Raw genomic sequence first — 71,643 nt, 5'->3', positions numbered from 1 at the left:
TTTTTCCTGTTGAAGGGAATTTGGACCTAAGATTCCTTTTGACTGAGTGGTTCGGGAAATATATACCCCTTTTTTCTGGGGTCCTGAAAATTTTGGCAACAATTGAGTAAAATGGCGCTGAAGGCTGAAAGGAAATAAGTTTGTTTTGACTGGAAAGTTGTTGTTCAACCTTGAGCATGGCAAAGCGAAAATGGTCACCAGAGTTTCAAAGAAACAACAACTTTGGAACTTATGCAGCAGCTAATTGAAGGAGTGCAGCGCTGGGGTCAGACTGTTGGAGAAGCGACTTCACTAAATAAAGAATCTGAGACTGATGACAGTCTGGAGGATTTAACGCCAATACAAAAGGAAGAAGGAAAAATCAATGAAGAGACAACAAAGGAATTTTCTGGGCAAAAGGAAATGGACAATATTGAAATCGCTATCCAGGAGGAAGAGGATTTAATGCAATTATCCAGTGCTACGCAATGCTATTGGGAGAGTGTGGCGAGGCTGCAAGACGATGGTCAGGAACAAGAACCAGAAATTTTTGACTTGTGGGTTGGGTCTTTTGAAAGGGTTGGAGTAGGTTAAAAAGACTGGACTTATTATATAGTATTTTAGTTATAAATGGTTTTGACAAATGGATATGGACACTGGACAAGTAATAAAAATCAGCCAAATTTTTGAGGCCGAAAGGAGGGAAGGGGATAAAATTTGGTTAAGGAATTAGGAAGGTGCAGAAGTACAATGAAGCGGAGGAAGAAAAGAAAATGTTAGTAATTAAGTACGGAATATTAATGTTTATAAAGGTGTTAAGGAGGAAAGAAATGCGGTTTAAATTAGGTCTGGAAGATGTGTGGAAAACTGGAAATTATATATTATTTTGAAGTCAACAGGGGGGAGATTTAGGGAAGTCAGTATAAAAGATGATTTTGTTGAATGTATGAATACCTGGCCCAGGAAAGGGGTTGGGCTTAAGCAATGATTTTAGTACAATATGAGGTTAAATGTGGAATAAGGTTATGTGCTCCTGTGAGAGAGGGGTTTGAATATTTTGCTCCCCTTGGTGGGAGAGGGGGGAGTATGGAAAGTTTAACCATGTAATGATTTGTGCTTATAATTGGAAAATCTTATAAATTTTTAATTAAAAAAAAACAAAAACAAAAACACAAATCCAATTAACAATTATATAGTTAAAACAATAGGCATCTATAATGAAATACTATGCTCTCTCTCTCTCTCTCTCTCTCTCTCTCTCTCTCTCCACACACATACCCCCATTGCAGGAGGCTGGACTAGATGACCCTCAGGATTCCTCCCAACTCTACCATTCTATGATATGATGAAATAATATACTACATATGTGTGTTTGTGTGTACACCACTTGATTGTAAAAAACAACAACACAAAATGGTGTCCAAAAGACAAGCCAGTGAAAGCAAGAAAAAATTACAACCCTACTTTTAAACATACAAAAGTAATAATACTAAAACTGATTAAAATTACCTCAACTTTCTAAGCATCTGGGTAGGTTTGTCTAAATAAGAATGTTTTTAAACAGGGGCAGAAAGGAGAACTGTGAATATGTTTGTGTGCATATACAGATGTGTGCCTTTCTCAAACTTGAATCCACAGATGTTGCTGCACTACAACTCCCATCGTCCCAACTACCAGGACCAGTGGTCAGGGATGATGGGAGTTGTAGCTCAAGAACACCTGAAGGCTGACGTGTGGGGCTGGTATATACCAGGTTTCCCTGCCCCTTTGAGCCACTGGGAGCCAGCTAGGAGTGCCCACCTCTCTCTCTCTCTCTCTCTCATTCTCCAGTGGCTCACAGGGACAGGGGGAAAGTCCTTCTGTCAAGTCACGAATGCTGCAAGAGTCAGGGGGCGGAGCCTCAAGGGGAGGAAGGAGCAAGCGATCAGGCGCCTGGGACTGCACACATTTCCGGTGCCCAGGGGCAGGGCCAGCTGGGGCAGAAAGCTCTGTAGGGCCTCCAGGGCGCCTTGTGAGTAGTGCGCACTGGGCGGGCCTGTCTCAACGGCCCTATACCGAATGGTGTGCAGGGGGCAGAGCCAGTTGGCCGCCTCAGCACCTGTGCCTCGCTCACTCCCAAACTAAATAAGCAGAGAGCTGTTGGGCTCTTGGCTCTTCCCCGGAGTCCCGGGCAACTCCAACTCAGCCCCAGACTCCCAACCAGGCGCCCTCAGGAGCTTGGTGCCCTGGCGCAACGAACCACTTGCGCCACCTGGTAAAGACAGTCCTGCAGATAATAGCTCTTTAAGAGCAGGGGGTAGACCTGGCAAAAGGGTTCCTGAAGTGGGGGCAGCCATTTTCACTGATGTTTGGATGCCTTTTCATTTCTACAAATTCCCAGGCTGTGCTGGGCATACCCTGATACTAAGTTAGACACTGTGGGTCCACTTGCATTCTGCTTGTGCCTTGGGTTGCCAGCTTCCAAATCAGCCCCTGCACCTGTGCATTAAGCTGTGCTTCTCTGTGCAACACGTAGCAGCATGTTGATCTCTTTGCTGTTACTAAAGGCACAATAACAAAACAAAAAAGAGTTATGATGAATTGACAACTGCACAGGTGGCCTGTTCACACATAGCAGTAGTATGTCCTTGGCATTGTTGGAACTCCATCTCCCATCAGCCCCAGCAAGCATGGCCATTGGTCAGGGATGATAGGAGTTGTCCATTGGCATCTGGAAGGTCCCACATTCTGTGCCACTGAAATATGCGTAAGGGGTACAAGACTCTTTTGGCGATGTAAATGATGATGACTCATCCCTTGTAGGAAATTATTGCTCATCCAAGCCTTTGGGGGGATTGATGACTTCAGCTAGACATATTTTGTACATTTAGTTTATTGCCCTTTCCCTCCTTAAACTGTATTATAAAGTGTTTATTTTTAAATGACTGAGCAGTTAAGCTTTGAATGGCAGCTGCATTCCCCCCCCCCCCCCGTTAGTGTCATCATAACATCATTATGTTGTTGCTGGAAACTCTTTTTTCCCTTTAATCTCCCTCTCACCAAAATATGCATGCAAATAAACACAGATTCATTTATAGAGCAACATCAAATTAAACAGCTTGTATAATGACTTAACACTGATTATCACCGCCCCTGAATAATATCCACTTAGACACACCACTTTGGAATCAAAGGCGCAACGCCTGTTGTAACATTCTTGTTTCTTTAACATTAGAGAATCCCTTTAGAAACTGGGATGGGTGTATATTTATAAATCTCTCTCTCTCCCCTGCCTCCCCATTTGCCCATATAATTATTCCTCTGCTTTAGGAGAGGGAAACTAATTTTCACATGAGAGGTTGAATCCCAAAATGGCCAATCTTCAGTGGGACACATTGGTAGGTGGACAGAGTCACCCACCAATCAATCTCCTGGCATCCCAAGCAGGAAAAGACAAAGCATATGCCTACAAAGGAATCAGGAGTGTGCCAAAGAGACAGGACATGCTTGGAAATGACCAGGAGCTCAGATCCCTTCCCAAAGCTGTGCAACGGGGCAATGGGCCAGATTCCAATTGCACCAAAGGGAAAGCCATGGCTGCAAAAGGATGCCCCTATTTACACCCATGGATTGGGTGGTGCGCTCAGTTGCAGCTATACTTGTCCTGCGCTTAATGTCATGTGATGTCAGGTGATGGACAAGCAGGAGAGACCTGGTGGGCCTAACTAGGTTCCAGAAACAGTGGTTCTTCATCACCACTGCTCTATTTTCAGGCATCCATGCCATACAAATCACTACAAAAACATTCTTCTTCTCATCCTCCTACTGCTTCTTAGTTTGAACACTGCTCCTGAAGATGGTTAGATATAGCCGCAATGTCTGTTTGGCGAAACAAATGAGACCCACAACAATATGTTGCTGTGCATCCTATTTCACCACCTAGCAGGATCACTCCTGTTTAGGTTTCCAGCCATTATTATTATTATTATTATTATTATTATTATTATTATTATTATTATTATGCCCTTCACCAAAAGATCTCAGGGTGGTTCACAAGATAAAAACACAAGATAAAAGCACAAATAACACCAAGGTTGCAGGTTCGATCTCCGTAAGGGACAGCTGAATATTCCTGCATTACAAGGGGTTGAACTGGACAATCCTCAGTGTCCCTTCCAACTCTATGGTTACATTGGGGTGAAAGACCACTATGTGCATGAGGTCGTAAAAAATGGACTTGTTGATTTGGCATATTGTCAAACCAAAGAAATGACAGCCAATATTCTGACCAAGCCACTACCAAGAGACAGTTTTAAGAATCTTTGAGTCAAGATGGGACTCTGGGTGGTTCATTACTTGTGCATGCAATTGTTATATTTTCCAGAGAAGGGGTTTATGCAATAACCAGCTTCATACAACCAACATCCTTAAGTCTATTAATGCATGAAGGGGTTAATAACATAGGGTAAGCTGCCCTGCCAGGCTTAGTGAGGTCACTTTCCCTTAACTTAAGAGGAAATGGCTAAAGCCTGTTGTTCAACCTTCAGTCTACCAGAACAGCTCAATGCTATTTAGTTCCTATACAAATGATTTAAGAAATTTCACCAGTGCAACTAAGCCAAGTTTTACTGCCTGTGCAACTTTTCCTGAATGATGTATGGAAAAGCGCATGAATCTGACCTTTAGAGAGGTCAAAAGTAAACTATTTTTAACTTGCCAAATGTGTTGTCTTTTTCTACCCTTTTTATCTCTGTTTTTCACTTGAACCAACATGAGTCACATCTATTGCTCCACCTCCTATTGCATGTAGCCCCACCCACCACTTGTAAGTGGACCCTGGAAGGTTATGTAAGAGGGGAGGGGAGCCTTTGAGTTAAACAAGTTTTCCTGCCTCAAGCTTACACAGTAATTGATCCAGGCACCCCATTTAAATTGTTCAAACAAGATCCCTCTGTTCCATTTCTTGTATATAAATAACATTTTATTCATACAGAAATGAATTTTATTAACTATTTTGATTGTGGGTTGGGTTGAGGATATAACAGTTTGGCAAAGGCCAGCCTTCCTCAATGGTTTAGATTTCCAGCTTCCACCAGCCCCAGCCATTGTGTCCAGCACTGCAATCCAGCAGCCTCTGGATGGCACCAGGTTCAGTAAGGATGGTGTAGACAGGTGGTGGTTGTCCTCCTCTAATCAGAAATGCTCAGCTGAGTCCAGACGTTCTCCACTGTCCAACTCAGGTCTGAAAGATAGAAGTATTTTAAATGGTCACAGTCTATGGGCAGAATTAAGTACTGAAGTCTTGAGATTGGTTGCCCTCTGGATTCATTAGGCTCTCTACAGTTACAATAAAAAGGAAATGATTGTTTTCCTATCAGGTACGGTATATAGAGTCTTAGAGGAGCATCGGCTTGATGGTGCTCTCTGTATGCACCACTGGTCGTCATTTGGGATTATCCCTTTCATGGTTGCTCAGATTTTCCAGCCATTGCTTCCTTTTCCACCTGTCCTTCTGCTCTCCACTTAGCTTTCTTCTCTGCGTTCATCTTCAGCAGTGTGTCTTCTCTTTTGACAGCCTTCAAAAAAAAGAACATCTGGTTGGTAACATTCCCTACAACAGAGAACCAGGGTAAAGATCACAAGGGCCCCACAAAGCTGACTGTTTCTTGAGCAGCCCCCAAGTGCAGGCATCACCTGTCAGTGTTTGATAAAGGAAAGGTTCCGACCTCCTTTGACTCCTTCACCTGGTCCTTGGACCCTAGTTGGCACAAAAGAGTCCTTGAGAAAGAGTATCTTTGCAGAGTATTACTGCTTTTATTCTTAAAACAATCTTCTTCAACCACAACCGACAGCTTTATACATAAACCAAACTCAGCCAACTTTCTACCATCTAACCAACCCACACTCACACAATCAATGACCACTCTATATATACAGGCATATGTAGGTGAAAGGTTGCATGAGTCATGCAGGCTTTGCCAATTCATTGTAGGCCGACTCATGCTAACTCAGTTCCTTTTGTATTAAAGAAACAGCGGCTGATTTTTAGCTGTGACATCACCTATGACACCAGCAGCAGTTCCACACCCCCGGTATGCTGGCTGCTTGCCATAACAATAAACATTGACATTGAGCCCCCAAGTGCCAGCTGATCAGAAAAAAATAATGGTCTGACTAGGTTTACTTTTGCTGGTGAATTTTCTTGAGGACTTTGGGAGAAATATAGAGAACTCAATTTCAAATTAGAAACATGAGAAACTTGGGCAGATCCACACCATATATTAAAAACATGTCCAACGCTTGTTGAAAGCCTATTACTTCTTTCCAAGAATCCTGGGAACTGTAGTTTAGCCTTCACAGAGCTACAATTCACAAGAGTCTTAACAAACTGCTGTTCCCATGAATCTTTGTGGTAAATCATGTGCCGTACTTTAAATGTACATTAAATGTGCTTTGAATGTTAGGCGTGGCTCTACTCCAAGAGAAATCAGAATGGACAGATCTGTTCATCTCTGGCAGTAGCCCTATACATGTGTGATCCCTTGCAGGGAACCTCCTCTCAAGTAGACACAAACAGCAAGGCATGTAGAAGCACTGACGGAGGAAGAGAGGGGATGGGTGGAGCGCACCACCCCTGGCAGCACAATCCCGGTGGGGTATCATCGCGGTTGCTCCCCCGCCTGTGCTGAGGGCCATGCCCCCACAACACACGCCAGCCATGCTCCCACCTGCTCTCTGCCCCCCCCCCCCCGGTGCCAGAGCATGAAGCTCCACCACTGTGTAGAAGCTAGAACCCATATGTGAACCCGTCTCTCTGTGTATGTGTGTGTGTGTTTAAAGCACATTGTGTTTTTTGGTCTGAGAAACAAATGAAGTCAATTCCGTTACCATTTTACCAGAGATGATCATTGCCATGCATCCTAGCAGAGTCAATCCAATCATGATGTAGCAGATTCGGATCCTCAGCTGGCTCTGAGCAGCCTTGAGGACTTCAACTCTGGAAAACCAGAAAACAATGGTGTTGTAGTGTCATTGACTGCTGTAGGCTCCAGGTGTAACCTCCTGGTTGTTTCTGGACTCCAACCAACATGGCCAACGCTCAGGGATGGTAGGACCTCGAGCTCATCATGTATGGTGAAGCTGGAGAGCCACCTGTGATCTAAAGTATATCCTCTCTTCAATTAGCACAACACAATGCCACCAAGTACAAAGTATCACTTGTTGTCACGTATCAACTTTCAGGCAACAAGTTTTGAAATCAGGCCTCCAAAACTGCACTCCCCTCCCCCTCCCATCTTCTGACACAGCTGCAGGTATATATGATTCTATGATATTGGAGCTACCACAATAGTTAATTGATCTCTGGTTTTATTTTTTCTGTACTTTTTAGAATATGATCTTATGTTTTCTTGGTGTAAAGCACTGTTTTGTATGAATAGCAATATATATGTATATTTATTTATTTATTACTATAAATAAATATATGAATATTTTTTTTGGAAGGAGGCAACTGCAAATTTATTTTGGCTTTCCCGCACTCTCCAACATCTGTGTGTTGCTATCAAGCACCATGACATAACAAATGAACCATGATAAAAATGCTGCAGAGATCCTCTGTGTACCTTGTCATGGAAGCAGCTGAGTGCTACAGTAATTTGCTTTGCAAAATTTCTCTCACAAGCAAGTGGAAGTGGTTATGGATAAACAAATGCTTCCAACTTGGTTTGGTTTATTTTTGGACGGAGGCAATGATCAACACCCACACACTGAACTTCCTGTATCACACACAGCCCCGGTGAAGCTGTTCCAGAGAAAGCACACACTTGCTATTAAATGTATTTTGGGTGACATAGGAAATAATGGCTGTGCAGGCGTTATTATGAAGAGCAAGCAAGTGAGAGAGGAGTCGGGATTTAGTTCTCTCTGCTTGGAGACAGGAAGTTGCTTCTGAGACAGCAGATGGGTGGAATGATACAACAAAATGTGCCAGGGGTCTTAACTCTCACTTTGCTGGTCTTGCTACCACCCCTTGTTTCACAAATCTGGCAGGATGCCTCTGAATCCCAGTTGCTGGGAATCCCAAGTGGGGAGAGTGCTGCAGTTGCCCTGAGGTCTTGCCTGCAGGCTTCTCAGTGGGGCACCTGAGAAAATGGTGTGCAGTGTCCTTTTACTTTTGAATGAGCACTTTTAGTTAATGATGTTTCTTTTTTAAGAAAAATTCTGATGCATTCTAAATTTGACATGGTATGTTTTTTTTTTGGGGGGGGAGCCAGCAGCTTAATAATCATGCTAGGCAGGGTGATATAGAGAAGCCCTGAAGGCTGCACTTGACCCCTGGGCCCTTTCCTTTTAATGATATTGTAATAAATAACTAGCGAACCCCTGTGGCTACTTACGACAAGAGGTATGGGATGTCTTCTTCTTTTTTAAACCGTCCCAACCACAGCAGGACCTTTTTGTCAAACTTGGTTGGTTGTCTTTCATTTCTGAATGCTCTGTGACCTTAAAAATATGAGCCAAAGTTCATCCGTTGTTGGTTCCAACTGCATCCTGAATAGGATCCTTGATCCCCCCCCCACTACTGAATCAATGGATAGGATTGACCCCTCTAAATAATTGCCATATAGGATGGGATTCGTGGAGCACCCCTTTCCAGCAGGCAGGTGGTGGAAAAGCCACAGGTACCTTTCAAGGTGAGATGACGTTTTCTTCCCATAAACTTTGGTTAAAGGGCAAAAGGGTGGTGGGAGGTTCACCCCTCCTTCCCCGCCACCCAATTTTCTTTAAGAAAAACACAGCCCAGATGGAAATGGCAAATGTTTCGTCTCCCTTTAGTACTGTAATTTCCTTCACTGAAATCAATAAAGCACACAGCTCCCAGAACAAGCTATGCAATGAAAAGAGTCTCTAAATGATTTATAGTTTGTGGGAAGAAAGTACCCAGAATAAATTGCTAAGCCAGGAAGTTATAACAATGCTGCTGCAGCTTCACTGTGTACACACTTCAAGAAATAGATTATTTAAAAGAAGATTTTAAATTTCATTTAAAATCACCTTTCTTCATTTCTACCGAAGCCTACCTTCTGCAAGGAAATAGAAAGACTTTTGCAAGAGAAAGAGAAAAATCATATGCATGCCTCTCAAGTCTTCCATTATTCAGAGGTGAGCTGTAGGTTTTTTTGCTTTGATTTTCTAATAACTAGAACCTGTATTAAAACAGGGAGGACCGAGCTGGGTGACAGATCAGGTAGTAGAATTTGATGCAGTTCAAGTCCCTGCTTCAACTCTGAAGATTGTTTGGTGACCTTGGACCAACCACCATCTTATTTATTCCTTCCATTTATTAGGCACCCAGTAACAGCAGATTTTGGAAAGAAAAAAAAAGGTTGCGCTTGAGGGAATCTGGCCCTTAGGTGAAAAAGCTTCCGTACCTCCAGCTTACTGTTTTCCTGATATTTTATTTATTTGAATTATTATTTGAACTATTTCTATATCACTTAACTCCAGTAGTCCAGACCCCCACAAGTGTCCCTGTTTTCCAGGGACATCCTTGATTTAGAGAAGCCGTCCCAGTTTTTGATTAGGTCCCAGAATGTCCCACTTTTCCTTAAGATAAATATTGGAGGCTACAGAGTTATCTGACCCCTGAGCCATCTGGAGACAATCCTTTATAGGGAATGTTTTTAAATGTTGTATTACGTTTTTATTTATGTTGGAAGCTGTCCAGAGTGGCTTGGGCAACCCAGTCAGATGTGTGGGGTATAAATAGTAAAATTATCATTATGGAATGGGGTGTCCCTATTTTCTTCAGAGAAATATCAGAGGGTATGATAGTCCCCAAGTGGTTTGGAAAGGTACAATACAATCAATCAATCAATCAATCAATCAATGCCTCAGTTAAACAAATGCTAGCTGGAATGACAAAAAAAGTCTTTAGTAGATGCTGGTTGTTCAACATGTAGAGAGCCTGCCTGGACTTAACTGGGAGGGACTTGTACTAATTTGGGCACGTAATACTGAACACAGGGCTTCTGATTGATAGAAGCTGTGCATCTGAGCCATGGGGGACCATTCACAGTGACTCCCCCAAGGATCCCAGTGACTGGGCAGGGATAGACAGGCTTAGGTGGTCCCTGAAGTGCCTTGGAACCAAGTTGCTATGGGCCTGATAAAGTAATACAAGGAGCCTGAACCTGGCCTGGAAGTGTGGGAACAGTCAGCACAAGCATTTGAGCACTGGAATTGTGTGATCTTGATTGTCTGTCCCCATCAACGGCTTAGCTGCAGCATATTGTACCAGCTGGAGTTTCTGCACCAGGGAAGGATGGTTGGTGCACGCACACACACACACACACACACACACACACACACACACATTGCAGTAATTGAGACTTGAGGTTAACATTGCGTGGCTCATGGTGGGCAGATTATCCCTTTCCAAGAATGGTTGTCTGCCATTGCCTCCCCCATGTATATTCCACTTGTTCCATTACTTTTCACACACACAAAAATTCTAAAGAGCTTTAGAACTGCTCTTACCCACCTGAAAAAGTTCTAGGAGATGCCAGCCTGCTCTTCACTGAGCCCTCCGTTTGGGGCAAAGGGGTTGTCCTCGCCAGTGTCATTCTGGTGCCATGGCTCCTACGGAAAGCACCTGTTTTCCACAGTGTGGCTAGAGGCCTGTGTCCAAACAACCTTGCAAACATGCTGGCAGCCTCAGTGCTGCCTTTGGAGTTCTGGCTAGGTAGGCAACACAGGAGTAATTGAGTCTGTTGACTGAAGCAAGGCAGTATGGAAGAGGCCGCTCCCTCCTGAGGTGACTCAGAGGCAAGTTCAGCCTTGGAGGTTTTCTTTCTGGGTTAAAGCTGATGGTCATTATATTATCATGAACCTTCTCCCAGTTAGATCTCCAGAGTAACAGTGACAACATCAATAAAATCTGCTTCCTTTGGCCGTATACACACCATATATTTAAAGCAACCCCCACCTCCCAAAAAAGAACCCAGGGAACTATAATTAACCCCTCATAGCACTGGATTTAGGGTGGTGCAGGCAGCTCCGCCATGCAGGACACTGAAACAAGAGGGTGCAAAATTGAAAACATCCATTTAGGGGTGCTAAATTTTGATCTCACACAGAGTGCCATACTACAAAAGATTACCAAAGTCCATACCTACCCTCACAGATATACAATTCCTAGCACCCTTAACAAATTACAGGATTCTTGGTGAGTGTGCTTTTAGAAGTACTGTAAATGTATGGTGTGCGTTCAACCTCTTCCTTTTGCCACAAGCCATGTACCCCAAAGGAGTCTGGCAAGGGAACAGCTTGGGAAGCAACCTTCCTTCTACAGGGCAGAAATGCCATAAACATCCTGTTATGTACTGAGTTGAATAGGATGCAAAATGCAGCAGTCTGATTGGTCCTAGAACAATAGGATCCAGAATGCAGCAGTCTAATTGGTCCTAGAACAATAGGATCCAGAATGCAGCAGTCTGATTGGTCCGCAGGAGCCACCCAATCCAGCTCCAGGTGGAAGTGAATCCGCAACCCGATTGGCATACAGGAATTAGCCAATCACGTGGGGCCCATTGGGTAAATAGTGTATATAAAGCAGACGTTTTGGGGAAACTGCATTCCTCGCTACAATGAGCTGAATAAAGAGCATGAAATCCACACTTGACTCCGAGTATATTTCACATCCAAATGTAATAGTGCCACAAAACTTAGCTGTGTGTGGTGATGGTTGGCCAGCACATGTGAAGCTATCAGGACACTTCTCCCTTCAATCCCTGGAGAAAGTTCTGCAACTTTTTTTTAGAAAGTGGTTTTGGTGTTGGGGAATAAGAGGAAGGATGAGATATACATAGAATTGCAGAGTTGGAAGGGACCATGAGGGTCATTTAGCCCAATCCTCTGCAATGCAGAAATCTTTTTTGCCCAACATGGGACTTGAACCCATGAGATTGAGAATCATATGCTCTGCCAACTGAGCTAGCTCAGCAAAATTGCGTTTCTAGAAGGCAGAGGGTTCGTATGAAGTAGGGTGGGTTCTCCCACACTGCAGGTCTGTAAGCAGACAGCCATTTCTTGAAGGTGCACTTGTTCAGGATTCCCTGCACCAAGGGCCCTTCAAGTCTGACTCTATAGTCCTGTGTTGGAGTGGGCTAACCCAGCGTGTGACTTTATATTACTCCATACAAGGGTGGGGAGTCTGGCACACTAGGAACAGAGGAGCTTGGCTTATACTGAGTCAGGCTAGCTCAGTATTGCAGTGGCCGGCAGTGGCTTTCCAAGGGTTGAGAAGGAGTCATTGCCAGCACTATGTGGAGATGCTAGAGATTGACCTTGGGACTTTGTTCATGCATATAACATACTCTCCAGCATCTGGGTGATCCAAATGTGATGCTCGTATTTTTGGTCTGGCGCTCTGGTCCAAGCTGGTTGACTCATGTCAGAGCGCCAGACCAAATAATGGGATATTCTGGGATCCAAGCAGAAGCCAGGCATGGCTTCCATAATTCCAGGATGTCTTGCTTAAATCAGGATGGTCCAGCAGTATCACATGGAGGGGACCACACCCTGTGACTTCTCGTTAAATATTGATGCCTGCTCTTCCTACCCTGACTGCCTCAGTTCCTGCTTCATTCTTAGAAGAGGTCTACTCATCACCCACACAAGTCAGGAATGCCCCCAGTGACTCCCATTTCTCGTTGCTACACATTTCACTAGAAAAGCGAACAGGTGGCATTCAGTAAAAACAAAATAAAGAATAAATAAATTCCTTCCAGTAGCACCTTAGAGACCAACTAAGTTTGTTCTTGGTATGAGCTTTTGTGTGCATGCACACTTCTTCAGATAACAGTGGCATTCAGTGTTAGCCATACTCAGAGCAGACTCATTGAAAAGAACGGTGATGACTTACTTAGGTCTGCTCTCATTTCAGTTGGTCCATTCTGAGTGTGCATTAGTTGGCTCCTGACCTACAATCTTCCACTTACATATTTAATGTCACCCCTGGCAATGAAAAGGGATGGTATTGGTGATGGATTTGTCACAGAAGGCTCTTAGCCCAGTGAACCTTGGGTGAATATGAGTGTGACTCACCTTTGTGGCTATAAAAAAGAAACAGCAATGTTTCCAATTTTTAGAGAGGGGGGGACATTTGCAGGAAGCCAGATGATCCCCAAGGAAGTTAAGCAGGAACAAAGGCCCCCCCAGCCTTTAGTGAAGAGCCCAAGGTCTGCTTACCCCTTCCCTGACCAGATCTGCTTAGCCCATCTCTGACCACTGGTCCTGTTAGCTAGGGATGATGGGAGTTGTAGTCCAAAAACAGCTGGAGGGCCAAGTTTGGCCATGCCTGTTTTTTAAAAAACTTTTCTTTGTGACTTTGCTTATCAGGCAACTGGGCACAGTGTTTGAGAAACAACAGGTGCCCTCACGTTTCTTCTGTGTCTCTCTTTTACTGGATTATAAAACGTAGCAGAGTTTCTTCTTGCACAACAATCATTAAACACAGCGTTTTAGCAGCTTCTCTGTGTGGAAATTTCTCAGCAATAAAACGCTGACACAGTTTCTTCCAAACTGTTAACATTTATTAATAAAATAATAAACTTCCAGGGAGCTTTCTGTCATTGCTTTCTCCTGGCTTAAAACAACACACACAGGCAGACAGTAACGGTTCCCATCTGCCATATAAGAACAGCCCTGCCCAGTGACCAGAGCGTCATAGCAGAGCTGTTAACTCTTTAAGCTCTGATATAATTCACAGAGAAAGCATCTTTTGGTCTCATCTTTTGGTCCCATGCTCTGGTGGAAGTCAACTGACTTGTGCCAGAATGTGAAACCCAAGAGCATGCATCTTTTGGTCCTGTATTCTGGCATGGTCAGAGCACAGGAGCCAAAACAGGACACCTGGGAATGTGATCAAAAGCCAGAGTGGCTTCTGTAAATCTGAGATGTCCTTTTTTAAAATGGGACAGTTGCACAGTATGTGAGCTGCCAGGCACGAGAGCTCTTAAACCTTTCTGGGCAGTAGGCTAGATTAAATGTTCCCTACCCAGGTTTCCTAAGCATGTGAGAAGGAATGATCTCCTAACTTCAGCGAGACCTGGTAACACCCACTTTAGCTAATATGTTAATTTCCCACCAGTGATGTTTGTTACACTTTGTGGTTTTTATTTGAATGCCTGAAACTGTGGTTAATGCTGATGTTTAATTACATCACCAGGGCCCGTCCCCATGACATCTGTGGGCCCCCACCCCTACTTCTCAGGTTTTGGGAATCTCAAGGAATTTCAAAGTCTGGGATGTGCCTGACCGTGCTTTACGGGTGTGCTGCAGATGAAGCTCTGGAGAAAGTCTGCTTAGTTCCATTTTTGATGCTGTTCAGGAGGCAATAAGACAGGCCTGGCCCGTTGCACTTTAGGGACTTGTGTTTCCCAAATTGCTTTTTGTTCTTGTTTCTGAACAGTATTCAACATCATCTTTGATCTAAATGCTGTCATTTGTATAATGTTTGATTAATGATATGTGTTCAGAGGATTTTCTTTTCTTTCTGCCTGTGTTTTTTTGTTTTGTTTTAGGGTGGTCTGGGAGCTTTCTGTTTTCCTGTGAACTGCCATGGGCAGCCTTTGCAATCAGGTGCCCTCCAGATGTTTGGGGCTAGAGCTGTAATCACCCGCAGCCAGTTGTTGCCTCCAACATGTGGAGGGCACCAGGTTGGCCAAGGCTGGTCTTAAGTAAGTTCAGTTAGAAAAGGAGGCTATATTAGTGCGATAGGCAACAAAATATTACACTGAAGTTTTAGGTTTTTAAATTTATTTTTCAAGCATCTAATTTGCTTGCATATTGGTTAGACTAAAGCTGTGCATGCACTAATTCATACTGCTGTCATGTTGACTCCTGATTATGTGAGGCTCTGGGACTCCCACTTATGTGGAAGCCTATAAGTTACTGACTTATACAGTACTGATTTAGGCCATGAGTATTATAGATCAGTATTGTCTATACTGCCTGGCAGGTGCTGTCTGTGGTTTCAGGTAGGCATTTCTACCCAGCGAAGCGAGATTGACCCTGGGACCTCCTTCTACATGCAAAGCAGATGCTCTACCTGCTTCCCCAATATATATGCAGCTTTCCATGCTTAGATTTCATCTGTATAGGTTTCTGTACAGCAGGGCCCCACTTCCTAGTATAAGTGGGGAAGCCTTTGCATGGCGAATGCATGAAGGGAGCTGCTGTTATGCCCCATTATACCTGGGGGCAGCAGGAAAGGGGCAAGCACTCAGCTCTTTCCTCCAGCAGCTAGCTCCTGCTGATTGTGTGTGTGTGTGTGAAGCACACTCTATCAAAGAGGAGGGCCAGCCCCGCTTTGCTGTTCTGTAGGTTTAAAGTCAGTTTTTGCCCTAGCCTCTGCCTATGCTGGACCACAGCATTTGGCAATATAAGCAAGATGCTGAAGGTCAAGGAAGAGATAGGATGATGATGATGATAATAATAATAATAATAATAATAATAATAATAATAATAATAATAATGTTTTATTAGTTTTCCACTATTTCCCCAATAATAGCCAAATTATAACAATAATTATTTTCCAATTTATACAATTATTCAAATACCAGAGATAATTTTAAAAAGAATGAACTTGACAGAGATAGATGGTGGTCTAAGTACTGTCTCTGGGGGGCAGGTGGGGGGGGGACTCCCTTGTCCTGAATGGGGCAATTGTGCCCCTGAAGCACCAGGGGCATAGCCCGGGAGTCATTTTGGACTCACAACTGTCCATGGAGCCACAGGTCTAAGGCAGCTGTCTACCAGCTCCATCTGGTACGCAAGCTTAGACCCTACCTGCCAACTGTCTCGCGAGAGTGGTACATGCCCTGGTTATCTCCTGCTTGGACTACTGCCTGCCATGCGCTCTACGTGGGGCTACCTTTGAAGGTGATTCGAAAACTACCATTAATCCAGAATGCGGCAGCTAGACTGGTGACTGGGAGTGGCTGCCAGGACCATACAACACTGGTCCTAAAGGATCTTCACTGGCTCCCAATACATTTCTGAGCACAATTCAAAGTGTTGGTGCTGACCTTTAAAGCCCTAAATGGCCTCGGCCCTGTATGTCTGAAGGAGCGTCTCCACTCTTGACAGCCACCTGTCATGAATGCTTTGATGGTGTTTCCTGCTTGGCAGGGGGTTGGACTGGATGGCCCTTGCGGTCTCTTCCAACTCTAGGATTCTATGATTCTATTCTATTCTATGATCACTCCCATCATCCAGCCTGGACACTGAGGTCCAGCTCCGAGGACCTTCTGGCAGTTCCCTCCCTGTAAGAAGTGAGGTTACAGGGAACCAGGCAGAGGGCCTTTTTGGCAGTGGTACCCTCCCATCAGATGTCAAGGAAACAAACAACTACCTTTTAGAAGATATCTGAAAGCAGACCAGGAGGTTTCTTATGTTTTATGTTTTATTGTGTTCTTATATCTGTTGGAAGCTGCCCAGAGTGGCTGGGGTAACCCAGTCTGATACACGGGGTCCACATAATAAAATGATAATTATAATTATTAGAGAGAAATGTAAACTGCTTAGAGTTGTTTTATGATGGTGTGGTGTAGAAACTTAACTAAAAGAAACGAACAAACAGAGAAATGTAGAGGAACAGGATTACAGCTGGGCAGCCCTATGCAAAGCAGGGGAATGCATTACTGATCTTGTTCCCAATGCCATTTACTTTGTAAGAATGGCAATAGCTTGCCCTGCCACAAAATGCACCAGGCATGGCTGCAAATTTGCAAGAGCAATGGCGCTGCATGGTATCCACTTTTGATAACCTTGTTCTCCCAAGTTGTTTTTTATTATTATTATTCATATGAGGGATTTACACTGCGCTTCAATAAAATATCTTCAAGAGCAGCTTCTTATGCATAGAAGTCCCCTCAGCAGGATTTTTGTTAACTGTTTCAGTACTGGTTTCTTCCATCTGGGAAACCCCATTTTCTTCTTCAGAGCTTTCTACTTGTGAGTCCCTAAGAGCTGTTTTAGTCTTTCTAGGTGGCATTTTCTATTTATTTGGTGGTATAATTTCTGTACTTAAATTAAGGATGTTTCAGTTAAACTATTTCTCCAGGCTTAGTTTCCACAGTTTAGGTCCAAAGTCACGCCTAAAGTTACCTCAGTGCACTTTGTCCAGCGTACTTTTCCGACCTCTCACTATAAACCTTTCTGCCTGAAATAGTTTCAAACGCAAAGTATCTTTGTAATTCTCTCACAATCTCACAGTCTCAGGCGCTATCACACCACACCCTAGGGCCAGGTAATTCCTCTCTGAATTCCCCTTCTCCCTTTCCAGGTGTATGCGATCCCCTTCCTGACTAGATTGTAGAGTCTCACTGAAGTTTGCTTAAATCCTCTTTAAGCCTCACACTTCACACAATGCGTCACCCTTAAGTCCTTCTTGTACCTTGGCACTTCTTGCCAACACTTTAGATCTTTGATCTCAATGTGACCACCACTTTATGACAATCTTTCGTCCCGACGCTGCCACCACTTTAATGTCGCGGGCCCTTCGCCCTGTACAGCCCACCCCCGGACGTTTTACGGTCTATGAGTGCTGCACCAACGACAAACAGTTCCCAGCAGCAGCCCTTCAGACTACTAGCTGGATCCTGCTTACTTCATTCACCACAGACGAGGATATTGTGAACTAAAAAGATGTTTATTGCGTACAAAGCTTGTGGTTGCTGATAAATAAAAGGTTGTTCAATAAGCTTAAAACAGTTGTCCTATACCGGCCTAATACCTCTAGATGTTACCGGCCTAATACCTCTAATAGTAAACTAAATATTAATAACAATGCGCTTCACAATCTCTTTATCCTCTCTGCTAACATCCACCTAAGACTTTAAACTCCCAGCTCTATCTCTTGACTCACACTTCAACTCCCCGCACTTAACTTCAACTCCTCCTGCCCACACTTCAACTCCTACTTCAACTCTGACTTACTGCCCACTGGGAGGGGTGTTTTATACCCAGGCTAAGCCCGCCCCTGAGGGTTCTAACTGTCAGAACATTTAACCCCTACCTGGCATCAGGCTAGTTCTCCACATACCTCCCTCCTTTTTAGGTTTGTATCAGAGGAGTTACTAGCCAAAGTATCCCTCTGATACAAACAACATTTTTTAAACATCACTATAGACATTTATTAAACAAACATTTTATAACTCTTACCTACATTACCTAACTATGGCATAATATTACATCTTCAGTAAAAGTACATATAGTTGTGAACATTATATACAATAGTTCATGCAGCATAAGGTCTTTATTGCAGGAAAAACCGTAACTGTCCATTAACCTTTGTCTTTGGGTCTTCTTTATAAGGCGTCTGCGCTGATGTTTAGGATCCTTTCACGCTCCTTATCGTCCTTAACCGTCGCAAGAAGTATCTTTCTCGGGGCACCAGTCTTTTCTCTGCCATACGCGATGGGATGTAAGCTGTCTTCCCCGGCCAGATGACACAGTCCCATTCCGATCTCTGCACTCGAGGCGTCTGTAACGATTGTGGATCCCAAGCTGGGTAGAGTCCTTGTTTCTCAGGGTCAAAAGCTCTCTTAGTTCAACCTCTCCCTCCTTCAGGATCTCTGTTAAATGTTTAAGCTCGCGGACTTGTACACACATCTCCAGGTCATCATAAGCTGCATAAACACTGGTTGTCTGGCTTTTAAATGCACTGGGAACTATTTGCAGAAGTTTGTGGATATCCTCTGTTTTATTCAGCTTGCTGAAGCTTTCTAGGCAAGCGTGATCTCTTAATGAAAGTAGGCTAACAAGCTCTGATTGCTTATTGCTCATAGCAATCTCCCTTGTTGTCAGTTCATCTTTGGTCTGTAGTGATTTATTAGTTCCCACTTCGAGCAATTTTAAGATTACTTTTGTATGCCTTTGACGTGGTAGTCCTGTTAATGCTGTGTAACCACATTCATTTTGGACATTTATTTGTGTTGCATGAGCAGCAGGGTACCCATCCTCCCACCACACAATCTCTAGTGTAGGAAACACTTTCACTTTCATAGAAAGTTGATGGGACCCCATGCCAGCTATAACTTCCAGTACGTCTTTCTTTCTATCTTTCCAACTGATGAATGGTTTATCGTAACTATGACTATTTGTTCTAACTGATCTCACAGATAGGTCACTGGTCATATTGCAGGTAGACACTCCTTTACCAATATCACAGGCTTTTTCAACAACGTGACTACTGTAGTCTAGATTGGGTTCATGGTTTAGTGACTGGGTTGGGTTTATCATATTCTTATGCATGACCCGCCTCCCTTCACCATGCTGAATTATATCGTTTATATCATTCATTTTTGAAATGATCTTACAAGGACCTTCCCATGTCAGTTGTAACTTGTCACTGTTTACTGGTCTGATTAATAAAATGTCTTGTCCTGGCTCAAAAGATCTCACACGTGCCTTTTTGTCATACCAAACTTTCTGTTTGTGTTGAGCAACCTTGCAATGTTCTCCTGTCAGTTCTAGTGATCGTTTGAGAGTGTTTTGCAATTTAAAAAGGTAATCAACTACATTAAATCGCGATACAAGGCCATTGGTCTGTGGGTGGTCAAGGGTACTGGTGATCTGTTTTATCCCACACCTCTCCCACAAACGCTGCATCAGTTTAGAGGTAAATGAGGCTCCAAGGTCTGTCACGATCTGTTCTGCAAACCCTAGCCGACACATATAGCTTATTAGAGCTGAAGCCACTGTTTCAGTCTCTATGTTTCGTAACGTTATTTGCTTGCCCATCCCAGGCCAAAAGAAATTTTGGGATACCCTTTGTTTGGTTCTGGTGATTCCCAAGTGACCTCCAAAGATACTGCCATGTGCATGTTGTATTATTTTGGTTCTAAATTCAGTAGGTACTATCAGTTGCCTGTGGATCTCATTACCCCCTCTATTAGGCTTTAAAAGAATCTCTCTGTATAGCAACCCATTGTTGACTATAAACCGCTCCGGGCTTTCAGGGGTTAATACTGTATTCAAGGCTGTGGCTTGAAAATATTTCTGTAAATCTGTATCTAGTTTCTGCTTGGCTGCAAAACTAGCTGCTTGACTATTTGTAACTGGCATTATACTTGTATCTTGTGTCAGTTCAACAATTGTATCAGGCCTTTCCTCCTGAGGTAACTGTCGCAGTTTTGGTGCCCTAGTTATTACAAATGCACTCTGTACATGGTCAAGGAGATCCCACCCGATTAACATTGGAGCTGGGATTTCTGGTGAAACTGCTACTTGCCATTTTCCAGACCATTGTTTATATGTCAGATTAACTAATGCGACTGGCAATATTTCTGGCTGTTTTGATATTCCTTTTAAACTGATTGTTTTGCCCTTAATAAAGTCTTCTGGCTTTAACAAATCAGGATGTACAATACTAATCTGAGACCCTGTGTCTTTTAAGCCTTTATATTGTTTACCATTCACCCAAATTTCTTCTCCTGTTTTGTGTAATAGCATGTCATCTTGTTGAATTATATAGCACCTCACAACTTGGGCCACTGGTAACTCATCAGCCTGTTCTCTAGACTGGGCCTCGGTTGCCGTGGCAACCATGTTGGCAGTTGGCTCTGTCTCCACAGTTTGGACACAATATGTCTGCTTCTGAGGGATAGTATTTGCACTCCTAGTTCTGAGTTCAGTTCTACAGTCCACCTGTCGATGGCCTTTTCTCCCACATTGCCAGCAGATTAATTCAGGCCTTTTACCCTCACTATATTTATTTACTTTTCCCTCAGTCCCCCCCGTTGTCATAGTCGTGTTATGGGGAACATTTGCATTGGCGGGAAAAATTTGCTTGGCAGTTTCTGTGGTAAATTTTGTGGGCTGTTGCATTCTCTTAAACTTATTTGTTTCCCACTGTTTGTCCTTATATTTTGGGGCATCATAAGCGTGTTCTCGGATTTCATTTATTTCATCTGCCAGATTAGCAGCTTCCCGGATGGTTTTAGGTCGTCTTTCTTTAATTAAATACTTCAGATGGGTATTAATCGTGTCATAAAATTGTTCTAATGCGAACACCTCTTTTATTTTCGCCACAGAATCAGCACCCTCCTGTTCTAGCCACTTGTTTAAATAATTTGTAGTTTTAGCTCCTAGTTGAGCAAATGTTTCCTCACGCACTTTTTTTATTGTTCTAAACTTTTGTCTCAGTTGTTCTGCAGTAATTCCGAATCTGACATAAACCAACTGTTTAAATGCTTCAAAATCTTTAGATTGATCAGATGGCATTTGAGAATAAATCTCTGTTAATGTTCCACTAATACGAGCTCTCAGTATTTGCATTTTCTCCTCATCTTTTACTTCAAAATCTTCGCAAGCCCTCTCAAAAGAAATGATAAACGCTTCAGGATCGTCTTTATCTTTGAAGTCAGGGAATCTTTTTAAATCCACCCTGCTAGGATTTTGTGTGGAACTATTGTTGTTGTTTCTATTATCTACAGCTGATAATTCAAGTCTTTTCATTTCTAATGAATATTCTCTTTCCTCCCGTTCTCTTTCTCTCTCAATATTTAAGGTCATTTCTTTCTCTTTTGCTTCAGCTTGTAATCTTAATTCTCTCTCTTTCAGTGCCATTGCCTCCCTTTCTCTTTCAAAATCTAGCTTTGCTAGTTCGATTTTCAAATTATATTCCTTCTCAAATTTCCATTTCTCAAATTCCTCTGAGGCTTTGAAACTAGTCCCCTCAGCAGGATTTTTGTTAACTGTTTCAGTACTGGTTTCTTCCATCTGGGAAACCCCATTTTCTTCTTCAGAGCTTTCTACTTGTGAGTCCCTAAGAGCTGTTTTAGTCTTTCTAGGTGGCATTTTCTATTTATTTGGTGGTATAATTTCTGTACTTAAATTAAGGATGTTTCAGTTAAACTATTTCTCCAGGCTTAGTTTCCACAGTTTAGGTCCAAAGTCACGCCTAAAGTTACCTCAGTGCACTTTGTCCAGCGTACTTTTCCGACCTCTCACTATAAACCTTTCTGCCTGAAATAGTTTCAAACGCAAAGTATCTTTGTAATTCTCTCACAATCTCACAGTCTCAGGCGCTATCACACCACACCCTAGGGCCAGGTAATTCCTCTCTGAATTCCCCTTCTCCCTTTCCAGGTGTATGCGATCCCCTTCCTGACTAGATTGTAGAGTCTCACTGAAGTTTGCTTAAATCCTCTTTAAGCCTCACACTTCACACAATGCGTCACCCTTAAGTCCTTCTTGTACCTTGGCACTTCTTGCCAACACTTTAGATCTTTGATCTCAATGTGACCACCACTTTATGACAATCTTTCGTCCCGACGCTGCCACCACTTTAATGTCGCGGGCCCTTCGCCCTGTACAGCCCACCCCCGGACGTTTTACGGTCTATGAGTGCTGCACCAACGACAAACAGTTCCCAGCAGCAGCCCTTCAGACTACTAGCTGGATCCTGCTTACTTCATTCACCACAGACGAGGATATTGTGAACTAAAAAGATGTTTATTGCGTACAAAGCTTGTGGTTGCTGATAAATAAAAGGTTGTTCAATAAGCTTAAAACAGTTGTCCTATACCGGCCTAATACCTCTAGATGTTACCGGCCTAATACCTCTAATAGTAAACTAAATATTAATAACAATGCGCTTCACAATCTCTTTATCCTCTCTGCTAACATCCACCTAAGACTTTAAACTCCCAGCTCTATCTCTTGACTCACACTTCAACTCCCCGCACTTAACTTCAACTCCTCCTGCCCACACTTCAACTCCTACTTCAACTCTGACTTACTGCCCACTGGGAGGGGTGTTTTATACCCAGGCTAAGCCCGCCCCTGAGGGTTCTAACTGTCAGAACATTTAACCCCTACCTGGCATCAGGCTAGTTCTCCACATACCTCCCTCCTTTTTAGGTTTGTATCAGAGGAGTTACTAGCCAAAGTATCCCTCTGATACAAACAACATTTTTTAAACATCACTATAGACATTTATTAAACAAACATTTTATAACTCTTACCTACATTACCTAACTATGGCATAATATTACATCTTCAGTAAAAGTACATATAGTTGTGAACATTATATACAATAGTTCATGCAGCATAAGGTCTTTATTGCAGGAAAAACCGTAACTGTCCATTAACCTTTGTCTTTGGGTCTTCTTTATAAGGCGTCTGCGCTGATGTTTAGGATCCTTTCACGCTCCTTATCGTCCTTAACCGTCGCAAGAAGTATCTTTCTCGGGGCACCAGTCTTTTCTCTGCCATACGCGATGGGATGTAAGCTGTCTTCCCCGGCCAGATGACACAGTCCCATTCCGATCTCTGCACTCGAGGCGTCTGTAACGATTGTGGATCCCAAGCTGGGTAGAGTCCTTGTTTCTCAGGGTCAAAAGCTCTCTTAGTTCAACCTCTCCCTCCTTCAGGATCTCTGTTAAATGTTTAAGCTCGCGGACTTGTACACACATCTCCAGGTCATCATAAGCTGCATAAACACTGGTTGTCTGGCTTTTAAATGCACTGGGAACTATTTGCAGAAGTTTGTGGATATCCTCTGTTTTATTCAGCTTGCTGAAGCTTTCTAGGCAAGCGTGATCTCTTAATGAAAGTAGGCTAACAAGCTCTGATTGCTTATTGCTCATAGCAATCTCCCTTGTTGTCAGTTCATCTTTGGTCTGTAGTGATTTATTAGTTCCCACTTCGAGCAATTTTAAGATTACTTTTGTATGCCTTTGACGTGGTAGTCCTGTTAATGCTGTGTAACCACATTCATTTTGGACATTTATTTGTGTTGCATGAGCAGCAGGGTACCCATCCTCCCACCACACAATCTCTAGTGTAGGAAACACTTTCACTTTCATAGAAAGTTGATGGGACCCCATGCCAGCTATAACTTCCAGTACGTCTTTCTTTCTATCTTTCCAACTGATGAATGGTTTATCGTAACTATGACTATTTGTTCTAACTGATCTCACAGATAGGTCACTGGTCATATTGCAGGTAGACACTCCTTTACCAATATCACAGGCTTTTTCAACAACGTGACTACTGTAGTCTAGATTGGGTTCATGGTTTAGTGACTGGGTTGGGTTTATCATATTCTTATGCATGACCCGCCTCCCTTCACCATGCTGAATTATATCGTTTATATCATTCATTTTTGAAATGATCTTACAAGGACCTTCCCATGTCAGTTGTAACTTGTCACTGTTTACTGGTCTGATTAATAAAATGTCTTGTCCTGGCTCAAAAGATCTCACACGTGCCTTTTTGTCATACCAAACTTTCTGTTTGTGTTGAGCAACCTTGCAATGTTCTCCTGTCAGTTCTAGTGATCGTTTGAGAGTGTTTTGCAATTTAAAAAGGTAATCAACTACATTAAATCGCGATACAAGGCCATTGGTCTGTGGGTGGTCAAGGGTACTGGTGATCTGTTTTATCCCACACCTCTCCCACAAACGCTGCATCAGTTTAGAGGTAAATGAGGCTCCAAGGTCTGTCACGATCTGTTCTGCAAACCCTAGCCGACACATATAGCTTATTAGAGCTGAAGCCACTGTTTCAGTCTCTATGTTTCGTAACGTTATTTGCTTGCCCATCCCAGGCCAAAAGAAATTTTGGGATACCCTTTGTTTGGTTCTGGTGATTCCCAAGTGACCTCCAAAGATACTGCCATGTGCATGTTGTATTATTTTGGTTCTAAATTCAGTAGGTACTATCAGTTGCCTGTGGATCTCATTACCCCCTCTATTAGGCTTTAAAAGAATCTCTCTGTATAGCAACCCATTGTTGACTATAAACCGCTCCGGGCTTTCAGGGGTTAATACTGTATTCAAGGCTGTGGCTTGAAAATATTTCTGTAAATCTGTATCTAGTTTCTGCTTGGCTGCAAAACTAGCTGCTTGACTATTTGTAACTGGCATTATACTTGTATCTTGTGTCAGTTCAACAATTGTATCAGGCCTTTCCTCCTGAGGTAACTGTCGCAGTTTTGGTGCCCTAGTTATTACAAATGCACTCTGTACATGGTCAAGGAGATCCCACCCGATTAACATTGGAGCTGGGATTTCTGGTGAAACTGCTACTTGCCATTTTCCAGACCATTGTTTATATGTCAGATTAACTAATGCGACTGGCAATATTTCTGGCTGTTTTGATATTCCTTTTAAACTGATTGTTTTGCCCTTAATAAAGTCTTCTGGCTTTAACAAATCAGGATGTACAATACTAATCTGAGACCCTGTGTCTTTTAAGCCTTTATATTGTTTACCATTCACCCAAATTTCTTCTCCTGTTTTGTGTAATAGCATGTCATCTTGTTGAATTATATAGCACCTCACAACTTGGGCCACTGGTAACTCATCAGCCTGTTCTCTAGACTGGGCCTCGGTTGCCGTGGCAACCATGTTGGCAGTTGGCTCTGTCTCCACAGTTTGGACACAATATGTCTGCTTCTGAGGGATAGTATTTGCACTCCTAGTTCTGAGTTCAGTTCTACAGTCCACCTGTCGATGGCCTTTTCTCCCACATTGCCAGCAGATTAATTCAGGCCTTTTACCCTCACTATATTTATTTACTTTTCCCTCAGTCCCCCCCGTTGTCATAGTCGTGTTATGGGGAACATTTGCATTGGCGGGAAAAATTTGCTTGGCAGTTTCTGTGGTAAATTTTGTGGGCTGTTGCATTCTCTTAAACTTATTTGTTTCCCACTGTTTGTCCTTATATTTTGGGGCATCATAAGCGTGTTCTCGGATTTCATTTATTTCATCTGCCAGATTAGCAGCTTCCCGGATGGTTTTAGGTCGTCTTTCTTTAATTAAATACTTCAGATGGGTATTAATCGTGTCATAAAATTGTTCTAATGCGAACACCTCTTTTATTTTCGCCACAGAATCAGCACCCTCCTGTTCTAGCCACTTGTTTAAATAATTTGTAGTTTTAGCTCCTAGTTGAGCAAATGTTTCCTCACGCACTTTTTTTATTGTTCTAAACTTTTGTCTCAGTTGTTCTGCAGTAATTCCGAATCTGACATAAACCAACTGTTTAAATGCTTCAAAATCTTTAGATTGATCAGATGGCATTTGAGAATAAATCTCTGTTAATGTTCCACTAATACGAGCTCTCAGTATTTGCATTTTCTCCTCATCTTTTACTTCAAAATCTTCGCAAGCCCTCTCAAAAGAAATGATAAACGCTTCAGGATCGTCTTTATCTTTGAAGTCAGGGAATCTTTTTAAATCCACCCTGCTAGGATTTTGTGTGGAACTATTGTTGTTGTTTCTATTATCTACAGCTGATAATTCAAGTCTTTTCATTTCTAATAAATATTCTCTTTCCTCCCGTTCTCTTTCTCTCTCAATATTTAAGGTCATTTCTTTCTCTTTTGCTTCAGCTTGTAATCTTAATTCTCTCTCTTTCAGTGCCATTGCCTCCCTTTCTCTTTCAAAATCTAGCTTTGCTAGTTCGATTTTCAAATTATATTCCTTCTCAAATTTCCATTTCTCAAATTCCTCTGAGGCTTTGAAACTAGTCCCCTCAGCAGGAGTTTTGTTAACTGTTTCAGTACTGGTTTCCTCGATCTGGGAAACCCCATTTTCTTCTTCAGAGCTTTCTACTTGTGAGTCCCTAAGAGCTGCTTTAGTCTTTCTAGGTGGCATTTTCTATTTATTTGGTGGTATAATTTCTGTACTTAAATCAAGGATGTTTCAGTTAAACTATTTCTCCAGGCTTAGTTTCCACAGCTTAGGTCCAAAGTCACGCCTAAAGTTACCTCAGTGCACTTTGTCCAGCGTACTTTTCCGACCTCTCACTATAAACCTTTCTGCCTGAAATAGTTTCAAACGCAAAGTATCTTTGTAACTCTCTCACAATCTCACAGTCTTAGGCGCTATCACACCACACCCTAGGGCCAGGTAATTCCTCTCTGAATTCCCCTTCTCCCTTTCCAGGTGTATGCGATCCCCTTCCTGACTAGATTGTAGAGTCTCACAGAAGTTTGCTTAAATCCTCTTTAAGCCTCACACTTCACACAATGCGTCACCCTTAAATCTTTCTTGTACCTTGGCACGTCTTGCCAACACTTTAGATCTTTGATCTCAACGTGACCACCACTTTATGACTATCTTTCATCCCGACGCTGCCAGTCTTAAAGTGGTGGCAGCGTCGGGACGAAAGATAGTCTTAAAGTGGTGGCAGCGTCGGGACGAAAGATAGTCTTAAAGTGGTGGTCACATTGAGATCAAAGATCTAAAGTGTTGGCAAGAAGTGCCAAGGTACAAGAAGGATTTAAGGGTGACGCATTGTGTGAAGTGTGAGGCTTAAAGAGGATTTAAGCAAACTTCTGTGAGACTCTACAATCTAGTCAGGAAGGGGGATCGCATACACCTGGAAAGGGAGAAGGGGAATTCAGAGAGGAATTACCTGGCCCTAGGGTGTGGTGTGATAGCGCCTAAGACTGTGAGATTGTGAGAGAGTTACAAAGATACTTTGCGTTTGAATCTCTTTCAAAGCTAGGTTAATGAGCTTCAGGGGCAGTTTGTGGCTGCGAAAGGGAAGGCAGCAAATGGAAAAGGTTGAAAGCACCACAGGCAAACTACGAGGAGGATGCATTTGCTGAGAACGGAGACGACAAGAACAAGGAGGCAGCTGAACAGTTTGAACTTTTTTCGCTTCTCTTTTCCCCTTGTCAAGGTTGCTGAGCTAAGTGACAGGAAGGCATCATGCACTCTGACAGGGGACTGTGTGTGTTGAGTGGAAGCTGGGTGTTTCTTGAAAACCAGCCCATAGAGGGCAGCATAACCCAGCACTAAGCATCAAAAACATTTTGTGCACTGATGATGAAGATTCTCTAGAATCATAGAATCCTAGAGTTGGAAGAGACCCCAAGGGCCATCCAGTCCAACCCCCTGCCAAGCAGGAAACACCATCAAAGCATTCCTGACAGATGGCTGATAAGCCTCTTCTTAAAGACCTCCAAAGAAGGAGACTCTACCACACTCCTTGGTAGCAAATTCCACTGCCGAACAGCTCTCACTGTCAGGAAGTTCTTCCTAATGTTAAGGAGGAATCTTCTTTCTTGTAGTTTGAATCCATTGCCCCGTGTCCGCTTCTCTGGAGCAGCAGAAAACCTTTCTCCCTCCTCTAGATGACATCCTTTGATATATTTGAACATGGCTATCATATCACCCCTTAACCTTCTCTTCTCCAGGCTAAACATACCCAGCTCCCTAAGCCATTCCTCATAAGGCATCGTTTCCAGGCCTTTGACCATTTTGGTTGCCCTCTTCTGGACACGTTCCAGCTTGTCAGTATCCTTCTAGCAGCCCATGTGGGGACCCTCCCTAAAAAGAAGGTGAATCCAAAGAGCACAGCTGCCTCCCTTCCATTTCTTTTTAACCGGCTCACAATGTGCAATTTCATTTTCCTATTTGGCCCTTTAAGTTATCTCTCAGGGCTACTACCATGAGAAGCATTTTTAAGTCTGCCAGTAATTGCACAGAGTTATAAATGGGAGGCCTTGAGAGTAGAGAAGCTATGCAGGCAGCTTCTACGATGCAGAGGGGATTGGTGTATTAGTGAGCCTCTGTGGTGGTTCTTATGAAAGAAACCTCAGAGGCAGTTTACCTTAGGATGCTATGTGTTGAGGACAAACAGCAATGGCTGTCCCTGTCTGACCTGCTTCTGAGCACCTTGAAGATAACTAGCTGTCCACTGTTAGAGGCAGGGTACTGGGCCTATTTTGACCTAAGTTGGCAAGCCAAGCCCTCTGCTACTGGTTCCCACCCCCTTTGATGTGGATAATCACCCCAGGGGATTGTGAGATTGTAAAAGGTAAAGTGAGGTAAAGGACCCCTGGATGGTTAAGTCCAGTCAAAGGCGACTCTGGGGTTGCGGCGCTCAACTCAATTTCAGGCCATGGGAGCCGGCATTTGTCCACAGACAGCTTTCCGGGTCATGTGGCCAGCATGACTAAGCCGCTTCTGGCAAACCAGAGCAGCGCACAGAAATGCTGTTTACATTCCCGCCGGAGCGGTACCTATTTATCTACTTGCACTGGCGTGCTTTTGAACTGCTAGGTTGGCAGGAGCTGGGACAGAGCAACGGGAGCTCACCCAATCGTAGGGGTTTGAACCGCCAACCTGATCAGCAAGCCCAAGAGCCTCCGTGGTTAGGGAGCCAAAGCCTCTAGTCTCAACCCCAATCTCCTCCTTTTCTGCTCCTTTAAAAAACACCATAATTGTATTTCTTTCACTTTGGTTACAGGGTGTGTCCAGAGGCATGTATACATATTAATTAATGCATTCAAATTTCATGCCAGTTTGTGTTATGGGCCTTTTTAAAGTACCTCACAACACTTCTGAATCACCAAGCATTTGCGATTTGACCTTGTTGCTATCACACGCAAATCCAGCTGAGGTTTTTCATCTCAAAAGTCAGCTGCCTTGATTTTGCAAAAGCAGCCCAGCCCTCCACTACCCCAACATCTGGGGGGGGGGTTTGACTGCCTGAAGCAGGGGTGGCATATCCCGTTTCACAGAAAGTGCCACCTCACCCTGCCACTGCATCAACCATGATGCCCCCCCTGGCAGCACTGGCATCAATTTCCGGCAAGATCTCAGTGAAATCTCATCTTGCGAGACCTTGGTGAGATCTTGCCAGAAATCAGCACAGATGCTGGTGGCAGAAGGTCGGTGGTGAGGCAGGTGGGGTGCATCACCTTGGGAGCTCCTTCACTCCACTTCATGGTTGGGCTGTGCCAGGCCTGCAGCTGAGTCAAACAGAGAGAAATCAGGCAGCAGGAAGTGGGTGAGTTCTTTGGATCTGCTTGTTAGGAATGCTGCAAACTAAAAACCCAACAATGGCATAAACTGAGGCTGTCTTCTAAGGGCGAAAAGTCTTGAATGCACAGCACAGCGATGTCTCTTGCAAGTTGCTTGTCAAAACTTTCCGTGCCGGGGGAACTATTTCCAATCCGACGTCTTATCCACACCAACTCAAAAGCTGCCTTGTTTTTAATATATTTTGTGTGTGGATGAACCACATGACATTTCTATAAACTGGCTGATATGCTGGTTTTCGGGAAGGCAAAAATCCAGCTTCCTACTAACAGGCAATAACACAGGTCTGATTACATGGTAACTTGCCTGCCAGCTTGTATTTGCCAAATCTTGGTTTTGTGGTTAGCCCACTTTCCCCTGTCTCCCAACCTATCTGCAACCCTTCCAACCCACTAAACCTCAACCTTCCTTTCCTCCTTTCTTTTGTTGTTGTCGTCACTGCTGTTCATTTCCAGTTGCAACTTTCTCTCCTTTCTGGGTGGATTTACCTGGGAGGTAGTTTCTTTGCACTAAACAGTGCTTACTTTTGAGTAGCAGGGTTTACCAGAGGTACAATTCTGATTGTTAAACCACTCTGATAATTGTAGCTCTGTGAAGAGGAAAGGGGTCAAGCAGGTCAAAAACAAACAAACAGAAATTTTATTGGTTTTGAGGTGGCAACATGTTCATTTCCCAAAACAGACAATATTTTTTTTGCAGTACAAAAACACACCTGGGGGAAACCCTGAGCTCCCCATCTATCACCAAAGGCTAGGTGTCCCTGGCAAAGAAAGTGCCCTGGCCCTATTTTATGTCATGGATTGTGAAGGCAGCTAAAGGAGTCTTTTCAGTGAAAGTAGACTTCCATGACATTGGCCTACATTTGACAGGAAACGTTGACAACGGAAGTGGAATGAAGGTGGGTCTAGTGGTCGTGTGACCACTTGGTAAGGCAGCTGGAACATCCTGCCACATTGCAATTACGTTTTTCTACCACCCACCCACCCAGAATCAAACATCTGGGGAAAGATGGTGGCCACATCCACACTATGAGTTGAAAGCACTATGGCACCACTTCAAACTGTCATGGCTCCCCCCCCCCCCAAAAAAAAAGAATTTTGGGAGCTGTGGTTTTTTTTAAGGGCACTGAGAGTTATTAGGAGACTCCTGTTCCTCTTACAGAGCTGCACTTCCCAGAGAGGCTTAACAATCCCTCTTCAAAGGGAACTCTAGAAATTTTTGCTCTGTGAGTTGAATAGAGGTTTTCTAACAATTCTCAGCACCTGCTTTAAATTTATGTTGTGAATGTGACCTGTTTCTGGGATCCCTCCTTGTGGCTGCCATCAGAACCAGAGTAGCCAATGCTGCCTGTCCTGAAGTTGTTGAACTACAAGTTCCATCACTGGCTAAGCTGTCTGCAGCTGGTGGGAATTGAGAGTCCATCAACATCTGGAGTGCATTGTGTTGCCTACCTTTCCATTAGAACAGTGTTTCTCAAACTTGGGTCTCCAGCTGCTTTTGGACTACAATTCCCACCATCCCATGCTAGCTAAGGATGGTGGGAGTTGTAATCCAAAAATTGTTGGAGAGCCAAGTTTGGGAAACTCTGCATTAGAAGGATGAAGCAACTCCACTTCCATTCTTCAACTAAGATAACTTAGGGCAAAGGAAGAGTGTTCTTGCTCCCCCACCCTGGGCCCAAAGAGGTGTTATCTTTCAGAGCATAGGCCAGGGCTGAAGAATTGATGTCATCTAGATGTTATGGGGAACCTGTAGCTCTCTGGCATGGGCAATGGCTGGGGGTGATGGGAATTGTTGTCTAGCAACATCTGGAGATCTGGACATTCCCCCTCCCAGGTGTTCAGTAGGACAGGGCTATAGACATCTTGCTGTATCCCATCATAGAATCATAGAACTGTAGAGTTGGAAGGGACAACAAGGATCATCTAGTCCAACCCCCTGCAATGCAAGAATCTTTTGCCCAACAAAGGGTTTGGACACATGAGATTAAGAGCCTCAGGCTCTACCAGTTGAGTTATCCTCTCATCACAACAACAACAACAGCATTCTGAAATTATCTATCTATCTATCTATCTATCTATCTATCTATCTATCTATCTATCTCACCACTTTTCTCTTTTGGAAGAAAACAAAAATCAATGCCATAAAACTTATAGCAGGAGCTTCAGGGAAAGTTCCTTTGTAACTCAGGTTGCCTGAGGGTTTAAAGAATTGAATTTTTGAAGAAAACAGGAAAACAAGTGCTGACTCATTTGAGCAACATCCTTAAGAAAAATGACCCTCTCCAGAGACACTCACAAATGAGAGATTTGGGAGAGAATGGGGATAAAGATGGGTGAAAGAAAGAGGCTCTTGAGAAGATGGCAGCCATTACCAGCTTAATACAAGATCAGGCAAAACAGAAGCATCGTGAAAGTCAGGTACTTTGGCTGGCCAGCCAGCCACTCTGGGCTTTCTGAGGCTAACTAAGGCCACAAGGCACAGAATATGGCACTAGGCACAGGATCCAGCTTCTGAAGTGTCACATTTGAAAAACAAACTCCAAGCACCAAGCGTCTAGCCTATATTGCTGGGACTGTAACAATATGCTTGAAGGTGTGGCAGAAACAGCAGCTGAAATCCCCCAAAGCCAAAGAGTTGGCTGGATCTTTAGCAACTGCATGAGGGGTGGAGAGCGCCTGGCTTGTCCATCAAGAAGAAAATCTGATCATCATCATTATTTTCCAAGAGGATAAAAACAATACATTATGCAAAATAAAATAAAAAGTGCACATCACTCAGGTTTCTGCAGTGCCAAATTTGGAATGCCTGGATGCAAAAATACAGGTATAGATCGGATGTATCATATACATAGTTCCAGGATCAGGAATACAGAAACAATATCTAATTGTCAAAAATTTGGGATTACATCCCACTGACTTCAATGATGCTTTCTTCTTGGTAATGCACTTGTGTGATACTGAATCACCCCTCTAGCATTATGGAAGTGTATTCCTATCACAAAGCCCGTTAGGATGGGCAAGGCTGCTGGCCTTATTTTTTCAGTGGAGGATTAAGACTCCAGGGAGGATTTCTGCAGGGTCATTGCAGGAATGGATCATGATGGGTTAGGGAATGGAGCCCACTCCTAGCAAGATCTATGTTATAGCCTCCCCTGGGAACTGGGACTAAATTCTGGAACTTCTTCCAGCTCTTCATGCATAGCATGGACCAGTTTTAGCACCAGCTAAGGGGATGGGGGTGGCACTGTGGTTTAAACCACTGTGCCGCTTGGGCTTGCTGATCAGAAGGTCGGTGGTTTGAATCCCCGCGACAGGGTGAGCTCCCGTTGCTCGGTCCCTGCTCCTGCCAACCTAGCAGTTCGAAAGCACAAAGTGCAAGTAGATAAATAGGTACTGGTTTGGCAGAAGCGGCTTAGTCATGCTGGCCACATGACCCAGAAGCTGTACACTGGCTCCCTCAGCCAGTAAAGCGAGATGAGTGCCACAACCCCAAAGTCGTCCACGACTGGACCCAACAGTCATGGGTCCCTTTACCTTTAAGGGGACAGGAGTCATGCTGAGTTCCTCACTATTTCTAGCAACTGGTCAATAGGTCAGTACATGTTAGCGACGAAGAACCTGCCTCCACGCTTCATTGACTTGCTGTCCATTGATCTATCACAATATACAGTTCTCAGAATAAATAATACGGCTTCCATTATAAAAAAAAAACCCATTCACACAAACCCAAAAAATCCCACTCTCTCTGCTGCACATGAGTGCCAATTGCCTCCCAACAGGCCACTTCACTCCGGCTTGTGTACGTAGGCATCCACAGTCGGGATTTCGATGTCTTTCTCCTTCTCTGTGTCAACCATGTTGCGGTATCTTTCTCCACGATTGCGCTCCAGGGCGGGACCCCAGTTGGGCTGGGGCTTGCAGCAGAAAGTAATGCGCTATAAGGGGGAGAACCAGAAAGGGGGAATGAAGGCTCAGTCTAGAGGTGTCATCTTAGCAGACACAAGAGGCCAGGCGCAATTCTCTGCTGCAAGGTGTGTTGGTGAATGCCTCTGGTTTAGATAGCTCTTCTAAATGGATTAGGTCAGTAGTATGGAACCTCAGGTTTGTGAGGGAATGAATGTGGCTCCTCTCCCCAGGCCTTTCTATCTAGCCCCTGGGATTCTCCCCAGACCATGCCTCTTCTTCTCAGACCACACCCCTCACCACTCCTGCTCCATGCCCTTATGAGAAGTGTCCATAGGTTTCTAGTCCTTAACATTATGAAGAATGATTGGAAGGTACATGGCCTGTGTCAATATGTGACATGAAAACTCAGGACCCCAAGGGACAGGAGTCTGAGCATACGCCATGCAAGGGTTCAGAGGCACCATATTCCCAAGAACACTGGGGAGATGACACAACACCTGATGTTGCTCCACGTCTGGCTTCATGTTAGGCTTCAACAAAAAAAGATTGAGGGGGCCCAAAGAGCCATGGCCCCTTGGAGCTGTTCCCTATGCAAGGGTTCCTTGGCCAGCAAGTCTTTGCAGAAAGTAGAAAGCTTATACACCAATGCTTTAGATTGCTCAGCAAAATTGTCCTAGCATTCATGGGAATTTACATATGCATTAATATTTGCTATTGTTTCAGTTCTGGCTGAACTCAGTGCCTCTGGGTGACTCCAGGCTGATGTTTTACTGTGGGTGTACTGTGCAACATGTTCTTAACATAACAAAAGTGCAGTAATAGCCGGTTTCATCTGCTTTAGTTTGGTCTGTGAAGTTTCTCCAGTGCTACCACATTATTGATGTCTGAAGGAGCTATAGCAGAACAAAAGCAGGGCACCCCCCTGCCAGAACATTTGTGGTATGAAAAGTTAAAGAATTTCAACAGGAAGTTACAGGAATAGCACTGATGGCAAATGAAGCAGTGTGACTGCCCCAAAATCTTTACAGGCACAAACAGTATTGAAAGCAGGGTTGCGTCTTAACCACTTTGATAGCATTGTGATCACAAATCATCATGAATGCACAATAAAAGGAATCTGAAGGGACCCAGAGAAGGGCGACTATCCCATCAGAACAGAGTTCATGATACATCAAGGCACTCACCTGCCACAAGCTCCCTTTTGCCTTTAATATCTTGTAAATGGCAATGATGGGAATCCAAATCAGGCAGAACATGATCATGCACCAACCTACAGCGGCTCCCCAAACTGGGTACTCCACGGAGCCATATGTTGGGCGCTCAAATGTGGCCAAAGACCAAATCAAAATTGCCTGTTTAAAAAAAGTTAGAGAAACAGGAGAGTCAAACTTAGACCAGCTGAGCTAGTCAACCCAGACTAAGTTGCATGTGCAACATTGAACAAGACCTGAACAGACATGTTTTAGGCCTGGCTTTCAAGACTTGGTTTCCTAACCTCAAAATCTGGCCAAAAGGAAAAGCCAGGATCTGAGGCTCTGAACCACAGCTGTAGAGCTGGTGGTCCCTGGTAATGTCATGAGGTGGGCCTGGAGATGGACACTAATTGGGAGAGGGGAGCAGAGGAGGGCAGGCCCCCCCCCCAAGTGTTTGTGCTATCATTTGCAGCCAGCTCCTGCCAGGCTGAAGCTGGCACTGTCTTCTGTCTATATATATTTTATTAAAGGCACTCTTGTTCACCTGGAGATTCAAGCTCTCCACCTGCCACCTGAAGAGGCACCAGGCAAACCTGGAGACTTCAGAGCAGACCCAGATGTCTGTCAACTGCACCAGGAAGAGAAGTTCACCCTGGCCTGTTTTCACACTGCTTTTGAACATGGCTGAGCATGGCCCCATCCCTCACCTATTCATGCTTAATGTTTGCAGAGTGCAAAGGAGAGTCAATGCCATTGTCTTCAGTGGTGCAGCCAAGCCTAAAATCAATGTGGCTTGTTTCTTTCTGTGTAGCTAAGAACCATTCCGAGATAACGCATGGCCTCCCCCAAGAGAGGCATCTCATGGTAGTGCTGGGGTGGGGAAAATATTATGCTCCCTCTAGCCCAGGAGCTTATCCAGCCAGCCAGGATATTTCTGGGCAGCCTGCAAAAAGACTACAAAGGCGTCCAATGTTTCATTATATGTATGTCCTGGCATTACAAGGAGAAGGACCAAGTAGTATTAAGCTCCTCCCTGTGCTTCTGCTGGTGAGACAAGTTCTGCAGGATTTGGGTGTGCAAGACAGTTTCCTGCGGGTGGCGGGGTGGACATCTCACACATCCAAAGCATTCCTTGATGTGCATGTGAGTTTAATCCTGCTTTCTGCAGGAATCTACTGTGTGAGATGCTGATCCAGCCATGTTGCCACCTGCCCAATACCAGACACCATATATGATGTCAGCTGTGGAGATGAGGGGCTTGGTTTTGGGAAAATATGGGGAAGCTTGGGTGGGCAAATATGACCCACGGAGGTTCCCTGCAAGCCCAGCTCTACCTCCCCCAGCCTCAGAGCTCCTGAAATCTCTTGCTAAAAGCTGGCTACTTACGAGGAGGAGGAAAGGTGTGATGAAAAACCAGCAGGCTCTCCACCACAGCCAGAACAGCCAGCTTTTCTTCCCAATCATCATCTCAGTGTCTTCGATAAATCGGTTTCCACCTGTGCAAAGGGGACACAAACTGCTGGGTTAGTTCTGTGTTTGTGAACAGCCAGCTTTCTTTTACTCCCCTTGAGAGTGATGGGATGGCCTGCAGACTGTCCTCAATTGCAGGTGGGTGGCACTGAGGTTCCTGCCTTGGAGTGGCTGAAAAACGTCTGCTAAAGTGTTTTAAGATGGGGAGAGATGTTAACAGACAGAGAAGGCACAGGACTGAAGTTCTCCAACTGGTAAAGTGATCGAGTGGACTCCAGAATCTGATCCAAGATGTGAATGGCATGGATCAGATCCTGTGACTCCATGCTAGAGTCCTGTGATTCCTCCCCACTCCTTCCCTGCCTACCTCACAGGGTTGTTGTGAGGATGAAATGGGGAAGGGAAGGAACATATTTGCACCTTCAGTTCTGTGGAGGGAAGATGGGACGCAAATGTAATGACGGGGATGATGGTGCCAAGAATTAAACCTGGGACCCTCTGCATGCAAAGCAGAGCCCCTTCTCACAGGCGTAGTGCTTAGAGTGCTGGACTTGCACCTGGGATACCATGGTGCAATGAAACCCACTGGGTGAGCTTGGGGGCCAATCGCTGCCTCTCAGCCTAGCCTACCTCATAGAGTTGTTGTGGGGATTAAATGACGAGGGGGAGAACCCTTCAGTTTGCGTTTCTTAGTGCAGAAAGTATAGATCTGATGTGTAGAGATATTTCCTATTCTAATAAATTCAAGAGGATTCTTTCTGTGTGAAAGAAACAAGCTGAAGGTTCCTGATGTTTGGGTTATACCTTCAGAGAGCTGAGTACAGCTGGCTTAAACTGGTTCTCTTATCTCTTTCTGTCAAGGTCAAGCTATGATAATTGACCAGAAGGAGCCTGGGTTTAACTTTCCTTTTTTATCTCTTTTCCTTCTGGTGTGGTGTTCTGTACATAGTATGCTTAGTATTAAGGTTTAGTCTTATTATAAGTTATTTTAAGTTTAAGTTAGGTCTGCTGCAACTGGATTTCTTATAGACAGGGCCAATCCTGAATGTATTTGATTTGTAACTGTTATGTTCATTTGCCTTCAGCAGCAGTAAAGCTCTGCTGGGAGAAATACAATTGCCTGTGGTCTATTTTGGGGGGGATCCTGCAATGTGTTGAAGTTTTTACTCTGCTAACTATACTTTGGAGTTCTGCTCTGGATCAATATCGAGTAGAATTCCATGACAGAACCACGTACACCACCTTGAGCTCCTTGGAGAGAAAAAAAAGGATATAAAAGCAACAAACAAACAAACAAACAAATCTGCTAATTCAATCTTACAATTATGGGTGTCACTGGGTTTAGCCATTTGACCAGGGCAAGGGAGCATATAAAGCAATGCATTTGGAAGGCTGAATTAGCAAAATTTAAGTTAGATGTTAAATGTTGATCACTGGCGGAGGAAGAGGGGGCGGGAGGAACGCACTGCCCCCGGCCCCACAACCCCGGTGGGGTGCCATCGCAGCTGCCCACCTGTGTTGGGTGCCACGCCCCTGCAGGCAGTGTGCCATGCCCCCAGGACGCGCACCAGCCACGCCCCCTGCCACTGATGTTGATGAAGCCTGCCTAATCATCAAGTTGCTGTTGCTGCTTTGGAACTGGGGAATGTTTGGTGAGGTTAGTGTTTCATTAGGGGCTGAGTGGCATGGCATACATCATTTACCATAAATCCAGCAGATCCCCACCAGCTCCAGGACAGCTGCAAAAAGGATCCCCCAGCCAGCACAGAAATGGTCCACCAGGTTGACCCAGTAGATCCCTGCCTGCAGAAACAGGATGAAAGGCAGCAGAAAAGTTAGTTCCATTCCAGACAGATCTCTCTGAAGTGTCTCTAGATTAGGGACGGACAAGTCTGTCAATTTTTGTTTCCTCTGTTTCTCAAGTTCTTAAATTCAGTTCACATTTTTGCAGCATTAACAAAATGCAGCAATTTCTCATTTAAATCTTCATGAAAATTTATCAGCATTTTAGTGTGATTTCCCCCCCCCCCCATTTATTGCATGCAGTTTTGCCTAATATACACATTTTTGCAAAGCTGTTTTCCCCACTGTAATGCATTTTCGTGTTATTTTCAACAGCATAGGCATTTATACTGGATGCATTTTTTGTACACAGTACTTGGCTGGAGAACTGCATTGCAGATTTCGGAGGAGGGTGAATTTTGGAGTATGGGTGTGTTTCAGTTTGTATACTGTTTTGGAAATCCAGTAGGTTTATCTTTAAACCCAAACTTCAAATTAATTTGTCCCCCGTTCCTTCTTCTGAGTGTCACTACTTTCCAGGAGGGACCGAATCACATCCCAGAAATATAGGCTCACATGGTTAAAAGGGCACTCTCTTGCCCTTGCACAACAAATCCTCTTCTCCTTATTCTTCCTTTTAAAAAGACTTTTTGCAGATAGGAAAGTGACAGGAAATGCACTGAAAAGTGCAGGATGCACAAATCATTAGCAGGAACATGCACAGCAAACCAGGATGATCACTCAATAATGATGGGAATATCTTCTTTCTTCTTTGGCGATCACTCGTAGCCGAGTAAGATTGTCTTCCATAAACATGGTTTTAACAATGAGTCCGTAAGTGACTGTGGAGGCCAATTCTGGATCCACATGTCCTTCCACCTCTTTTGTTGACCACCAGCATTATGCTTTCCATTTTTAAGTTTAGAACAGAGTAGTTGCTTTGGAAGACGATCGCACAACATGACCAGTCCAACCAAGTTGATGTTGGAGAATCATTGCTTCAACACTGATGATCTTTGCTTCTTCCAGTACACTGATATTAGTTCGCCTGTCTTCCCAAGTGAATATGGCATCAACTGGGCCATAATTCAAAGCAGTATCACACCACTTCAAACAATCGTGACTTTCTCTAAAGAATCCTTGGAAGTGTAGTTTGTCATGGGTGCTGAGTGTTGTCAAGGAGATCCTTATTCTCCTCACAGAGTGACATCTCCCAAAGCTTCCTGGGTAGTGGGATTGAGTGTGCTAAACCACTCTGGGAGTTATAGTTTTGAGGAGGGTATGGGGTTCTCTTAACAACTCTCAGCACCACCACTGTTTAAAGCACTACCACAGTTCTTTAAATGCATGGCGCAGATGGAGCCACGGTCTAACCAGTGTGTAAGCTGCATGCACATAAACCAGGATGCATGCTCAATAGGACAGTCATATGGAAAAGGCTATAGTGATTCCCACCCCTCTTTGTCCCTGAGATGAGAGACTCACAAATTCTATCCTCCTGGGGTCCCATGCTTCAAGGGAGAAGGTGGACCCATGGAAGCCTTGCTCCTTCCTACCTGCGTAACGCAGACAAGCCCAAGCAGGAATAGCACTGTGCACAGGCCCAAGGTCACTGGGATCCTCATTTTCTTCATAAGTTTGGGGTAAACATCTTGGATGGTGGTTGTAAGGGTCTCTGCGGGATAAAGTGGGCATAGTGAGCATTAGTACTATTGATTTATTTTATCATTTCAAGCTGCACTATACGCACTATACATTTAAAGTGTGCAACTTCCCCACCAAAGAATAATGGAAACTGTTGTTTCTCAAGGGTACGAGGAACTGAACCCCTAGAGGCCTAAACTACAATTCCCAGAGTTCTTTGGGGGAAACCGTGTGCTTTAAATGTATGGAAGTTCGCCAATCTAACGTGCATTGCAAATAATTCATTTCTGCAGAAGGGTTTGCAGAGTTTAAGTGTCTGTAATCCAAGGAAGACAGTTCAGAGTGGCAACCTGATTAAATAAAATTTAATATAACCTCTGCTGACTGATTAATCAAGGGTTCATAAATTATTAACTGAAGAGTGCAATCCTAAGCATACGACTTTTCTGTTTAGGCCAGACATGGAATTTTGTTGTATACAGTGGAACCGCGGGTTACGCACATGATCCGTCCCGGGTCGCCGTGCGTAACGCGGGTGCGTGTATCCCAAACGCACAAAAAAAACCCAAAAACCACAAAACAGCACAATTTGAGCGCTTCTGCACATGTGTGAAGTGCGCTGAAGCGTTCTGCGCATCCGGGGGTCACGCGTGTTCTGGAAATGCTTCCGGGTTGCGGGCGTTCTTAACTCGAACGTGCGCAACATGGAGCGTGCACAACCCGGGGCATGACTGTATATTGCTTGCTAATCTTATTATGTCTATTTGTTTATAAAGTATGTTGATTTTATTGCTATTTCCCCATCATAATAGGTTTAAAAGCAATACATAAACGAACACCTATGAACAGGCTTGCACAGAGTTTGAGGCCTGGGGCAGGAATCTTGCTAGAATAAAGTTATAAACTTAAACAAAAAAAGGAGCCAGTCCCTGATGGAGGCCCCCCAGCCAGTTTAGCTCTCATCTTTGCACCAGCAAACCAGCTGGGCAAATCCAGACTAGGGATTTGCACAAAGGTCACAGGGAAGAGTAGCTGAGGTACCGGTAGGAATGGCTTGTTTTGTACCATGACTCACCTACAGTAGCAAACTGGGAATCGAGCCCCAAGAGCAGAAGCATGAAGAAGAACAAGAAGGACCAGAGGGGGGCGACGGGGAGCTTCGAAAGAGCCTCCGGATAGGCAACAAACGCCAGATCAAAGCCTGTAACAGAAGAGAAACAATTGTGGGATGAGAAGGCAACAGGAAGTGGTTTATTGCAGTGTCTCAATGAAGGCCTCTGATGCTGTGGATCAAGGAAGAGCAGCAGGGAGGCTGCAATCTCCAGCCTAGTTTCATCCAAATTAGCTCATTCATTCTGCTGTAGTTCAGCATCTGCTAAAACCTACCTTGTTCATCTTGCTATTTGCCATGGCCAAAACTAATGTAATTAATTACATAATCATGCATTTGATTTCAATGGAGGAAAACAGCATATTTATTCAATGCTTGTGGACTAAAAACCCCTCACAATGACAGTGAACACTGCTTATATTTGCTTGTGTGATTTCTTTCTGGCCTCAGAATATGTGAATTGATGGGATTTTTTTCTGCTTCCAGTTTCAATGAAATGCTCCAGTTTCCCTACCCACACATATCCCAAGAGCAGCACAACCCCTGGACGCCCACAGCCTGTTATAGCAAAAGTAGGTGCCCCAGCAGGCTCTGGTTGCAGGTGACCAAGTATCCTCTAGCTGTGGTGCCCAATGGTTGGAGGGCACCAGCTTTGGCAAGGCTGCTGTAAGATCACCAGAAGAGCCTTGCTGCATCAGAGCAGGGATGGATCTGCTCCAGCTGGGGCTGGCACAGAAGAACATTTAGCCACCTAAGGTGAAGGAGAAGGTGGCATCTCCCCCACATGTCAGGGGGGCAGCATCCTCTGTAGCACCTGAGGTTTTCAACCTTTTTGAGCCCACAGCTCCCTTGACCAACTACATTCTTTCTGTGGCTCTCCTGTGGGGCTCAGGAGCCCAGTTACATCACCCCTTGCCTGCAGAGCCGGCAGACCCTCACCCTTTTTCAAACACCCTCCCTGGTGGAGTGCTCCCTCAGCCTCCTCCCCTCACCTTGGGAGTCCTCTGGGCAGCCGCTGGTCTCTGAGCTGCCCCCCACCCCCACCCCAAAGAGAGGTGCCTCCTCACACCGACCTACAGGGGCCTGGGAAGAGGACATTCCTAGCCTTAGCGGCCCAATGGAGACTGACCAAAGGTGAACATGAGGCCAGCCCTTTACCTTGCGAGGCAGCAGTGTCAGCAGCAGGTGCTGCTGGGCTTGCATGGCAGAAAGGCTCCGCTTTAGCACAGGGCACTCAGCTCGCAGGCAGGCATTTCACACAGCGAGCACAAGAAAGGCCAGTGCGTCGCCTACCTGCCCAGCCTCCCACTTGTCTGTCCATTCTCAACAGCAAGGCCTGGCGGACTGGCTGGCTGGGCTCCCTTGCCCACTTCCTTGCTTACTCCGAGGCCGCCTCAGCTCCTGGCAACCAGCACCCCCTGGCCAGCCCCAGAGGCACCATTCGCCTAGGGAGCTTGTAGCCAGGGCTGCTACAACAAACACCTGTGCAAGCCTTTGGGAAGCAGAGACTTGAGAGGGCATCAGAGGAGGGAGAAAAGGAAAGAGGGACAGAGGCCAGGGTTGGCCCCAGCACCCCTGACCATCATTCAAGGCACCCCAGGGTGCCACAGCACACAGGTTGAAAACCACTGGGCAGGGTGTGAGACAGGGCACATGGCACACAAACCTGTGCCCACTCCCCATCCTTCTGCACCCTCAGCTCTCTCTCTGCCTCATGGTAAGGCTAGCATCCAATTTGTCACAGTTCTAAGAAAGCTCAGGAGTATTAATGGAAGGATCTTTTTTATTTTGCTTCTCCCAGCTTGTTTGCTTTTTCAGTCTTAGATTCTCTATATTCTTGCAGCAATTGGTGTACTTTCTTAGTGTGCAGAGGCATGAAAATGCGCCAGTGTTTCATCACTTTTTTTGTGTGTGTTCCTAATCAACACATTTTTTGTATATCATTTTGACTGCAAACATTTCTGCAAGTCACTTCCCAGTTCCGGGGAGGGCAGGAAACAAATAAATAAATACCTAGTGGAATGCATTTTTGTATGTCATTTCCACAAATGCTTTCATTTTTTTAGGCATGCTTTTCTCCGAAATAAGCATTTTTGTAAACATTGGTTGGTAGGAGAGCTGCACTGCCAAATTTGGAGAAGTGCAAATTTTGATGGCTGGCTGTGCTCTGCTTCTCATATACTTCTCGAAAGTGCAAATTTGATAGATCCAACTTTAAATGCAAACTGCATAGAATTTCACAAGTAGGGGATGCTTGCCACAGCACACTGCTGCTCTATAACACCCAAGAGCGCCTCATTTGAATGTCCATTTTCTCTCCCCACATTCCATGTCAGGACTGCAGACAGATACATACATACAGGGTCCATGGATTCAACACCAGCCAGCCTTTCCTCCACCCAACCCTTACTGCTTACTATCCAGTGTGATGAAAAGCCATGGAGAACCCCAAAGCTGGCACACTATCATTGTGATATTTTATTTATCATTAAATCATTTGCTTCTTAAAATTAGGCCCCATTCATCCTTTCCCCAAATAACCTAGGGCAGCAAACCATTAACTTAATAATTCCAGTACAAACGTAGACTGGGAAAGATCTCCATTTAAAAGAGGAAGATGTTCAGTTGGCACTGAACAAAATACCAGAGGGAGTGTCTGTCTAATATTTAATGGGAGGGTGTTATATAGGATAGGTACCACAAAGCAAAAGACCTGATTTCTTTATTGTGTGGAAGAAATCTCCTGATAAGGAGGCCTTCACCTGCAGAGCAGAGTAATTGATTGGGGTGAGATAATCTTTCAGGTTTCCTGGTGCCAAGCCATACAGGGCTTTTTACACTTAAGCCAGCACCTTTAACTTGGCTGTTAACTGGTAATTAATTGGCAGCCAGTAGCAATTAGGCCAGCACTTCGGTAGAGCGAATAAAGGTATTGCTGTAATTTGGATTAAAAAAGAAGAGTCTGAACTACAGGAGGACAGCTATCTTGAGTCTCCCACCTTTACGTCATGCTCTACTCTGAGCAAACATGCAGAGAATCCCATAATCCGTATTTCTCAAGATTACTTCTAGTCCTCCTTGTTAAGGAGCCACTGCAGGACAAATGCATTTGGTGCAACTTCCCCAGGCATGAACTATGAACACATCATACATTTAAAGCACAGACAATCTTGAGAACTGTAGTTTACCCCTTATAGAGCTGCAATTCCCTGCATCCTTAACAAACTGCAGTTTCCAGGATTCGGGGGGTGGGGGGAAGTGTTGCATGCTTAAAGGTACCCAGCCATAGATGGATCTAAACAGTATTTCTCCAGCCTACCTGAATCGACGACTTCTGAGACTTTCTTGCCTGATTCATGTGCCATGTGTCCCAAGATGGAGAAAATTGCAAAACCAGCAAAGACGCTTGTGAGGCAGTTTATCACGCAGACAAAAATGGCGTCAGAATAGCAGTTGTTGTTGAATTTGTTGTATGAGGAGAGGGCGACCAACCCTCCCCACGCAACGGACAGAGAGAAGAAAATCTGCGTGGCAGCATCTTTCCAGACCTTGAGAAAGACAGATGGAGTTGGTGGTGCACAATATATATTACTGCATCGCAATCCCTGCAATTGTGTGTGTGTGTGGGGGGGGGGTGTCGCAAAGGCTGTTCTACACAGTGTATAGGCTGGGGTAGCCAACATAAGAACGTAAGAGCTTGCTGGATCAGGCCAAAGGGGGCCCATCTAGTCCAACATCCTCTTCTGACAGTGGTTGACCAGACACCCCCATGAGAAGCCACCAAGCAGGATTCAAGCACATGAGTCCTCTCCCCTCCTGTGGTTTCCAGCAATTGGTATTCAGAAGCATTGCTGCCTCGGCTGTGGAGGCAGAACATAGCCAACATGGCTAGTAGCCATTAGCCAAGCTGGCGGGGGCTGATGGGACTTGGAGCCCAACCACACCGGGAAGGCACTGTCTTGACTACTCAGTATATAGGCTTCCACCCCAGTACCTTCAGATTGTGTGCTCCATAAGCTGTGGAGCAAATATGGTTCTGAAGGTTGTGTTTATCTTTACAGAACACAAAAGCATTACTCATCTCTCTCTCTCTCTCTCTCTCTCTCTCTCTCTCTCTCTCTCTCACACACACACACACGCACACGCACACCAACCATCACATAGGTGTCATAACAAAGGCTGTGGCTCTTTTGCTTGTGGTTACTGACACTCTAGTTTGCCTCGTGATGAGTTTTATGGTGGAAGCCTGAGCAACAAGCCAGCCTGAGACTCTGCACCACTGTGGGTTTATTTTATATCTATGGCTAGTGGCTGATGCAAATAAAGATTCTTCTGATTCTGAAAACATTGGCAGCATTAAGATAAATCCAACAGCGTATATAAGTTTTGATGGATGTAATAATGGAATCCCCTACATGGATCACTGCCTTGTCGTGGCAAAGGGGCTTGAATAACTCCAATAAGCTATGAGCTATGCCATGCAGGGCCACCCAAGATGGACAGGTCATAGCCAAGAGTTTAGACTAAATGTGATCCACCTGGAGAAAGAACTGGCAACCCACTCCAGTATTTTTCCAAGAAAACTCCAAGGCAGTTTTCCAAGGCCTGCTCTGGTTCATGGGGTCACAGAGAGTCGAACACGACTAAGACTAAACAACAAATAAACAATAATGGAATGCTGAATGGTTTAGTTTATGTAACATATGCAGGGATTTATGATATGCAAAATGAACTATGGAAAGAGAAGAAGGGAAGTCATTGATATTTTAAGGATGTTTGAATAAGTATTCTAAATTGTAAAACAGAAAATTAAATAAAAATTATATGGAGTTACATCACTAAAGTGGTTACATAATCACAGTTGTGGTCTCTTGTTGTCTTCACAGGACTGGCCTGTGTTGAAATAAAGCTGAGCTGGAGATTTGGAGACATTTCTGAGGAACAAGGGGAAGTTTAGGTGTGTGGCCTGATTATGCTCATCTTTATTTTTTAAAATATAACACCCCTGCTCTCTTCATCCAGCAATATTAGACAACAGGCAGTTTTTGCATGATGCCTGCCATGTTCAGACTGGGAAATGCTGCATTTTTAATGCCACACTGGAACTCATACGTGTGTGTGTGTGTGTGTGTGTGTGTGTGTGTGTTGGGCAGAGGTGAGGTATGTAGGAATTCCCGCTTTGTCTGTTATCAATAGTGTGGAAAGAATCATTTGATACAGAAATCATTATATTTAATTTGGACGAAATATAAAGGAATTTTAGAACCAAAAATCCCGCTTTGGACATCACCTATAGAAGTAATAACAATCAAAAAAACAAATATGGAGGGAGGAAGGGCCACCTATCGAATGCTACTAGAGGAAAAAGAGAATGAATTACATTTGAAAAAATATGAAGAAATTAAGGAACACCTAAACAATTGGCTGCAGTACTTTCAAATTTACCAAAGATTTACAATAGACAAAAAAAATGGTTTGGCAAAAGAAAAATCTAGATTCGAGAAAGAAGTACTCCAAAGCAAGGGGAAACATATCTCACAGATCTACAACATACTGTTAGAATGGGATCTAAAAGAGGAGGAGGTAAAATCTGTGATGGTGAGGTGGGCTCAGGACTTCGGGTATAATATATTAATGGAACAGTGGGAAAGATTGTGGCGGGTGGACTTAAAATTTACCGCCTGTTACAGTTTAAAAGAACATATACTGAAAATGATGTATAGGTGGCACCTCACCCCAGAAAAAATAGTAAAAATGTATAGGAATGGATCCCCATTGTGTTGGAGGTGTGGAAAGGAAAATGGGTCTTATAAACATATGTGGTGGTCGTGTCCAGCAATAAACAACTATTGGAATCAGATTTATGAAGAATTGAAAAAATTGACAAAAATTAATTTCAAAAAAAGACCAGAAATGTTCCTGATAAGTATTCTGCCAGAGGAGATTAAAAAAGAGAAAAGAATATTATGTATGTACGGCACCACAGCAGCAAGAATGCTAGTGGCTAGAAATTGGAAAAGTAAGGTTATACCATCTATAGCCGATTGGCAAAACCTAATGATCGAATACTTACAGTTAGCCAAAACAACGGGCAAAATAAGAGGACAGATGAACCAAGAAGTTTGGAGAGAATGGAGGGTATTTAAAGAATATCTAATAGAGAGTGGTTTAACTGAAATCCTAAAAGCAGACCTAGATTGAACCTTAATAATTAAATGGAGAGTACGAGAAGACTGTAAGAGTAAAGAAAGAGAATTACAACTGTACGTTATGTTAAAGAAATTAAACAAAAAAAAATACAAAAAGGATAATTGGAAGTTTTGAGATTGAATGATATGAAGTACTGCAAGATAGGTGAGAATAAATGTGTATATGTAAGATGTCTGAAGGTATGAATGTAATGTATGTATGTAATTATGTTTACTGATGTTTGATGATGTTCGATTTGCTATGATTTTAAACAATAAAGAGATATTTTTTAAAAAATAAAATAGTGTGGAAAGAGCATAACAGAGACTTGATACCATTTTAGACCATTGGTCCATGCAGCTCAGTTATGGAGATGCTAAGAGGTCATGATTCCCCAAGGTTTCAAGGAGAGGACACCCCAGCCCTGGAAAGTCCGTTGGAGATTGAACCTCGGACCTTCTAAATACAAAACAGTTGTTCTACCATGCACCAATGACCTTTCTCTTAAAAGGTAAGGCTTTTCGTGCTTGAAGATAAAAAGCTGATTTAAAGGTACATCAGAAGCTGCTTTACCTAGGACTAATCTACACAGGTGAGTTATACCATTAAAATTTTGTTATAAAAATGTGATACCAGAGGGCACTGTATAGCAGCGATCTGTCACCAATGGGAAATTGTCCTGAGAGCAATATTTTTTATAGCATTTTTGTAGCGTTCTCCTGATCAGGAGATCCAGCCCTAGAGTCAGACCCCTGGGCCTATCTAGCTCAGTATTGTCACTCTACACTGACTGGCAGCAGCATTCCAGGTTTTCAGGCAGGGGGGCATTCCCAGACAGTGCTCTAACACTGACCCTTCTGTGCTGTTATCTGATATCTGGCAGAAGCCGTGCTCAGCCCAGTTCCACCACCTGCCAGGACACACTCACCTCTGCCTCTGTGAGCTTGGTGAAATTAGATTGCTTTCCAATGTAGAACTCAATGCCCTCTAGAGCACCGTCCAGAGTGGCACCTCGGACCAACAATATCACAAGGACAACGTAGGGGAAGATGGCTGTGAAGTAAACAATCTGTGATGACGAGAAAAGAAATGAAAGAATGATCAAGATTTTGGATTTGGGAGGAGGGTGGAGAAGGTGGTCAGGGTGGGACCAAGTCTTAAATGGAGGATTTCACTAGATCTGGAGCAGGGAGCCATTTGCAGCCAGTGAGGCGGGCGGATGCCTTGTGTCCCTCAACACCCACAGCCCATTCTGACAGATGGGCAGAGGTGCCCACCCATCAATCACCCAATGATAAAAACATGATGATGATATTATCATTATGTTGGATGTTATAATATGTTGGAGAAGAGGAGACTGAGAGGAGATATGATAGCCACCCTCAAATACCTTAAGGGCTGTCATATGGAGGAGGAAACATGCCTGTTTTCTCCTGCTCTGGAGGGTAGGACTCAAACCAATGGCTTCAAGATACAAGAAAGGAGATTCTGACTAAACATTTGGGAAAACTTTCTGACAGTAAGAGCTGTTTGGCAGTGGAACGGACTCCCACGAGAGGTAGTGGACTCTCCTTCCTTGGAGGTTTGCAAGCAGAGGTTGGTTAGCCATCTGTCATTGATGCTTTAGCTGAGATTCCTGCATTGCAGGGGGTTGGACTAGATGATCCCTTGGGTCCCTTCCAACCCTATGAGTCTTTGATTCTATTAAATAGATAAATAAACAAATAAATAAAGTCTCAAAGCTATTTAATATATAGCCAGTGCTTTTTTTTAAGGTGGTATGCACCGGTACACTGTACTGCCACCTCCCCCCCCCCGCCCCCCTACTACAAATTCGTGTGACCCTTTTATCATTGCCAAAGCCTTCCAGGGCGGTGCCTGATTATTGTAAAAAGGTGGTGCCAGAGCAGAGGTGCTTTGGCACAATCCTTTTGTGATTGTCAGGCATGTTCCTGGAAGGCACTTTGCTGATCGTAAAAGATGCCGTCCTGCTGCCATGGGAAGCAATGGAGGAGGCGGCTGCAGGCAAAGGTGCGAGGGGGGAGGGAGTGGGCGGGTGGGCGGGTGGGGGGCCAGCATGGTGGAAGGGGAGTACGAACAGGCAAAAATCAGGAGGGTGGGAGGGATGGGGGGCATGGTGAGTACTGGCACCATTTCCCCAAGAAATAAAGCACTGTGCATAACATATATACAGTTGTTAAATAACATGTGCAATGATTGCCTATATAAAATATTTCTTGAAAATAATTATAATTGTAAATGCTGCTCCTTCTATCTACACGCAAAGCAGCTGATCTGCATTTGTGACGGCCCCTCCCTCAATCCTGCCGGTACTGCAAAACTTCCTTCTGGGGAACAGCCTCCCTCTCCTCTACTGCAACTGTGAGCAGTCGTGCGGGTTCTCTGGAATGCATGAGTGTGTGAGTGAGGACACTCCCATAGGTGATACCCCACAGGAGCCTCAGCTCTTGTCCTTGGGATCACCTCCAGATGAGCAACATAGATAAGAGCAACCCACTGCTTCCTGCCAAACTTGTCCTTCTTTCCTGCCCTGCAGAATTGCTTAGGAGGACCCAAATGCCATGCCAAACTAGACTCATCTGCCACGTTGTTAAATAGTGGAATCACGCTGCCGATGCTTCTCAGTGACTGGAGAAGGAAAGGGAGTCGGCTCCTGAGTTTAGCAGGGCTTAGGATAATCATTGCACTCTCAGGATGTCATCACTGAGCCAGTCAGGCTGGTTCTGCTCTCACAAACAGAAGCCCTCTCATTGCTTCACCATCGCCACTTGCCAGAAACCCTGTGCAGATGGACAACCCTCTCTCTCTCTCTTTTGCCACCCTGATACCCAGGGGCGTAGCAAGGGGGCGAGGGGGGCGGGCCACCCCAGGTTCCATAATGGAGGGGGTGACAAATTATCAAGGAACAATCTTTTTTGAAAAAAAATGTGATTTTTTTTTTAAATGCCTGCTCCAAAGGTCTTATCTTACTATACATGGGATTATATAGCTATATATGAAATTTCATGCATATCGGTTAATATCTTGACCCTCCTCCACCAAAATAGCTATTCACTTGGCTGTTTTCCTATGTCATGAAGGCTGAAATTTCAGTTCAGAGAACACTTACTGTTCCCAACCCTGACCCTGTGGAAAGCCATCTAATTAGACTGTAATTTCATTTTGAGGTGTTTTTAGGAGGTAATTTAATTATTGTTTGATTCTATACCAATGTTATGTATCTGATGTTAGCCACCCTGAGCCTGACTTTGGCCGGGGAGGGTGGGATATAAATAAAAGTTTTTTTATTATTATTACTTGTTATTATTCCTTTGTAAGAAAATATGAAATAACGTAAAACCATTTTTGCGGGGGGGGGATCAATGGGGGGGGGGGTTGACAAGAAATTTTCCGCACCGGGTACCACCTGACCTTCCCATGCCTGGGGGGGGGGGGGTTGACAATTTTTTTTTGCCCCCGGGTACCAATTTACCTTGCTACGCCCCTGCTGATACTGCCTTAAACAGTCATGGTTTCCCCTAAAGAATTCTGGGAGTTGTAGTCTGTTAAGTGTGCTGAGAACTGTTGGAAGACCCCCTTATTCCCCTCACAGAGCTAAAGTTCCCAGAGTTCCCTTTGAAGAGTGATTGACTGTTAAACCACTCCTCTGCACCCTTTAAACTACAGCTCCCAGGATTCTTTGAGGGAAGAAGCCAGGGAGGTTTAAAGTGCTTTAAATGCATTGTGTGAATGCAAACTCTCTTCCAACTCAAGGGAGTTCTGAGCTATGCTGCACAACCTCTTCTCAAGGGGGATTTTTATTCTGCAGATAGGCATGAAACAAGCCTGAACATCCCACATTGGAACAAGGGGACAATTATGCCATTGCTGCTGACTGGAAAGAACTGCAGGCTCTCATAAGCTCATGTATCTGTGAACACAAGTCTAGGCAGTGGCTGCTGGTACTCTTGCTTTGGTGCCCAAAGGTGCATGAACTATCCAAAGTTATTCTGGATTTTCTAGAGTGGGTCTGACCACTGCTACATAGGAAGCTGCTGTAAACCAAGTCTGCCTAACTCAGTAAAGTCTATATCTAGATAGCTCAGTTGGTTAGAGCATGATGCTGATGATGCCAAGATTGCAGGTCCGATCCCCATATGGGACAGCTGCATATTCCTGCATTGCAGGGGTTTTGACTAGGGTCCCTTCCAAATCTACAATTCAACGATTCTATGGTTCTTTGATGGTCACAGCTCTCGAGGGTTTCAGGAAGGGTTCCCTCCCAGCCCTACCTGCAGATGACATTGGGGATTGAACCTGGAGCCTTCTGCATGCAAGGCAGACCCTCTACCATGGACCTATGACCCTCCCCTTGAAAACAGTGTCTCACTCTAAATAAAAGGCTGGACTTAGGAAACTGCTTAGTCCATCAACTTCAGTACAGTCTGCACTTGACAAGCAGTTGCTCTCCAGGGTTTGAGACAGGGAGTTCATCTGAGCTACAGTGCTTTCATTTGAATGTGTTTGCATCCCATTGCAGCACAGGCTTGATCAAAGAGAGGGAGAGCAGATCTGGTGGACTGATTATGTCTTTTCCCCACGCAAAGGAGGCTGGCGCTACAGCAGGTAGCCCAACGTGTCTGGGTTAAGCCTACCTTTCCCGAAGACTTGATTCCTTTAAACAAGGCCACTGCCACAATCAGCCAGGAAAGGAGAAGGCAGAGGGCGAGGTACCACACAACTTCCCCGGTCTCGTCTAACCCACTTGAACGCCGAAGGACCTTGTTGCTGGGGGGAGACAAGGGAAGCATCAGCAAAGACATCACTTAGAACAGAGTGTTGTAGCGGGCTGTGCAAAATGAGGTGTTCTAAAGGAGGCATCTGTGTGGCTACCAAAAGGGGCTCCTACATCCTGCAGACCCCAGTCTGGCTTAGGAACTTTTATTTCACCCAGGGATAGCTCTCGGTGCTGGTGAAGGATGGGGAGAATGGCCTAAAAATATGTTACAGGCCAGATAAAGGGGTTTAGAAGCTGCTGTTTGGTTTTGATTCACCAAGATTTCCCCTGACCACAAATACTAGCTTAATCTTGAATTGATCATATACCACGTCTGCATGTCTGAACCAGATCTAGCTTGCCAAGGTTTCATCAGAGAACTGATCTTGTGAAGTCCCACCACCAGCTTGCAAGGTTTCCCAGGCAATATTGACAATGTCACGTTTCTCAAAGCAAACCAAGATCCATGTCTCTCTTCTGGAGGTTGTACCATGTTGTTTCACTAACAACATAGCTTTTATTACTCATATTACTCATCAGGCAAATGTGCCGCAACCCATAATGATTAGTGCACAAAAGAAGCAGGGCAGGTGACACACCTGCAAATTAGTTGTGTTCAGGTGTCATTGCCACTCCCCAATGCCTGCCCCTTTCAGGTTGTATACACCTGAGCAAAGGGGCCCCCTAGGTAGATGCTTAATGATCAATGAGTTTTGGGTGGGAAACAAAACTGCCTAACATTTCAGCATCTGCCCTCCTATGTTGTTAAACTGCTTCAGGATAGGTAGTGATTGGGGTTTTTTGGGGGGGTTGCAAAAAGGTTTATGATAGAGGTGGATGGACAGAGGTCAGCTTGGATATGGAAGAACCCTGTTGATCATGTTTCAGTGTGGCCTTGTTTCTCAGTTCCCCATCTGTAAAATGGGGGTCAGCAGAGTCCTACCTCACAATGCCATTGTTTTAAGAATCATAGGAAGTTGCCTATGGCTGTATGCAAACCAGACCTTTAAAGCACATTTCCCCCCGCAAAGAAACCTGGGAACGGTAGCTTACCCCTCACAGAATTAAGGTTCCCAGCACCCATAACAAACTACAGAACCCAGGATTCTTTTTGGGGTGGTGTGCTCTGAATGTGCTTTAACAATCTGGTGTGTAGTAGAGTTCGACTAAGTGAGACCACTGGCCTATTTAGCTCAATGCTGTCTGTAGCTTCTTTCTCCACTTGCTGCCCATCATCCCTGGCCATTGACCATGCTGTCTGTGATTGATGAGAGTCGTGGTCTAAAACATCCAGAAGGTACGAGGTTGAGCGAATGCTGGTCTACACTGACTATGCATTTTTCCTACCTGGGGATGCCAAGGATCAAACCTGAGTTCCTTCTGTGTGTAGCTGTTGAGCCACAGCCCCTCCATCCACTGAGGGCAACCCCAATAACACCTGCAGACCAAATTTCAACTGGAAGAGAAACAGGCCCAGGACTCACTTCCAGTATTGTTCGCTGGGAGCCTGGGTGTTTGCAAACACCTCGGTGCCATTGAGGCAGGTTTCGTTGTTTCTCTCAACCCAAGAGTAATTTGCGATGATAGTCTCCCCATGTAATGTAATGTTGCAGTCTGACACTGAAAGACAAAAAGGTGTTGCTCAGCAGTTCTGGAGAAGGAAGGGGGTACAACAAGTATGTGAAACATTTTTAACCCCCATTGTGATTTTGACCTCTGACCATTTCTTATGAGCAGAATGCCCATCGCAATGACACAAAGGGTATGTGTCGGTATGGAACAAGCAAGGATGGGGACCTTATTGGTCCCCTATATATTGATGTTGTTGTGGTTGTTGTCATCGTCACATTTATTAATCACTTCCCAAACCACTGTCAGAATGATTTATACATTGACACAAACAGTTAGAAACAGAAAAACAGCAAATACCTTTAGAGCAAAACTAAAACCATAACCAGTGAACACTTATGGTAAAGAGCCATTTTATCTAACTGGGAAAGCCTGTCGGAGCAAAACTGTCTCCAATGGTTTCTGCAAGGTGCAGATCATCGGCACCTGTTGTATCTCAACAAGAATGCTATTCCACAGACAGGGGCATAGGTTAAAACACTGTAGAAAACAAGCCATCTCAATGTGACTGCACATCCAGGCATATTAAGGGTCTTGGTGTGGTGTTTTACCACTATGCATGGATGCCTATACCTATCAGTAGAACACCCTGAAAAATGAACTGAACATAGGAAGCCTCCTTAGACTGAGTCAGACCACAGGCTCATCTAACTCAGTATTGTCTACACTGACTATCCAGGGCTTTGTACAGGAAGTCTTTCCTAGCCCAGCCTGAAGATCCTGGGCTACTCTACCATTGTACTACAGAGCTTCCCTGCATTGCAATCATATTTTGCAGTGTTTTATCAGTCCACATTCCATACCGGTAACATGGAGGTTCAAATGAACAGAAGTTGTTGAGCGTGGAGGCAAACTCTGTATTTCCCCAGAGAAGTAGATGCGGGCGGGGGGGGGGGGTTGTAGTTAGAGTAGTAACAGTCAGCAAGGGAAGGGGCACAGATGCTTAGCTGACCTCCTATCTCCAGTTTTGCTACAGCTTACCCAAAAGAAGGAGGAGTGGTGAGGTCAGCATGGTACAAATGCATTGGTAGGAGTGCCAGATTGGTTGTGCTAGTATGTTTGCACTGTGCCAGCCTCACCCCTCTCCGTAGTGACACAGTGGGCAGGAAATCAGGTAAGAGCCACTTGCCCCACCCTGCCAACCACTACAGACTTAGAGGACACCATTAGCAGTAAGGTCCGAGCTTGCTTTAAGCCCCTGGTGACTTGGCCACAGATAACCAAACTCGCTTCTAACTGCATAGTGCCACCTATGCATGGCCACATGCTTCATATGCAGAGTCCATCCCTGTTTCTTGGTAACACACTGATGTGTGATGGACTGTTGCAACATTGCTCTTTTATACTGAGGCACCATTTGGGAGGGGTAAAGAAAAATGATTCACTAATCCAGACTCCAAATAAGCTATCATTCAGCAACAGTAAGAGACCACAGCATCAGTTTGCTGTAAATAAGTTGAAACACGATCAAGGATTATTGAATCATAGAATCATAGAGTTGGAAGAGACCACAAGGGCCATCCAGTCCAACCCCCTGCCAAGCAGGCAAAGCATTCCTGACAGATGGCTGTCAAGCCTCCGCTTAAAGACCTCCAAAGAAGGAGACTCCACCACACTCCTTGGCAACACATTTCACTGTCCAACAGCTCTTACTGTCAGGAAGTTCTTCCTAATGTTTAGGTGGAATCTTCTTTCTTGCAGTTTGAATCCATTGCTCTGTGTCCGCTTCTCTGGAGCAGTAGAAAACAACCTTTCTCCTTCCTCCATATGACATCCTTTGATATATTTGAACATGGCTATCATATCACCCCTTAACCTTCTCTTCTCCAGGCTCCCTAAGCCGTTCCTCATAAGGCATCGTTTCCAGGCCTTGGACCATTTTGGTTGCCTTCCTCTGGACACGTTCCAGCTTGTCAGTATCTTTCTTGAACTGTGGTGCCCAGAACTGGACACAGTATTCCAGGTGAGGTCTGACCAGAGCGGAATACAGTGGTACTATTACTTCCCTTGATCTAGATGCTATACTCCTATTGATGCAGCCCAGAATTGCATTGGCTTTTTTAGCTGCTGCATCACACTGTTGACTCATGTCAAGTTTATGGTCTACCAAGACTCCTAGATCCTTTTCACATGTACTGCTCTCAAGCCAGGTGTCACCCATCCTGTATTTGTGCCTTTCATTTTTCCCCCCCAAGTGTAGTACTTTACATTTCTCCTCTTGTTTGCTTTGGCCCAGTTCTCTAATCAGTTAAGGTCATTTTGAAGTGTGATCCTGTCCTCTGAGGTATTAGCCACTCCTCCCAATTTGGTGTCATCTGCAAACTTGATCAGGATGACCTCAAGCCCATCATCCAAGTCATTTATAAAGATGTTGAATAAGACTGGGCCCAAGACTGAACCCTGTGGCACCCCACTAGTCACTTCTCTCCAGGATGAAGAGGAGCCGTTAATGAGTACCCTTTGGGTTCGGTCAGTCAGCCAGTTACAAATCCACTGAATGGTAGCATTTATCATGGGGCACCTTGTCAAAGGCCTTGCTGAAATCAAGATAGGCTACATCCACAGCGTTCCCTTCATCTAACAGGCTTGTAATTCTGTCAAAAAAATGAGATCAGATTGGTCTGACATGACTTATTTTTCAGAAACCCATGCTGACTTTTAGTGATCACAGCGTTCCTTTCTAGGTGCTCACAGACCATTTGCTTAATGATCTGCTCTAGAATCTTTCCTGATATTGATGTCAGGCTGACTGGGCGGTAATTGTTTGGGTCTTCTCTTTTCCCCCTTTTGAAAATAGGGACAACATTTGCCCTCCTACAGTCTGCTGGGACTTCGCCTGTTCTCCAGGAATTCTCAAAGATTACTGCCAGTGGTTCTGAAATCACCTCTGCCAGTTCTTTTAATACTCTTGGATGTAGTTCATCTGGCCCTGGAGACTTGAATACATCTAAACTAGCCAGGTATTCTTGTACTACCTCCTTACTTATTCTGGGCTGTGTTTCCCCTGCTGAATCATCTGCTCCATATTCTTCAGGTTGGGCATTGTTTTCTTTTTTGGAGAAGACTGAGGCAAAGAAGGCATTGAGGAGTTCTGCCCTTTCTCTGTCTCCTGTTCGCATTTCACCATCTTCTCCTCAAAGTGACCCCACTGTTTCATTGTTCTTCCTTTTGCTACGGTCATACCCATAAAAGCCCTTTTTATTGCTTTTAACCTCTCTAGCAAGCCTGAGTTCATTCTGTGCTTTAGCTTTTCTGACTTTGTCTCTACACGTGCTGGCTATTTGTTTGAATTCCTCTCTGGTGATTTCCCCCTTTTTCCATTTTTTGTACATATCCCTTTTAAATCTTAAATCAGTTAAAAGTTCTTTAGATAGCCACCCTGGCTTCTTTAGGCACCTTCCATGTTTTCGTCTCATTGGTACTGCTTGAAGTTGTGCTTTTAATATCTCCCTTTTAACAAACTCCCATCCATCATGAACTCCCTTCCCTTTTAGTATTACTGACCATGGGATCACACCCAGCGTTTCCCTAAATTTTCTGAAAACGGCTTTCTTAAAGTCTAGAATTTGAGTCTTAGTATGCTTGGTTGCTCCTTTCTGCTGTATAATAAACTCCAGAAGAGCATGATCACTCCCACCTAATGATCCTGCCACTTCTACCCCACTAACCAGGTCATCACTATTGGTTAGGACCAGATCTAAAATGACTGGTCCTCTTGTTGCTTCTCCCACTTTCTGGACTATGAAATTATCTGCAAGACCAGTGAGGAATCTTTTCGACCTTGTGCTCTTGGCTGAGTTTGACATCCAACAAATATCAGGATAGTTGAAATCCCCCATTACTACTATCTCACTTCCTTTTGAATGCTTGGTCATCTGTTCCAGGAAGCTTGAAAGAACAGTCTGCTGCCATGGAAGTCTTACCTAGCCTTGTCTTGCTGCAATTCGCATTGGCCCACTCAGGATTGCAATCTGCCCAAGGGAGGATGCTTTGGAAGGAGGCAAACAAGTAGTAGAGGCTGTAGCCAATGATGACATTGTAATAGATGGTCACAAATGTTGAAATGATCACCATTGTGACTCCGACTCCTAAAGGGGTAGAGAGGAGACATCGTGATAAGAGCAGGAAGAGCGTTTCTAATGGCCATGATGTTCATTCCCCCAAAATGATTTAACAGACTCACTGGATTGGAGAATAAGACTTGTGGGGAGCTATCCCTATCTCATCCCTCCAGTACTTGCCCAAACTGTCCTTCTCCAAATTTTCTAGTTGAAAACGGCATTCCACATGGGTCAAAGCACTTTCTAGAGCAGAGATGGGCAACACTGAGCCTGAGGGAAGCATCCCCTTCTAGGGGCCACGTACTGGATGCAAAAGTGGACAGAGCAACAAATGTTAATTTTACCTCTGAACAGTACCCTGGCTTCTACACCTATGCAAGAGGCATGATAAGAGTTTAAGGGCACATTTCCAACCAGGCAAAAGCAGTCAAGGAGGATACAAATCAGATGTGTTGTTGAGTTTATGAATGGTCCCCAGGGATCATGCCTCCTACCTCTCAACACTTCCCAATAAGCCACAAGGAAGACAAGGAAGATGCAAAAGATGGAGTGGATGGAAACTGATTGACTCAAGTTCTAGATCAAATTCTTTTGAAAAGACATGTGAGGGAATGTTTGGTCCAGCCAGTCAAAACTTCCCATTCCTCCTGGCTGGAGCATCCTTCCTTTTTCATGTGATAGAAGGTGGGCGTGATGTAACCTGCCCAGGTTATCAAAAGGACGAGTCACGCAGCAGCCTTCTCTCTATTTGACTTCCTTCTGCATTTGACCAGCTTCTAGCTAGGACTGCTCTGCTAGCTCTTCACTGGGATTATTCCCCCATAAGGGGTAGATCCACATGTACATATTTGTAACTAAGTCTGCCTTCAGGGATCTAACTGTAAACTGATGTAAGTAAACTTCTTTAATTGACTTTGAATAAGATTGTGGCATCTTTATTCTTTTAAGAGGGATTCAAGGGAACTTACCAGGAATGTACAATTCAATTTGAGACAAACTGAATTGTATAATAGTGAGAGGCACACACAAGCCTGCAACCAGTTATCTGCTGTGCATGTAAAAGGGGAATGTAAACTCTGCTAAATAAAGAAACTTGCTAGCACAAGTTAAAAAGGTAAAGGGACCCCTGACAGTTAAGTCCAGTCGCGAATGACTCTGGGGTTGCGGCACTCATCTCACTTTGCAGGCCGAGCGCAAGTTAGGAAGGATATTAATAAACAATATATCCTCTCCTGCCACCCTGAACATTCCCACAAATATTACATTGCATTTCCTTCTTCCTAAGGTTCCTGGGTTCTCTACACCCAGAGTTGGCAGCAGAAAGACAAGAACAAATATCAGCTCATAAAGGGAGGAGTCTTTAAAAGAAAGAAAGAAAAAAAGCACAGTAGCTGTGCATTTTAAACATACAATGTCTATGGGCCTCCCTCCACTGTTGGAGGCTGCGTGCCTCTGAATACCAGTTGCTGAGAATCACAACTGGGGAGCACCCACATACTGCTCCCCATTAGGGCATCTGGCTGGCCACTATGAGAACAGGATGTTTGTTGGGTTAGATGGGCCTTTGGCCTGATCCAGCATGGCTCTTCTTCTATTCATATGTTTAAGGCTGTTGTGCTGATATACACAACCTGAACAACTTAGGTCTAGGGCACCTTAAGGATTGCCTGTGGCCCAATCACTGAGATCGCCCAGAGGAGTGCTGTTTGTTGCCCCTCACGTTGCAGTGGCCCAAATGGCTTCATCCGTAAGTCAGGTGTTTAGTGTCACCAGCCCCATTCTGTGGGGCACTCTTGCAGCAGTGATCCAGCAAGCACCCTCACTTCTCAGGCATCTCTTGGAGGTGTTATCATGCTGGCAGGCCTATGCAGTTGCTTAAAACTCACACAAATTGTCTGTTCTGTGCTGCTTAAAAAAGTTTGTATATTGCTCAGCACCACCCTGATATATTATGAGAGGGTGGTAGATAAAAATACATTCCTAAATAAAATAATGTGCATAAAGCACCCTCAATTTTGCATTAGAGAGCTACAAACAGAAACCTTCCCAGGAAGTGTTGTGTATGTGTGTGTGTGAGTGTGTGGATGTCTCATGGCAGCCCAGTGGAAACCAATGTGGAAAAGGTAACAATGCCAACCTTGTAAAAGGGGTAGAATCCTCCAAACAGAAATGGGTCCCAAGCTGGCAAACTGCCCAAGTGAGCATTCCAGGAAGAACAAAGGCAGCCCAGCCAGAGCCAGCATGATGGTATAAGGTATCAAGAAGGCCCCTGCCAAGAAGACAACAAAAGGAAAGAATGTGAGCATTTGGCCAGCCAACCTTCCAAGATGTGTGTGTGTGTGTGTGTGTGTGTACAAAGGCAACAAAATGTTATGCACACCACAAACACACTGGGGAACAGGCAGATTAGCAGCCTGTTGATGGTGTGGGCACAGAGAATCATAATTGCTCTACCCCCACCCCAGAAAAAGCACCCTTAAACAGGCATTTGGCATTTGGATGAATTCTGTTGTCAAAGTATTACCCCAACTTCTGCATAAATCTAAACCAGGCTTCTAGAAATCTGGTGTTTGGGGCTCCCACTCCCAACAGCCTTGCTGACTGGGACTGGGGGGAATTCCTTGAAGCACTGCACCTTTGTATGCCAACCACACTTGGCACAATGTACAGTGGTGCCCCGCTAGACGAAAATAATTCGTTCTGCGAAAATTTTCGTCTAGCGGGTTTTTCGTCTTGCGGAGCGGCAATGACAGCCGCACTCCGCAAAACGGAAAAAAAAAAAAGACGAAAATTTTTCGTCTTGCGAGGCAGCCCCATAGACTTTTTCGTCTTGCGGGGCAGCCTCCCGCTAGACGAATGCCTTCGTCTAGCGAGTTTTTCGTCTTGCGAGGCATTCGTCTAGCGGGGTACCACTGTAAGTTATTTCTAGCCTGCAGCATTCATGCTGTTTGTGTCCCAAGGGCTGGGTGAGGAGTGGGAAGAAATGCCTTTCATGGAAATTTCCTCAGCTGGTCGCCTAAAGGCACTTTCAACGCACTCCAGGTGAGCAGGTAAGCAGCTCTTTGCCAGCCTGCATTATAAGACAGGCAGCTTCAACAAACACTCCACTAAGGTGCTTCTCCACTTCTCCTAGAATGACCTTGCCACTGACACAGGAAGCACAAACAGAAAACCTACCTCCTCCATCCCTATAGGTGAGGTATGGAAAGCGCCAGACATTCCCCAAGCCAACGGCATAGCCGACCATAGAGAGGAGATAGTCTGATTTGCGTGACCAGTTTCCTCGTTCACTCTCCTCATCTTTCTCGGTGATTTTCTCAGTAGACAAAGTGAAATCCTTCAAGAAGGAAGAGAGAAAGTCATTCATGCATTTATATCAAAACCTTTGCACCCCACCATTCTGTCCATGAAAGAACATTGGAGGGGGGGGGGAGAGAGAGAGAGAGAGAGAGAGAGAGAGAGAGAGAGAGAGAGAGAGAGAGAGATGATACAAAAGAATGCATGCCAATTATTATAATAATTTATTATATTATTATATACTCAGAGTAGACCTACTGAAATTTATGAACATGCCCATCTTAGGTCCATCCATTTCAATAGGTCTACTCTCAGTAAAACTTAGTTGGATGCAGCCCAATAATTAATATTTATTAATTTATATTAATTAGTTTACATTTATTTACATTCATGACTTAAGGCCCAAGTAGACCCGTTTTGTTATATAATGACAGTTATAATGCTCACCAGCCATGGCGACTATGTTCTGCCTCCATTACAAGAGGCATAATGCTTCTTCTGAACACCAGTTTCAAGGAATCTCAGGGGAGAAAGTGCTCTTGCAGACCCTCCAAGTGCCCCTATTTTCCAGGGATGGTCCCAGATTTACAGAAGCCACCCCAATTTCTGATGTGATCCCCAAATGTCCTGCTTTTCCTTAAGACGCCCCTGTTTTTGCCAGAGAAATGCTGGAAAGTATGGAGTTATGTGACCCCCTGAGCCAAGGAGATAAGTAAGTATACAACCTTTAGAAGACCTCTGAAGGTATAGGAAAGTTTTTTAATATTTGATTATCTTTTTAAGCTGCCCAGAGTGGCTGGGGCAACCCAGTCAGATGGGCGGGGTATAAATAGCAAAACTATTATTATTATTATTATTATTATTATTATTATTATTATTAGATAGGACACCCCTATTTTCATTGGAGGGTTTGCTCTTGTGCTCATATCCTTCTTGGGAGCTCCCCTTGGGGGTACCTGGTTGGCCACTATGAGAACAGGATGCTGGACTAGATGGGCCATTGGCCTGATCCAGCAGGCTCTCCTTATGTGCCTATGTTCTTGGCAGTTTACAAAATAAAAAAGCCAAGTTACACCAACATTAAACAAATAAACACCCATGATTGAAATACACAATAAAAGAAAGCCACTTATAACAATACAGCAATTAAAAGCAGGAGACTCGGGAAAGGCACCTGAGCCAAGGACAAGTTTAATAACGCACCCCTTGCTGAAGTTCTCAAAGTTTACCAATCAAAGGCCAGAGATGGAAGAGATGAGCCTGAATGCCAGCTGCTGGGGGCTGCAAGTGGGGGGGGGGGAGTTGCTCTTGCACTCATGTGCTGCTTTTGCTTCCCAGAGGGGGGAAGGGGATGCTGGGCCGGTGGGCCTTAGACCTGATCTAGCAGCCAGGTCCTTCCTGTATTTCTCCACCATCAGGGAAGAATCAACAGCAGCAATAGTGAAGCAGAAAAGCATTTCACATAACTCAGTTTTTCTGTGGATATCCAGGTCAGAGCATGTCCTGGGCTGCAACTGAAATGACTGCTGTTGCTTTAAAATCAGCTGAGAAAAAGACAGAGAATCTTTAGTTTTACATGCAGAGCACATGGATTCCGCCAAGGCAGGAGTGCCAGCTTGGCCCTGTGACTGTGGGTGCCCGGGGCTGTGGTGGGTACCATGCAGCTTGCCTGGCCCTGGCGCTGAAATTTGTGGGTGCCCAGCCCATTCATGGGGAATTTTGTAGGGGGTGCTCAGGCACCCAGGGCCCCAGGGCCCTATGCTCCAAGGCATCTTGGGAGCTGCAGTCTGCCCGCAACAGAGCGACAATCCCCAGCAGCACCCTTAACTACAGTTCCCAGAATCCTTTTTGGGGGGAGGGGGGAGGGAGTTGTGTGTTTCAAGTATGCTTTAATTATATGGCAAAGTGAAAATAAATAAATAAATAATTTAGATTTCAGGGCAGTTTGCAGCATAAAAATACAAATGCTTCCCTCACATGCACCTGCCACTTTAGTTCTGATACTTTTTTTTTTTTAAGCACACACCCAGGATCAATCCTCATGGGCATGGCCAATGAGGGGGGCAGGGGGGTAGTTGTCCCCCAGATCAAGTAAAACAGCATAAATATTTACCTAACTGAGCAGTCACGTTGGTCCTGACCCCCCCCCCAAACAAAATCCCTAGCTATGCCCATGTCATCCCTTTTAACTCTTGATCATTTCTGCTCCTGCTCCATCAGAGATTCCCAAGGGAGGAGCAACAAAGGTGAGCTCCTCTGTTCAACCTTGTCGAAACCTTTGGGCTGCCAAAACCCTGCTGTAATTACTGATCCTCAGTAATGTAAAGCCTTTGCTCCCCCTTTCGCTTCTGCCTCCGTTTCCCCTGCACCTGGTCTCACCCTGGGGTAGAATTGTTATTCATTCGTTCGTTCGCATGTACCAATATCGATATACAGTACTTAGCGATAAGACTGTAATGAGAGCATCGATCGAAATGCAGCACTTGTTCCCTTTTTCTGGATCTTGGTAAGACGCAGTTAATCACTAAAACAAGGGGCGAAACCAAGCTTTATTTCACCCGGGTCAAAGACCCAGTCTGGCACCCCAAGCCCACGTGCATCCCCCCCCCCCCAAAACACACACACACACAGGCAGGCAGGCAGGGAGCTTCAATGGTGCCCTTCTGGAGGAGTCACCAGGCAAAAAAACCCTGGCTAGCCCCCCCTCCCCCAGGTAAGGCACTGACTAAAACCATTTATTTCTGCCAGTGGCTTACCAAGCAGGACTTTTAAATTATTGTAGCAAAAAGCAGAGCAACTGATGAAGGCAGAAGCCAAAACCCTTTGCTGTAAGAATTGAGCATTTCTGATTTGAAAGCTCTTGTTCGTCATATATCTGTGTCTATATATCCAAAAGCAAATCAGGAGCAGATAAAAAAGCTACCATAGTTAAACTAACCAGGGGTGCCAACTTGAATAAAATATGGGGGGGGGGGAGCCCCGTCCTGCATAATCGATCACATTACACGGGGCACACACACCATTTGAATGGCAATGCCCATCAACTTGGGGGGGGGCCGGCGGCCCTCTCAAATATTTTTTTTTTGGGGGGGGGGCGGAATCAAAGGTGCCTTGGCTCCTAGGAGTTGGGCTCCAATGAAATTAACCATCACTAATACGCTCTAAATGTAGAATCCTCAATACTAGAGGAAGCGGACCCCTCCTTGCAACTTGAATGAGCGACCCATTGAACTGAGGGGGCTTTGACAGAGGCGTTGCGTCCTTTGCACCCCACAGATGCATGGGCAATGGGGCACACAAAACTTCCCTCTTGCGCTCTGAAAATAGCTACAGGCAAAGAGGAGGAGGAGAATAATAGGAAGAAGTTACCTGCCGCAGGGAGCTTACAATCTAAACCTCTACCGCATATGATGGAGGAGCCCCCAGGAGCTTCCAAGGCGAAGGCACCCACCCACCCCGACTTGCTGCCCCATGTTATTTAGTGGGGAGGCGGACTTTTCAGTCGAGGCACCGCAGTTTGTTTACGGGGCATCCTGGTAATTCCGGACAGCCTCCTCCCGTCCCTTCTTGCGCGGCAGGCCGGACGCCGGTAACACCTGTTCGGCTACATCTTGCCCATCACTGTGCGGACTCACCTCCTTGTTACCGCACCGCAGGAAAGACGGCAAGCTGAGCCACCCCATTGCTGTCTGTGCTCTAAGCTCGGTGTCTTTCGCAGGCTGCTACCTCCTGCCCTGCCGTCCAGGTAGCTTTTATGGGGCGAGGCGGGCCGGGCCCGCCCTAGCTGCTCTCCTCCTCCACCTCTCCTGGAGGGACCTTACAGGTGGAACCGGGAGAAGGGGGAGGAGGACAGGCCCCTCCCCTCCCCCACCCGGTCATGTCCCGTCCCGTTTGGGCACAGCACGTGGGGAGGAGGCCATGGAGCAGCGTACCCGTCACCCGCCTCCACTTCTCCATTCAGGCAATTTCTTCCCCCGCCCCAAATCGGAGCCTACCCCGATCTCAAGAGAACAGGTAGCCGTTCAAACGTTCCTCTGTCGCTTCCCTTTTCTTCAATGGATTCACGTCTAAGTTCGCTTCCCCTCCTCTCCGCCGCTCAGGCGTCCCATACTTCCTTCTTTCCTCCCTCCCTTCCCTCATCTGCGGACCAGCCGCCCTTCCCGTTTGCCCCCTCTCTAGCAAGGCTTCCCTTACCCGCTTCAAAATTATAAAATGGACTTTTCACAAAGGCGGGGGGGAGCTTCCTTACATTAATTAGCCTGGTCCACACGGGACGCTGAACAGGAGTCCAAGCTGCCTCGGTTATTTATTTACTTTTTGCATTTATGTCCCACATATTGGTCCCCAAGGAGTTCAAGGTGGCCTGCATGGTTCTCCCCCTCCTCATTTAAGCCCAGCAACAACCCAGTGAGGTAGGTTAGACTGAGAGACAGGGACTGGCCCCCGGGGTCACCCAGCAGGAGCTTCACTGCTGAGCAGGGCTTCAAACCTGGTCTTTCCCATGACCTAGTCCAAGAGACTCTAACCCAGGACAGCCCAACTTTTCATACCAAGTTAGGCCGTAAAAGTATTTTGACACAGAACCTGTGGTTGCACACTGCCCTGTTGCATGGGGGTGGGGGTGAAGGCTGCCAAAATGATGCCCCCTCCCCAGTGTGCTGCCTTGTAACATAAAAAATCAACTAATTATCTACTCCTGTACAAGATAAGTGTGTGCGCTCGTGTACATAGATTGTACCCTTGCTGAATACCACATATTAAGAACCATAAGAGTGTGCAGCTCAGTCGGTTTGTGTACACAGATTGTGCACTCATCTGGATCAGATGGTTGGTCCATCAAGCCCAGTATCCTTACTAGCAGAGGCTTTCTCTCTCTCTCTCTCTCTCTCTCTCTCTCTCTCTCTCTCTCTCTCTCTACCTGAAGATGCCTTTGGGGTTGAACCTGAGATCTTCTGCATTCAAGGCAGATGCTCTGCCACGGAGCTACAGCTCTTCTTCTAAGAACAAAACAAGGTACTAGTCCTCATAGTTTTGTATTCAGGGTGGATTTGATAAGAACATAGAAAACTGCCTGGTACCGAATCGGATCGTTTTGGGAACAACCAGCTCAGTATTGCCTGCACTGACTGGCAGTGGCTCTCCATGGTTTCAGGCAGGGGACATTCTCATCCCAACCTGCAGGTGCCATCAGATGGAACCTGGGCTCCACCTGGAAAGTGGGTGCTCTGCCACTGAGTCAGAGCCCTGCCTAAGGCAATAGCAGAGTGCATAGAGCTTCTCCATTTAAAAGATCAGAAAGATAAAATCTGTACCTGATTCCAGGAAGGAAAAGTAGGCAGCAGAATGCTAAAGAGCCATCTGTCTGCTGAGCTATCTTTTCAATCCATCGTCAACTGCCTCTTTAGGACTGTTTTGGCATCTATTCGTCCCTTTCAGTCCAATTATCCACCATTCCATTCATTTTTGCCTGGCTCTTAATCACGGACTGCTCTCTGTGGGTATGAGAATGGGGGGGGGGAGGGAGAGAAATGTCTCTGCTAACTTTTCAGAGTCACAGTCTCTATCACTTTCTCCCCTCTCAACCTCTATCCACACATTTCATATATTTTTTTAAGCAATAACATTCATACATTTTGCAAAGTACACTTTTTAGCTCCATCATTTTTTTAAAAAATGGAACCGTAGGAGCCAACTCCTAGGGGCCGTGGGGGCTTCGCCCCCCCCATGATAAAATATTTGAGAGGGCAGGCCCCTGCAAAGTTGATGGGCACTGCCATTCAAATGGTCTTGTGTGCACTGTATCATGTGATCGATTATGTGGGGCGGAGCTTACCTGGGCCCCCACAATATTTTATTCAAGTTGGCACAAGGGAAGCACACAAGGTCTGTGTTTCCTTGCTTTTCGAGTCGACCCCCACAGTATATCTTTGCACTCTTAAATAGTGCAAAGCATGACAGCATTTGCATCTGAGGGATAAGCAAAGCTAAGCTAGAAAAAAAAATGAGATTGCATTGCTTGGATAACATGTTTGCAGCCTAGGGAGCAAAAGGAGTGCATAGGAGGGCAAAAGAGTTTTAGCTCCCCTGCGCACAGCCAAATCCAGCTGAGCAGAGCCTCTCCTAGGGAAGGGCTTTAAGAACACCAGAAACAGCTGGAAGGGGAGGAGTTTGGTGGCAGAGATTCTTTTAATTTTATTGCTTCTTTTTGGATGGCTTTTTATGTATTTTGGTATTTTATGTATTGCGATTCTGATGCTATTTTTATTGATTATAATTTAAGTAATGGTTTATTGTAATTGTTGAGAGAAAATTTCTATTTCATTGTTATTTGTTGATACTTTGAGTGTTGATTTTGTTGTGTATTATTATAATAATAGTAATAATCATAATTATTTGTAACCCGCCCATCTGACTGGGTTGTCCCAGCCACTACATTCTAATGGATTATTGAATCCTACATTATTTGATATGTTGTTTAAGTCATATTTTTGGTGTTACTTGCATTGGATTAGATGGTTGTAAAATGTGTGATATTTGTTGTATATTTCCTTTTTTCTTCTGTTTCTAAACTGCCTTGTTGTGTAGCAATACAGAAAAGCGGTATACAAATTATAAGTGAAATGAAATGCATATGAAATGAAGGTTGTCAGAGTAGGACCTGGGAGACCAGGGTTCAAAGGTGCCTCTCATCCTAGCCTTCCTCACAGGGTTGTTGTGAGAATAAAATGCGGAGAGAGAGAACCATGCATTCCACCTTGAGCTCATTGGAGGAAAGGCAATACAGAAACGGGATAAATAAAATAAATATTGGGAATGTGAGGTTTTGTCATGGTTTGAAGAACCCATAAATCGGGGGGGGGGGGAGGAGGTTTAAGTAGAAAGGGTAAGGCAAGTGAAGGATAGCTGCCAGTTCAACTCCTCTTCACCCTTCTTCTTTCATTCTTCGCAGATCCAGAAGTTTGCATCACAGTCAGCTGAGAGAAAGGGTGACTTCAAAGAGGAAAATCCAGAGTTGCCCCATCACTTTTCCTGCACCCACACAGTTGCTGTGCAATGCAGAACTTCATTCACCCTGAACTAACAACTCTCCAAGGTGTCTTGCAATGTATCTGGAAAAACCAAAGTCACCATCATGACAGCAGCTGGAGCAATAAAGCCAAGGTAGGTAGGTTGACTCATAAGGAGCTAAAAACCAAAAACTGAAGACCATTAGGGCAACCGGAATGATACAAAAGTGTGCAAGCTTTTGAGTTATCAGGAAAAGTGGGTAAACAAAGCAACCGGGATCTTTTGTGGGTGGGAATGAGGGGCGGAGATGAAGCTGTGAGTTTGCAACAGGGAAGAGATTTAAGATGGAATGTGGGAGGAGATAGCAGACATTAGAATAAGGTGCACTTGTGTGTGATGAGGTTTCAGTGTGCACAAAGGGCTGCTGAGAAATAAGAAGAAAAAAGGGAGGAGTCGTAGGTCAGCTGCATAGCACCTGCTTTGCATGCAGAAGAATATGAAAGGTTCAGTCTCCAATGGCATCTCCCAGTAGGGCTCAGAGAGATTCCTGCCTGAAACCCTGGAGAGCTGCTGCCAGTCAGTGTAGACAATACAGTGGTACCTCGGGTTACATATGCTTCAGGTTACAGACTCCACTAACCCAGAAATAATGCTTCAGGTTAAGAACTTTGCTTCAGGATAAGAACAGAAATTAGCAGCGGGAGGCCCCATTGGCTAAAGTGGTGCTTCAGGTTAAGAACAGTTTCAGGTTAAGAACGGACCTCCAGAACGAATTAAGTACGTAACCAGAGGTACCACTGTACTGACTAGATCAGGGGTAGGCAACCTAAGGCCTGGGGGCTGGATCTGGACCAATCACCTTCTAAATCTGGCCCATGGACGGTTTGGGAATCAGCATGCTTTCACATGAGTAGAATGTATCCTATTATTTAAAATGCATCTCTGGGTTATTTGTGGGGCCTGCCTGGTGTTTTTACATGAGTAGAATGAGTAGACTGGACCCCTAGGGGTTGCTGACCCCTAGACTATATGGGACATCTTCCTGTGTTCCTAACATACAGTGACCGACTCCCCATCTGTGGGAATTCAAAAGAAGAAAAATTACCTTGGTCCATTGCCACCCTTAGGAACAACACAGGTGCCTTGGAACAGGTGGGAAACAGGAGTGAAGAGGAACAAGGCAGGAGTTATGTCAAGCAGGTACAAGTTAATTTTAGGTGCCTGAGATTGCTTTATTCCTCTTACCTCCTGGTCCACTTTCCCTTGTGTTGTGTTGTGTTTGCTTAGATCATTAGCCTGTGGAGAAGGGACTGCCTTGTTTTGTATATAAGCTTGTTTGGGGACCGCCGGTCGCCCCCCTCAAATGGTATAAAATCCTCTTTTTCCAGTTTAGAATGTTGCATCTGAATTGCTTAATTTTTTAATAAATAAATAAATTCTAAAGTCATATAAAAAGTTAGAATCTAGAATCCATTTTGGGGCACTCTCTTTATTAGGCCACCAAAATGTCACAAAGGGGGGGGGGGGGTCCGGATATTATTAGTATTGTTGAGATCTGGAAATGGCCTATGTCTCCAGATTTAAGACCTTAATAAAAGTATTGCTAGATCAGCAAACATTAAGCAAGTTGGTGTTCATCTTCATCAACATCATCATCATCATCATCATCACCACAGTCATCATTTTATTATTTATATCCCACTCATCTGACTTGGTTGCCCCAGCCACTCTGGGAGGCTCCCAACAGATATTAAAACATCATACATTAAGAGGTTCCATATACAGATCAGACCAAAATACTTTTCCCCTGCACTTACAGTATCCTTTTCAGAGTGTGGTGACCAGAAATATGTACTCTATTCCAAATGTAGCAGCACCATAGATTTCTATCGACATTGCATTACCGACAGTTTCAACACACAGTACACAAATGTCCCCAATTAGAAGTCAAGAAGAAATCTTATGATTGCCTTGATAGCTATTGGGGCGGCAACTTGCGTCCCGGCTTATAGGTCTGCCCAGCGTATGCAACGCGACATCATGATGTGACATCGTGATGTGATGTCATGATGTCACACACCCCATGACCTCAGAACCTGACTTCCAGTGCCAACAGAAGTCAGGTTCCGAGGTCTCGCAAGGCCTCTGGTAGCATCTCCAAGGTCTTGCAATCTGGTAGCATCTCCAAGGTCTTGAGGCACTGTAGGTTACATCAGGGGCTCTGTGGTGTGGGTGCTGAACACCCACAGCTAATTTTTGTGGGTGCTCGGGCCCCCAGGGCTCCCTATAGGTGGCGCCCCTGATACCTATGTTCTTCCACTGTAGAAGGAAACATGCCTCCAAATATCAGTAGCTGAGGGCAAGGATGTGGGGTGAGGATAAATTCAATTCAGTTCAGATTTTAAGACATCGTTAAGAATTTGCAGTTCTCCAAATTTTGCACCGTGGTTTTCCAACCTACCAAATTACTACAAGAATCCAAATATTTGGGGAAGTTGTGCATAAAAACAAATATATTAGTGAAAACAGCACACAAATATATTAATATGTAATATATTAAAGAGAAATTGCCTGCATGCATGTGTGAATGAGTCAAAACTGCATACAAAGATGTGTTCCTTAGGAGAAATTTGCACTAAAATGCTGAAGAATTTTCATGAGGGTTTTTTTGGGGGGGGTCACAAATTGCTGCAGCAACATGGAAAACTGAATTTAAGATTAGAAAAATGAGAAAACAAAAGCTGACGGAACCTTCTCTCACTAGCTGGGAATTGCAGGTGTACGGGTGCTGATGTGTTCGTATCTTGCTTCCAGGCTTCCCATTGGAGTATCTGGTTGGCCACTATGAGAAGGGGATGCTAGACTTGATGGGTTACTGGCCAGATCCAGCTGTCAGGCCCTTCTTGTGTTTTTATGCTTTCTGGTTCAAATACATTTGTGCCTAACTCTGGCGGGTATACATCGAAAAATGATAATGTGGGGCTGGGAAAGGGGGCAGAGGATAGCAAAAAACACCAAGGCCATTGAGAAGGTTGTTTCCTTCTCAATGGCCTTTGGAATCTCTTGCATTTATGAATGCATTAACCAGGGTGAAGGGTTGCTTATTAGTCTTCTCTAGGGAATATCCCCAAACGGCCAAGCAGTTTCCCCCCTCCAAACGGCCAGTTTTGAATGCATTGGCATGGTTTGGGATTCTGCGCCCATGTCCTACAAGGTTTCTATATGCCACAAAGCCAGATGGGCATGCCTGTTTCCAAAGGGTGTGATGGGAGTGCCCTGGGATAGGATGGCTTTCTGCGCAGTGCACTGCAGAACATAGAATAAATGTCTGCAAAATGCTTGCTCTGACCAGAAGAAAGGGCCCTTCCTTCAAAACAAACTCGGAGCAGGATGTTGAGTGTGGAACAGCATTCCTGTTGAGATTCAACAGGTGCTCGCTACCTGCACTTCCCAGGTACAATTGGAATACTTTTGTTTGTTTGTTTGCTTGTTCCAATGGGCTTTCTCAGATGGATAAATGGCTTTTAGTATTTTGTATGGTTTTAGTTTTGTTCTACATGTATTCGGTTGGGGATTTGATGTGTTTTTAATAGTTTTTATTGTACATTGCATTGAGACAATTGCATAGATTAATGAATAAATGCTAATGATATTAATTATTGCAATCATGTCTCCCCTGAATGGCTGCTAGTGGCCACTTAACACACCCTCATTCAATGCATTCCATTCACCATTCAGGAATATTTATCTATGTTCATCTG

At 44.6% G+C, this 71,643-nt stretch overlaps 2 protein-coding genes across 2 annotated transcripts; both read right to left on the bottom strand.

Annotated features, from left to right (window-relative positions):
• Positions 1–5,383: 5,383 nt before the first annotated feature.
• Positions 5,384–10,583, bottom strand: LOC117039914 (protein FAM162B-like). Its single transcript, XM_033137300.1, has 4 exons — positions 10,502–10,583; positions 8,355–8,460; positions 6,847–6,955; positions 5,384–5,534 (listed from the first exon to the last, which is right to left on the bottom strand). Exons 1-4 carry the CDS (start codon positions 10,581–10,583, stop codon positions 5,421–5,423), a joined length of 411 nt encoding a protein of 136 aa, XP_032993191.1. The 3' UTR covers positions 5,384–5,420.
• A 22,756-nt stretch (positions 10,584–33,339) lies between these two features.
• SLC6A14 (solute carrier family 6 member 14) lies at positions 33,340–64,611 on the bottom strand. The gene is made up of 14 exons (XM_033137996.1): positions 64,510–64,611; positions 60,755–60,914; positions 59,715–59,846; positions 57,440–57,604; positions 53,372–53,507; positions 51,766–51,898; positions 48,039–48,179; positions 44,241–44,469; positions 40,886–41,011; positions 39,723–39,841; positions 38,088–38,187; positions 36,301–36,410; positions 34,906–35,073; positions 33,340–33,750 (listed from the first exon to the last, which is right to left on the bottom strand). Exons 1-14 carry the CDS (start codon positions 64,555–64,557, stop codon positions 33,601–33,603), a joined length of 1,917 nt encoding a protein of 638 aa, XP_032993887.1. The 5' UTR covers positions 64,558–64,611; the 3' UTR covers positions 33,340–33,600.
• Between the last annotated feature and the right edge of the window lie 7,032 nt (positions 64,612–71,643).

The sequence above is a fragment of the Lacerta agilis genome, chromosome Z (genome assembly GCF_009819535.1).
Source record: "Lacerta agilis isolate rLacAgi1 chromosome Z, rLacAgi1.pri, whole genome shotgun sequence".
Lineage (NCBI taxonomy): Eukaryota > Metazoa > Chordata > Lepidosauria > Squamata > Lacertidae > Lacerta > Lacerta agilis.
Note: the sequence above shows the minus strand (reverse complement) of the source record. Positions and strands in the feature narration are given on the sequence as shown.

Coding starts and splice junctions, on each gene's coding strand:
- LOC117039914 (XM_033137300.1), bottom strand. CDS start 10,583: ATGACACTGGCGAGGACAACCCCTTTGCCCCAAACGGAGGGCTCAGTG. Junction 6,956..8,354: donor GACATCCCATACCTCTTGTC/GTAAGTAGCCAC, acceptor CTGGTTTTCCAG/AGTTGAAGTCCTCAAGGCTG. Junction 5,535..6,846: donor TGATCATCTCTGGTAAAATG/GTAACGGAATTG, acceptor TTTTTTTTGAAG/GCTGTCAAAAGAGAAGACAC.
- SLC6A14 (XM_033137996.1), bottom strand. CDS start 64,557: ATGGGGTGGCTCAGCTTGCCGTCTTTCCTGCGGTGCGGTAACAAGGAG. Junction 60,915..64,509: donor TGCGGTGCGGTAACAAGGAG/GTGAGTCCGCAC, acceptor TCCTTCTTGAAG/GATTTCACTTTGTCTACTGA. Junction 59,847..60,754: donor CACCTATAGGGATGGAGGAG/GTAGGTTTTCTG, acceptor TCTTCTTGGCAG/GGGCCTTCTTGATACCTTAT.